The sequence below is a fragment of the Rhipicephalus microplus genome, chromosome 10 (genome assembly GCF_043290135.1).
Source record: "Rhipicephalus microplus isolate Deutch F79 chromosome 10, USDA_Rmic, whole genome shotgun sequence".
Lineage (NCBI taxonomy): Eukaryota > Metazoa > Arthropoda > Arachnida > Ixodida > Ixodidae > Rhipicephalus > Rhipicephalus microplus.
The window spans coordinates 65,439,213-65,504,434 of record NC_134709.1 but is presented as its reverse complement, the minus strand read 5'-3'; the positions used below and the strand labels follow the sequence as shown (position 1 = coordinate 65,504,434).

Below are 65,222 nucleotides of genomic sequence, written 5' to 3'. Positions count from 1 at the left end.
GGCTGGAAAGATTGTGAGACTACGATGGCTAGACTACGATCCCCTTACGTCCTCCAGGCAGAGTCTTCCCGTGTGTATACTCGCAGGTCATTCGATGGAATCTCTCGAAGATGACGTCCATGATAAGTGGCAATCAATTAAACATCATTTCACGCTGAGCGTACGGCACTGAAGTAAAGCTTTCCTTAGTACACTTGCTATCCTGGCAAGGCCAGCATTCGTCATAGATATTGCAAATACGTAGAAAGTGCACAATGCTCCCTTCTTGAAACACAATTCAGCGCATAGTAACGTACATACATCTGTTTCTGCTGTCTAGTTCGTATCATGTCAGCTTAATTTTAACTGGCGCACTTCTATTAGTACCAGAATTACCTTTAGCGGCCAGACTCGTGCTGACATTCCGCGGCTATTTCCAGAAGTGGCGCATGCCAGTCGTTCTTGTAAAACTTCTTATGTCGCGTTCCAATTTCTGGGCACTTTGCATGCATAGGCATGTACCATCATATTCCGGTAATTTCTCCCATAACCATAACAGAATTGACAGTGAAAGTTGAATTAAGTAAATGAACACATAATGAGATTTGTTAGTCAAATGATGCGTATATGGTTGCTCTCGCATTAACACTGACAATCACTACGATAGAAATGGCGTAACTTTTCCTAATTGCTTTTCCCGGCGAGTATTAGGATTGCTTCATAAGCATCCATTATTCTTACTGCTTGATGTCACGTTGCAAAGCACGGCAGTGTGGTGGGATACATAATTTTATTGAAAATTATTTCCTCTGCGATTTCTTGACATCCGTAAGTACGAAAATGAGCTACGACAAACTAATTCAACAAATATTGTACATTCTCACGCAGAGTGACTAAGCTAAACTGGCCCTGAGTTCTCCGGCAAGTTGCCCATGGTACATACAAGAATGAAAGTAAATGCCCAGTTCATTTTCACAAACTAACTTTCTTATATTCTGTCCGAGCATTGATTAAGCCAAAAGCCAACTCCTTAACTAATTCCTAAATACTTCTTGTATGACCCATTTCTCTCAGCTGCAGCCAGCGGAGGCCCTGTCACAACAAAGCTGTTGCCCAGTTAAATCGTTAAACAAGGCTTGTACGCTTGAAGCGATGTTTCGACTAGCGAACTTGTCTTCTTCAAGGCTAGAACATAACTTCTGTTCCAAGCTTCAGGAAGGCAAGTCCGCTTGTAAAAAGGCCGACTCGAGCACATATTCCCTGTTTACGGATTTTACAGCGAAAGCTGGTATGAGATCACAACGACAGTGGCAGTGCGTTAGTGGTCCGCCTCTGGCATCCGTAACCGAATCACCTGAAATTCGAAAAAAAATTACCTTTAGGAAAACAATTTTACGAGCGTCAGTCACTTTTACTGATTATTGTCATCAATCAAGCATGAATATTTGTAAAAGCTGTGATTCCACAAAAGCTACATAGTTCTTCAATATCAATGAACGGCATCAACCTGATTAAAAGATATAACTGATGGGGGCTGTTATTATTTTCTGCTATCCACCGTATATCGACCTAGCCATTGGTAAGGAGCGCCTCCCGGCTGATGGCTATGACTCTTCCGATAGTGATAATACCATGGGCCCTCTAGATATTCCAGTGAAAGCTGTATTGAGATCACCACAGGGGCTCATTTAGAAGTCGCTATACGCCGCCGTCATTTCTAAAGTCTTTGCATCCACTGCACTATTGCGAGAAATATAAATGTGTAATAATAAGACTGTAGGAATGAATTGAATTCCAACCCGGCACCTCTGCGAGGCCGGTGAATATTCAAGTCACGCTGGTTCTTGAAACTACTTCATGAGAACGCCAGGTGTCATGTCGGGCAAGGAGCCTTGTTAACGTATATTGACTTCATATAGCATCGTATAAGAGTAAAATTCAACCTGGTGTCACACAACGCGATATGCGCGACGAGTGAATCATTCAATCTACCCATTGTAAAAGACTCAGCCATAATTATTCACCGTCATCAGCCAGAGCACGGGCACAGTGAGCATAATGCCTTACATTAGCGGGTGTCTCTCGTATTCGCAGAATAACGAACAATGGCTTATTAGGTGCTTGCATACTTCTTGAATGTTACGGCGGTTCATGTCGCAGTGGGTACCTTACATGTATATTTTTATTAGTTCACCCAAAATAGTCTACAACGAGGCCTAGAAAAGACGTTTTTCCAGCTTTTGCTGTGATTGTACTGCGTGTTCTGCGCAGGCCTGGCATTTATTTTTCATTGGAAGCTTCTACCATCTTCGTCCTGCCATTTGTTGCGTTTTTAGTAGTTCGCCAGCCGTGTCTCCATCACCATTAAGCTTTCCACCTGTTGCTTCCTGCAGACGATGCACCAGAACGCTCAGCCAAAGGTAAGGAAGCTATTTTCATCTCACTTCTGAATTCAACTGCGACAAAAAAAACTAACATCGATGCACAGTTTAAATTCATTGATAAGGAAGTATTCAGATTCGGACAGACCTCGGGACCTTCAAATATCTAACCTCAGCATTACATTATGTTTCCGTGTTGCGTAGCCCACCTGACAATCTACTGCTGTGTCACGTAGTCCTCAAGGTGCAGATGCAGTTGTGCCACTCGAATGCTTATATGAACGTTGAAACCAGCATGTGTGGCAACTTGATCACAGCTACGACGATCAATAAGTGGTGCAAAACGTTGCCTTCGCTTCTTATTTGCAATAAAAACCAGCAGAATCCTATTTACACTTTGCTCGAGCTTCTGCACTAGCCGGTCGAGCGTATACTGATACATCCGGTGTCCTCTTCGCTTAAGCTCCTCCACTACCAAAATGTCAATTGAAGAAGTCAGCATTGCAGCTACTGAATGAACGATGCTTCTATTGGGCAGGATTGAGATCTCCAGCGCTCTATTTGATGCTGTAGAGGGTCTCAAATATCAGCCCCACCATCAAAGCTGCATGGCGACATTGTGAACCTAAAACAAATACGATAAATTGGAGAGCCCGTTTTATCTAGCTCTTCTCTCTTGAATGAAAAAAGTGTTGGTGTCACGAGACGCTGCTTTCAATTGAAAAACATTTTGTACTTTCTAGTGTCAACAACCTAGGAACGGTCCCTGGAGTTCAGAGTGCATCTCGGTGGCTATTCCACAGGAGAAATGAAAAATTGTGCCTTCTGGCTCCTAAGACACCTCCCCCAATTTTTGTGCACGAGCGAATTAGCTAATGCATCAGAGCTTTGACACAGGTGTAAGCTCGCCCGTTGTACGCGTAATATATGGCAGTGTATGCGAGTAAAACTTGGCAGCTCAGTAAGTTATCCTAACGTTAATGCACGTGGCCTCATTCATGCCAACAGTCTTCGTGCTCACCCGCCCACGTGGTTCGGTTTCTGGTCCCGTGATGAGCTGCTACTACGATCCGGCGTGGTCGAACGGGACCAAACGTGGCAGCGGGGCCTAGGACCTGCTGCAACACTTTCACACCAACACGTGCACGCACGCGGTCTTTGTGGGCGTGGAGTATGACTACCACGGCATCGTAATTCCTGGATACGTCGCAGGTAGACAAGCGAACGCTTGTAAGTTTTCCAAATCTTTGCTTGATGAATCAATGCCGGTTTGTTAAGACTTGCTCAGTAAGAAACCCTCGTGGCGAAAACATGGGTTGTGTAGAAGCAAAGGAGAACATCAAGAAAGCTGTTATCGCACGAGCTTTGATATAGAATTTGATGGTAAAATATATAAAAGGAGATGCTACTGACAACACTTGTCTCACGCACATTTTTTTTTTACACCACACAAATGGTCGCGAGAAATTTTCAGTATTTCACAATTGAACAAGAATACGCAGATAATGCTTGGCAATAAGCCATAGAATTCATAAGGCCGACCATAACACGCGCAATGCACGGGTACTGCACTGTAAAGTCCCACAAACATACAGCGACCAAAATACTCGATAAACGCTTGCTTGGGCTTCCCCTTCAAGAGAAGAACGTGATAGCGCAAACAAGTCCGGTGAACAATTATGATCAAATATGATCATTAGTACACATATAAACATGCTAAGTTCAATGGATGCACCGATAATACAAGTGGCACTCGGGTGAATGCGGCTTCACGTTTAGGCACATCATACGTGTGCCATGGTTCTCTTGATTACACGCAGTCTCTCTCGCGAATTTTCTGACCCTGAGGCGGCCTGATCTATTTTTGCTAGTATCCGTGATAGTCCGAGACGTCACAGGGGTGGCCTCAAACACGATACTATTCCCCAGTAGTGTGGTCAAGTTGGCAATAAAAAACAGCTTTGATGGTGTAGAAGTCGACATACCCGAAGACACAGCTGCTCTTGGCTTTGACGCTCTGGTCAAGGTAAGTTAAGTGCGCGAAACTTTACATCGCAATTGATTTTGAGGCAGCGTAACCTTTTTTTAGCAAAGCGAGACATTCAGTAAAGATGGGTTGTGTTTGGTCAACCTTCTAATGAAGCGTTGTTTCAATCCAGCATAGGTAACTTTTTCATGAAGTTCCCGTCACTCATGCGTGGTGTCGTACATCATGTTCAAATTCACTGAAGAGCACAGAACGCCACATTTACTTGCCGAAGTGTTGCTATGCAGGAGTGCTGCCATAATTATTATAACAAAATAGCATTCTCCACTTGATTCTGAAGTGTACAAATTTTCCCCAATTAGTTTCAAGTTGCTTAAAAATGTTAGAGGCGTATAAACTCATACGTATAATGTTTATATGAAAAGCTAATGTTACGTTAGAAAAAAATAGTCACACAACTTGAAAATTTTGTTTGAAAGCCGTTGCTGAATTTCTTCAAAAAATATGCTTTCATCAAATGTAATAAGGCGAGGACAGCGTACATAGTTCGTAAATATTGAATGCACCGATGCATTTTTGCGGTTGTGAACATTGTAACAAGCATTACTGCGTTGTAGAATGTGGATTTTGATAAGTTGATTTATAAAGAGCAGTGATGGGCATAAATCCTTGTATTTGACACATAGACGTTGAAAGCTATCAGCTTAAAATAGAAAAATTGTTAGGTGTAGACGAAAGCGCACTTGAAAAGTAAATGTTCAAAGTTAGAGAACCACGTTATGAATTATTATGCTTGGTAAGAACATTGTGAGAACTTTGTGTAAACAGTATACCACACCTCAGGACATAATCCCGAAAGTTTGATTGATTGATTTTTGGGGTTCAACGTCCCAAAACCACCATATGACCATGAGAGACGCCACAGTGGAGGGCTCCGGAAATTTCGACCACCTGGAGCTCTTTAACGTGCACTTAAATCTGAGCACACGGGCCTACAACATTTCCGCCTCCATCGGAAATGCAGCCGCCGCAGCCGGGATTCCATCTCGCGACCTGCGGGTAAGCAGCCGAGTACCTTAGCCACTAGACTACTACGGCGGTACATAATGCCGAAAGTCACTGCTGTGGTTACTGCTTTAGTGTGGTGTTATAAGCCTGTTGGTATTTCCTTGATCTCTACGTTAAGAATCGATTGAGCTCAATGCTTATATTCATAGGAGCTGCCTAATTACAATAAAATAAGTGTTTCACGTAAACATATACACACTTCTGTAACGACACAGGTTGTATTAAAATTGCTATACGTGCCATCTGGTGATCTCAGAAATGTATATGGCATTTCAAGGGTATGATGAAATACTACGTCGCGAAAGAAATTTTCTTCGTTTCACTCTGCCATTGTTCTTGTTGGATTTTTGTAAGGCATAACTTAAAGTAGAACTAATGATTTAAATATCAGTGGTTTTCCATTATGCGTCAGAAAAACGTTACTGCAACAATCTCAAATAAGTTTCGCGACCTCTATCACTTAGCATCTTGAGTTCCATAGCCAACTCAATGGTTATATGCTAAGATATATACAAGTATATATCTCCGCATATAAAGTGCAAGAAAGAAATTTCCGTTGTATTGCAGGCTGTGTCTATGGAGATGGCGTTAGCAACGCAACTGTGGATATTGAGTGCGAATGCTTACATGACGCCCAGTTTTGTGAATCAGATGGACTTGAGGCAGCTACACAGGTGAGTGAAAAACGATAACAAATGAAATTGACAATAATTACGAATACATGCTGAAAAATCTTTATACTTGGTACTCATGTATACAGTCTTTGCTTTATACACGGGAAATAGTAGAATTCTTGCCTATGCAATGAAGCGTATAATGACAACCGTCTCAATGGAGCATTCCCTTGCTAATTAGCTATTACATGTATCACAGAAATACGAACAGTTCTGGCACAGCACTGACATTATTTAAAACAACAAAAAAACGTGTTAGAGACTTTGATAAGAAGCTTCTTATATAGACAAAAATGTCTTCATCAATTGGGATTTATATTCTTTCCAGTCTTAATTGATTACATAAAATAAAACTTCTTGCGAATGCCAGCACCGCTTATCGTTAATATAAAAGGCTGCATTATCGGCGACGAAAAGCGCAGCAAAAATATGAATTTCAGGAAAGTTATTCTGACATACCTCTCCTGCTACATTGCATATAAAAATGGTCCACATTGTCCCACATATAAATAGAGAGCTTCAAGGTGGAACAGAAGTAACAAAAGTGTCTTCATGATGGCTACTGCTCCCACAGAAAATTTTGCATTTTCATTTGCTACGAAAACAAGGTGGGAACAATTTCATTACAAATTCCACAAAATACACGCGACATGCGAGGGTCCTAAACTGAGAAACTAGCAAACAAAGGAAAACCGACGACTGTAATCAGGTAGAAAAATATGCATGCTAGTAATCGCAGCAGCTAAAGTACAAAAAACAACGCATCAAGGGATTCCAGCGATTTTCGATGTCCAGAAGAGAACCACGCAAGCCATAACATGCAACTTCAATCGAACGAAGCAGCCTTGTTCGAATATGAAATCTGACAAAGACCTTAAGCCTTCAACGCATTTCAAGTTGCCGTCATATCACATCTGTATTTTGCAGTGCTCAAAGATGAAATCCAAACCTAAAATGTGTGAACAATATTCTGACCTCATGTAAGAAACAGCACATGTAGTTGTTCACTTTCTATTATTGTAGAATCTTGTCAAGCAACTGCTATCATCTGCACTTGCACTTTATCAATTTTTATAAGCACGTATTTTCCAAATGAAATGGATGTTCATTAGTGCAAACCTTTGGGCTAGTGGGTTGTATAAACGTCGTTTAATGTTTAAAAAGGTGCCATGAGATTTCCTCAGCGTAGAAAAACCTTGCCTTTCCCGAAATTACACTCGATATACTTTTTTGCCCCGCCGCCGTGGTCTAGTGGCTAAGGTACTCGGCTGCGGACCCGCAGGTCGCGGGTTCGATTCCCGGCTGCGGCGGCTGCATTTCCGATGGAGGCGGAAATGTTGTAGGCCCGTGTACTCAGATTTGTGTGCATGTTAAAGAACCCCAGGTGGTCAAACTTTCCGAAGCTCTCCACTACGGCGTCTCTCATAATCAAATGGTGGTTTTGGGACGTTAAACCCCACAAATCAATCAACTCGATATACTTAGCTACTTTCGCCATCTGTTGACCATCGACGTGAACAATAGGCAGATGCGTACGGTGTCAGAGATGGTGAACGCAGGCTTGGAACAAGAAATTCGGAGGCCTTGTAAAAGCGCCCAGAACAAAGAATAAAACTCTCGTATTCTGTTAATATGCGTCGCATTCATTCTCTCTCAGTTATGTTTTCGGTCATTAGGAAACACGGATGAGACTGCCATTATAACAGCTCACAAGCAATGAGCTCCCGAAGAGTCTGAGATGATGAATACAATGGGTGTTCGCTTTGTGGATTCCGCGGTAGAGGGCACAGGCCTCTTAGTTTGCATAGAATGCCGTTCGTTTCCTCCTCCTACCAGTGATGCAGTGCGTTTTTCAATGTTGCATTGTCTTCAGAAAGCGATGAAGTATCACATTGAAGAGCGCCCATCTTTTCACGCCATCATTACACCGCGGTAAGTTGGCAGTAAGTTGCTTTTGCAAGACGATAGAGGGCAAGAAACATAGGGTTAATTCACAAACGTTCTTGTGCAGCCGTGTTTTTTGCCATTGACCGGCTGCCTTCAACAATGTCGTGTTCAGCACTGTAGTGTTGAGCGTGGAATACCTAATTTTTTGAATAAATGTAGCATGAGGAATTTTTCACTGCGAAGAATTAGAAAGTTGATTACCGATATGGGAGAAATTACCAGTAGGATCAAAACAAATGGTCCGCGTGTAAAAATGCCTTCGGGTCGCCTTAGCGGTTCCCCATGGCTACCAACTTAAATTCTGTCCAGAACTTTGACATTATACTCTCCATGTTCTGGGCACTTTCTCCTAGTCTGTATTGAGTTTCGAAAATATTCGACGGTCTTGAAGTTTAGTTACCGTGCCTACTATGTTATATACACCACCGACATCTCCCATGGTCCATGTAATTGAGAAAGGGGAAGGAAGCTATACTTGGCATCCATATTAATTTGCGCACTGACTGAATAACAATTTTAATAGAAAACAAATGATTTACTACATCCTGTATACAAAAATACAAGAATACATGCTGGAAAATGATACATTTTATGCGAGCGCGATTGCCTACAAAGTTTATGTTATAGCCGAGTACACATTCTATGTTCCAATGTAGGCTCTGTCTAATGCGCATATCTTTGCCTCACCAGTGCAGAAACTTGCTCAGGTAATTAAATTCATATGTGTCTAGAAAATGGAAGCGAAATAAAAGTACTTTGAGTCACCTGCATTGCCTAGGCAGAACTTGTCGCGTTACCCTAAAGAAAGCCGTGGGTACATCTGCGACCGCTAGATTTTGAGCTAGATTTTCAGCTAGGCATTGCTGTACGTTTCTACGTTCCTGTAACGCTAAAATAAATAATCTCTCCAGAAAGGGAATGGACATAGCATTCGCTAACAGGAGTATTTTGTTAACCAAAATAATTTAATATATTTGGTTTCGTTCTTTGCGGAAACACTACTTGTTCTGCATAGACTGACAGACGTTTGGAGATGCGCGCAGCTGCGAAAGCATTTAGAGCCCTTTTATTTCATGCAGGGCCGTCGACGTTTTGGTGCTGAACACACAAGATCTTGTTCGAAAGGACCAGGTTACCTCGGCCGACTCTCCACTTTACGGAAACGCTTCCTGGGTCAAATATTTTTGCACTGGCACTGCTCACAATCATATGCGTTCTACGCAGCTGCTCGTTGTCACAACTTGTGGTAATTAGGTAGAACCTGCACTACCAACAGAACAAATGTAGGTTGAGCCGTCCATGATTTAAGGAAGCAGGCTCAGTCCACTTGAATAAACGTCGTATGATTCGCTGCGTACTATTACATAAGTGTGAGAGCGCCAAGGAACGGCTACTGCTAAAAAGCGGGGAAACAGATATATATTGCCACGAGCATATTACCTTGTATTCCGCGCTATCGTTGCTGACAGGCTTGTATATGCCACTGTTGGAAAGATGGTGAAAATAGGCTCCCGAAAAGAAAAATGAGTTTGTTTTGCCAGTAATCGGACTAGCCTGACGTTCTTCTGTCCTCTAGATACAGGTTTATGTTACATTATAACGTCGAAATGTTAAACTTAACACAATGAGTCAATGAAGAATTTACCGACATACTGATGTATTCTTTATGCAAGGGTACATATTTCTGTTTATATATACATCTTGTCCACATCATTACCGTTGTAAATTCATGCTTCCTGCTCAAAACAAACATTGGCGTCATCAGTGGGACAAGGGGTTAGACACCCTCCTGCCCTTAACGCTCACCCTCTAAGTGTTTCAATTATTTATAGTGTAATGACACAGGCACATTCAAATACACGGATAAACACAACGTATGGTTCAACGCTCCACCTCTCACCCACTTATGCCGAAAACATTTTTGCTACGTCACTACTCATAGGTTATCAATATGGGAGATCAGAAAACACTTTCTCTATTTCTCCGTGCTGTCAGCGTACGATTGCACTTAAATGATGAAGCGTTACAAAAAATTACCATGATTAATGAGGTGTTTGTTTTACGATTCGAATTTTTTAAGCTGGATGTTGATATGTAGTATTGCTTTCTTGCTGCACTTTCTCGCCGTTTACGATTTTTGTTTTACGGCCAGTTTTTGTAGTTGTCTCATTGCTTTGACTGCTGAACGCCCCTCAACTATTATATAGCCTCGAAGGAAGTATTGATGTTAGGCAATATATATGACACTGCTTGAATGAAGATGCAGGGATGCATTCCTGACGTCGCATTCGGGGAGTGTAACTATATTTACCAACAAAGCTTGACGTCATGAGATTATTCTACTGAGCGATCCTTACAGAACAGCATTCTTGGAATGATGTGCGCCAGCACGGACACATTGTCTCGGCTGGCGCCCGTGGGGCCATTCATGTCGCGAGAGTTCGAGCTTCAAGAGGCTCTGCCCAGCGTTGCCAGCGCCTCCGAAGGAATCAGATGCCGGGGGCTGGCCCCGAAGAGACAGTACCACTCTTCGCCGCGTGTCAGGATCTTCTTTGAGGTACTCGCATTTTCTTCAACACATACTTCAAATGTTTATTTCTGCAGCTCTAGCTGGGCGCTGCGTTTGCTGTGCAGTGTAAAGTGCACGTAATTGGGACGCAAGTTCGCCGGAATGACGTTCACCTACATGCTACCTACGTTGATACATGAGTGCGATGGCAGCCTTCCATGCCAAAACACTGTGCCATTGTGAGCTGTATAGGTATGACATTTAGTTAAATGTGGTGGTTCTTATAGCACTCCTATAGCCAGTGCTTTCTCCGGAAATATCTGTCCCAATCGGCGTTCGCAAGCGGCCGTACGGCTCTGCCGCTCGTATCAGGCTCCTGGCTGGGTGCTTATATTTCGATTTGGCTAGAAGCAAGAACTTGGATTTAATTGCGCACACTGAAAGACCAGGTGGTCAAAATTGTTACAAACTGTGTACATTATATATGGCATGCAGGATAACCATAGCACAAATTTTATAATATCCCCTTGTTCTAATCTCTTGTAACTGAACGCATAATTTTGAACTGTTCTGAGTGCTTTATAATAAATACCTCCTCGTAAACCACAAGCAATGAGTCATACTTTAAAAATTGAAGCATCACTGGAGCTTTCGGGTCATCTTGAAATTAGCCCGCCTATTACAGGTGTGCCAAACATTAAACGACACGTCGTGGATGAAAGCCTGGCAGGAAGACGATTACAGCTTCATGAATTCCAAAGAACGAAGATTAATCGTGCTGGAAACCAAAGAAAGCATCCGTTGTAAGGTAAGTGGTCATCACACCCTTCACAAATCTATATAACTGTCTTCAAACCCGGACACATAAAAGGACGATGGATATGCCTAAATGGCTCGAAGTATGCGTCATATTCAATACGTTGCACTTTCGAAACAGCCACGATTTAGGAGAGCGGGCTTTAGGCTAACTGTACAGATTCTGACTTGGTGTTTTCTTGAACGTCTGCATCAAGTGCTCTGTGCTCTAAGACGTCCCTACTTTTTACAGCACACAGTCTCAATGTTGTGGGCAAGTTTGCATGGCTATCACATCAACTGTGAAAGCCAATGTGCTGCCATGACTCTAACAGAGGTGATGGGGTGGAGCGTGGTGGGACTTGTGCATATATCTATTCCTTGTTTTTGTGCAACAAAATGTCTCTGTATGTTTCTTGAATCTATTCACTTATCCACGTGCATGTCACACGTGCACACGTGGCGCCAACAGCCAAGAAGACTGACCGCGTCAATAATTCGAACGCACCTTCACTGTCTGTTGAACTAGAAGACTTTAGTTTGACCAAAAAGTTTCTTAGCAATAAATATTTTCTGATATATATGTGGGGTTTAACGTCCCAAAACCAACATATGATTATGAGAGACGCCTTAGTGGAGGGTTCAGGAAATTTCGACCGCCTGGTGTTCTTTAACGTGCACCCAGATCTAAGCACATGGACATACAACATTTCCGCCTCCATCGGAAATGCAGCCGCCGCAGCCGGGATTCAATCCCGCGACCTGCAGGTCAGCAGCCTAATACCTTAGCCACTCGACCACCGCGGCGGTGCAATTAGTATTTGCAACGTCACCGGTGAATCAGTGCGTTAAACGCACCAACTTGACCATTCACAAGCTTGAAAGGTCATATTGTACTGGGAGCGTGCTCTGTCAACAAAAATTAGCCGGCCAGATTAATAACTGTTATTGAGGAAATAAAGTGTGTCGTATCGCACTCCTTGTGTTTGCAGTTATTGAAAGCTTGATAGTTTGGAATGCGCACATTTTTTTAATGTTAGCACTATAAAGGACAGCGTTGATCGTACATTAAAACAGGTCTAGAAGGCAGTGCAATTACAGAAAGGCTCTCAATGTGTAGCTGCCATCATCTACTAACCCAGTATTACGTTGAAGCCACTGGACGTGCTAAATATACTCTAGTTACAAAAAAGAGACTTTTGATCTGCGTAAATTCCATACAAACAAGTCCGCATGGCCCACATTTAACGCCTTGCTTATATGTTGTGTATCTCGCTGTGGTGTCGCTATGCTTGGTACGCTTATTTCATTGAATATTCTTGGTGATTGCTATTATAAATAATTGAGATACTGAAATACGAACCAGTTAAATCTATATACGAAATTCTGCCACTTTCTGAATTTATGCTAAGGGTGAAATGATATGCTGCAAGATCACCTATGAAAAAAAAACAGAAGTTAAATATTCCTGAAAGCTGTAGTGAGTTTAAAGGGACACCAAAGAGGAACAATGGCTTGAATTAAATTAGAAAAATGCACTCTCAGAACTCTAATGACATATGTTTCTATATAATAAGTTTGGTATTAGCGAAGAAAATGAATGTCGAGGTTTAATTTTTTGGGGGGCGCAGGAATTTCGTGCGTTCTGTATGAAATTTCAAAATGCATTTTTGGCATTTTCGTTGCATTGGCTCGTTGGAATTTGCTGAAGCTTTGTATGCTATGTACATTTCACCCACAGATTAAAATACACTTCATTTTATTGATTGCAAGCTGCGTATTACCCTGTAAACACTTTTTCGAAAATTCTTACGTCATGAGGTGTGCAGCGGGAATCTCAAGGTAGCGTCGCCGCCAGCATTTTCCTTTGGCTCGTTTTATTGTTTGCTAAGCGTCATGTCATTTTAACAGTGGTGTCGTGTCGTGGTAGTGGTTTTATTAAAAATGCAGGAAACCAAAGCTTGCTCTTTACTTGCAAGTAAAACTGAATATATTGTTAAGTCCTAAAGTTTTACCATCTCTCACATTTTTGCAGGTATGAAACAGTTGCTCAATGAAAATACACAATTCTCAATATCTCTTTCAAGAAACTAGAGGCACCGTTCGAACACGCTTTCACAACACTTAACACAGTAACACATGTATGTGTAGATGTTTTCCTCTCTAGCTTACGATTTCTCGCGGAAAGAATGCTCCAGTTCCAAGGCACAATGTTGGAAGGAATAGGCAGCAAATCCTAGCTGGTTCCACATTAGTTTTACACCGAGCACTCTGAGGCGTACGACGGGCATTCGTTAGTGTGCCTCTACGATTCAATGTTGATTTCTGCTCAAACTCGTCTCCGAAGCCTTTCCTGGCTATGCTGTAGCCGGAAGTCCACATCAAATATAACCCAATATCGGAAGCGCGTATCTGGAGCTTAGTTGTGTTAGAAAAGATGAGAAGCAGGAGGCACGTCAACTGCAGCTTTTCCGAGCGAAACAAAGTAAACAAACAGCGAAACCTTAATGGCTTTTGTCGTCATGGTCAGAAAAAAGTGATTAGGATAACAAACAAAAGCTTCCGACTCTTCAAAGGTATCTGCGATTAGAATATGACACAATCAAAATGCATACAACGTCTGTGTACATCAGCTGTGGCAAATCATAGCTCTGGGTAATGTTCATCATCATCATCATCGTCAGCCTGACTACGTCCAGTGCTGGAAGGCCTCTCCCATGTTCCACCAGTTAACCCAGTCCTGTGCTTGCTGCTGCCAATTCATGTTACTCTCATGGGTCATGTTCCTGGGACGCAAAATATTATTCTTTATTGCCTTCTTGTCCACTTTCGAATTGCTTCTCTTTCTTGTGTAATTCGCCATTCATATTAAGCACACTGCCCGAAAACGACTCTTTGACAATATTCACCGCTGCTTTTTATTCCACAGATGATGTTCATCGCGGCTAGCGGGCTGCCAGGCGTCACGCTGAAGCAACTCGGTTCGGATGCTTTTCGAGAGTCGCAAGAGTGTGGCGCTCGCGACACGCTGTTCGACGCCGTGGCCACCGAGTTCCGCCAACTTCGGCGCAGCGCAGGCGGCAAGCTGCCGTGAAAATCCCGCCACGTGCGGCTCACTGTGGTGCACGAAAGTGGACGCACGAGCTGTCTCGGCATCGTCTAGGACCCATTCTTTCCGATGGTTGCTGAACTGGGGACTCTGTTGGGCTTATACTGCTGAATTTATATGCGTAGTTTTTACAATGTACTCAAGTGATCTATTATTAAATTTTCTGTAAGTAATCCTTGCCTGCGATTCGATTTTGCGAAGTTATATTGCTTTAGCGAATATGAGCTCGCGATGAATTTTGACAATGCCTCAATCTGCCGTCCGCTGCATTCTTGTTACTAATATTAGATGGTTGATGTCCAAGCTTAAATTAATCTCAATAAATATAACTTGGTACCTGAAGTTTATATCTTCACACTCACCAATTATTTTAATCACAAGAGAAAATGAACAGCACAAACCGATCTCTTTGCCTTACAACAAAGTACCTTGTTTGATTCTTTTGTTGGCTCATGTAATTATTTGATGACATTAGGTTATGACAGATATCATTTTATTGAAAAAATATGTTTCAGTGAAGTGCTTCTGCAAAGTCTGCTTCAAAATACGTTGCTTCCAGCATTTCCTTTTTTTTCATTCTACTCGGCACTGCGGTATATAAGGCTTGGTTTAGATCAATGATAACTAATCTTTCACTTCAATTTCGCATGTTTATATGGCGTAAAGAATTCTTAAGATATCTGCAGACATTTCGCTTAACGCTGGCTTTTACTTTTTCCTATTTCTTTTCTCTCCCACTTTTCTTATTGTCGTGCTCAAGGAGGCGCCGCCTTACGCATTTGTCAATTCAAGCCCCACACTTTTGATTGGTCGATGTGCTGTGTATTTCATTACCCACCTAGCTGCCGGAAGTAAAGAGAACGTGGTGGTGTTTTATTGCTCGTTGATTATTAAAGTTACCTGAAAGATAGTGTCTGACCACAAACGATAAGAATAGAATAATAATTTATAATACTCTACTAATAATAAAATGATAATAATAATAATAATAATATTAATTTATTATACTAAAATAATATAAATATTATTATATCAGAGATGTCACAACTTTGCCGCAAGGGCGAAGCAATGAACACGATAGCAACAAATTTGAAGGTCACGCGCAGAATGGCAAGCAGATCGAAACGTGCCCCACGTTTCTCACGCACAAATGACGCACAAAACGTACTCAAAGGTACAGATGAATAAGCGTCTCAGTTGTTACTTCGCTGTATTCGAAAAGCATGCCCTTTTCGCAAACGGAAACTGTGCAGCGATTTCAGGGACCTTTGTGCGCCCGGTAACTACAACAGAATTGCTCCGACGAAACCCAAAGGCTAGCCAGGACGTACGATTCCCCCCCCCCCCGCAAGATGAGTGCGGGCTATCAAACGTACACCCCCTTATTCTCTACGCGGCCACAGTGTGCGTGAGAAATGACAGCCGTCGCGCGCTCACTGCGCCATCCTGCTGATAATGCTGAAAACACGATAGTTTCCCCCCGAGATGCCTGCCAACAGCGGTAAGTGGTAGATATGAATAGCTTGCCGTTTGAAGATTGATGGAGGTACCTTTTGCTGGCTCAGTGGATTCAAGACGCTTAGGTCTCACGTGCGAGTCCGCACGCTGGAGTCTTTTTTTTCTGGGATTTTTATTTCGATTACAATTATATGGACACACGCGGCTGGATTTTGCGGCCGGCGTGGGCGTCAGCGTCCGCGCCGATGTCATGCGCCATACATGTACACGCATATATATATATGAAAACGAAAGAAAGAAAAAAAATCCAGAAAAAAAGCAGTCCGAGGCGTGGAACCGAACGTAGGACTTCTGCTTCGTGAAAGTGAGGCGCTAACCACTGAGCCACCACGGAGAACGTTCTTCACCGCTCAAACGGCAAGCTATATATATCTATCACTTATGTGTTTGTGGTTATGTGTTTACAGCATTACCAGAAAGATGGTGCAATGAGCGCACGTCACTACATCACGCAGTGGCGCTCAATCTAATCTCCTACGCGTACTTTGCCCGGCTTAGAGAAGGGGAGCGACGCTCCGTGACGCGCCCTCATCTCGCGGTGGCGAGGAGGGCACGATCGTATGCCTTGGCTGCTGTAGGCTTTACTTGGAACGGTTCTGTTGTAGTTACCGGGTAACGGTTCTGCTGTAGTTACCAGGTGCAAAATGATCACTGCAATAATTGCAATCTGCGTTCGCGAAAAGTGCGCGCTTTTAAGACTCGATGAAGTAACAAATGAGACGCCTATTCCTGTGCACCCCTAGCTGTGAGTACGTTTCGTGCGTAATTTTTGCATGAGAAACGCGGGGCAAGTTTCAATCTGCTTTTCATTCTGTGCGTTACCTTTCAAATTGTTGTTATCGCGTTCATTGCTTCGCCTTTGTGGCAAAGTGGAGACCTTATTCTTTGTTGCATTTTCATATAGACCTTTTCAAAAACGCCTCACTGGGTGCCGCCATAGTCCTCTTTGGGCTGCGCGAATGAACGTGACCCCTCAAAAATGCCCTGACAAGGCTGCGTCCTTAGCCTTCGTACTCCCACGCGCAGCCCATCATGGGGGTGTTTTTTCCCCTACTGTGAAAAGGTGGATATGTATATAAGTATACATATAAGGTGCATGACATCGACGCTGGTGGCGAAATCCAGCCAGGAGAGTCCATATAATTGCTATCGCAATAAAATAATATACGTAATATTCATTGAAGTCTGTGCAATTATGACGTGCATGCATTTTTATCTTCTATATATCTGTTTCATGCTCGAGTAAGAACTATTTCACTCGGTTTAATTATGTTATGCAGTAACTCTGAGTTTTGGTTTTTTAGATTATAATATATTGTAAAGCATATTATATTGATTATCCGGCTTTGTGATTTATTACATGGCAATGCACTCTATGTTTTTTTTCTAGTAGTAGCAGCCAGTCAGCCTTTTAGTGGGAGAGTTGTGCTATTACTCCCTTACCAAACATTAAAAAATGGTTCTAATTTCATATAAATAATAAATTACAGTCAAGAACGAAAATGTGAGTAGCATCATGGAGTGTAAACGGTTGTTTGTTCATTTCATTTATTGATAAAGAGTCAAGAACTCAACAGCTTCAACCTATGAACTCTTGGCTGAATATTGACCGTTTAGGAAAACGAAGAGAGGTGAAAGGAGAACACGCGTCTAGTAGAATTTTCATCTTTTTTCAGACCGGCGCTGTGTGTCAATGACCCCTAGCAGTGAGCCGGAAATAAGCCACAGATCTTGTTCACCCGAGACGATTCGACCCATCTATATCAGGCAGGCGCCTGGAGATGAAATGTCTCTCAGTGTTCACGCTACATTGCACGCAAGGAGCCAGAGGTAGACGACGACGTCTGTGATTGCCGTGGGTGTTCTGCGTCGGGCTTGTCCCTCTCATATCGACTGCCAGTCGGTTAGAATTTCACACGCACATGTCTGTAACATGACAGGAGTGAATTGTGTTTAGCCCAACCGGAGGGAGTAGGGTTCCACCCTTGGAGGTGCGATGCTCTACAATGAAGTCAATCTATACAGCTGGGGCGATCTTGATGTCGCAAAAAAAAGAGAGGGGGGGGGCAGTGTATGGGGTCATACACCTTCTGTGTTGTACCAAACCTGGCACGACCGTTATCCCACGACGTCACTGGGGAACACTGTATTCCAAATCAACGATGTAGCTAAAAAATGTACGGAGCATTCGTTTGTACACATCCTCGAACACTAAAGCGTACAAGCGTGCGTGTGGAAGGTACCCACATATCCTACCTCACACAAGGAAGTTCTAGAAGCTCAGGTGAACCGATTTTGCTAAACATTCGTGTTTTACCATGGCCCCCCTCCCCATACCTTTCACAGCGGAGCTCTTTAGGGTTTTTGTTGAGCGGGGTAGTGCTAACAGGAATGATCAACATTATGAACCGGAACGTGCTCGCTTCGTCCTCTTCGAATTCTGCTCAGCTCCCACAACACGTGCGCCGATTTTCCCAGCGCGTATTACAAAAGCAACGATGGCTGACTCTGTTACACGGACAAATAGACCTAACATCGCGAAACAACTTTGCGTGACCAAAAATAACGGAATGTTACGTCAGTAGCCGCGTGACTAGAATCTCGTACAGTTGCGTAACTACTCGCCAGGCTGAAAACCACGTAACATCGCAGAGCGTCTCGCCATCTGTCTAAATCATGTAACATTTATTCACGAGACTAAATCAAACAATATCGCTTCATAGGTAGTCATGTCACATGTTCCCGTCATACGCCACGTAGCAGATAGTCATGTGACAGGTTTCCGCCATATACCCTAGACCAGCTAGTCTCACGATAAAATGACACAAGCATGTAACACATCATAACATGACAGATATAGCGAAGTCTAGTAATACCAAGTACTTCTAGCAAAAGCTTGGTATCACTAGCAAAACTAAGCCAGGTCGAACACTAGCTCTGCTGACGGTTCCAGCTTTTTGCCGCTAATTCAAACTGTGCAGATTTAGTTTTGAGGACAATGACCTCCCAAGTTTCTTCTATATTCAGTATACAACGATGTCTAATTTCTGACAAGCGATATCGGCTGCGCTGGAAAGAAGCACCGCCTAAAGTAGTTTCACAATTATTCGCGTAGGTTCAACTGCGTACTCACTCGCATACTACAAGCGAATGAACTGGTATTGGCTAGACTTGACTGAACTATGAACATTCGACCAACAGCTGTTATAAAACTGACATCATTCTCATTAAATGTCAACCGAACATTCGGCTGCATTTGATCTGCCACACTTCTGAAAATCGCGACGCATCCAAGTGGCTCACATAAAACACGCTCTTTTCCGCCTGTTTACGTTTACTTTTGGTAATAGCATGGGTGTGATGTAACATTGGTCCCGTTAGGCTTTTATTTTCTGCAGCCTAACTATTGCATTTTAGTACACGTGTGTTGTATGTGTAATATTAGTTTATGTAAGCATGTTTCTTTTATGGTTTTTTTAAAGTCATTTATAAAATCGCTTTGAGCCGGTGAGCTTGCCGTTGTTCGCACCCGAGCTCTACGTCAAGACAGACATACCTTCCACACATTAAGCTTTACTGAAACGGCTAGCCAACAAAATGTGGTAAAACACTTTGTAATTATTAACTTGACGGCAGTTATTTTTATGGGATATTTGGGGTATGTGGTGATATCTGTCATACCCATTTTTTGTAAAAACTTTGAAAAACACGTATTTGACATGTTAATTATCGAAATGGAGCTCTTATCAAGACTCGTCGCAGTATAGTGTAGTCAGAAATTACAGCTAATCTGCTAATTTATTTATTTCTTGTAATCTAAGTAAGCGTAGAGAAATGCCTCTAAAAAGAAGCGTTGCAGGGGCGGCACCCTATAGTTTTCCGCTGCCCAGTGAAAGAAAAGGTGGCACTTAGTTTTGTTTGGTACATCGCGAAAATACCTTTTAGGGAACGAAGCATGACACACGAAAAATGAGTGGATCACTTCTGTGTTATAGACAACTAGCGTTTTTTTTTCGAACGAATTCCGCTGCAATACAACTGTCTTAAACTTCTCACGTGAAATTGTGATGTGACGTAAAACATCGAGGGCGTTAATATGTACATTTAGGTCGCACCTACAAGAAAAAGACGCGATAGCAATCGGCTCTTACACGGCACACATACATACACGCAAGCACCCACTATCGCCATCCCAATTGCGAGCCTTCGCTTCTCGATGAAGTCCTAAGTTCTTCCGATAGGAAAGCCAAACTCGAGACGCCCTCCGGCTCACATCTTTACTTGTATCACCTAAAATTTTCCTTCACGACAAAAGTTGCCATTTCGCTCTAACCAAGGACGCCGACAGCAAAATGTATGCAAATCAAGCTCTTCAACACTATAGTGGTGAAAAATGTTGAAGCTTAATTTTCAAAATTATTGTCTAAAACGTACCCTACATGTAGCTAAATAAAAACAAGCCAAATCATTCTTGCCTGCATTTATGGTGACAAGCAATCTTCACGATTAATTTTGTAGAGCGAATCAGTAACAATTTCGATATTCTTGTGCGCAATATAAGATCACATGCACCTTTGAAGCTGTTGGCTGACAAGAGACTGATGCTCGGAGGCGTACATTCAGCTATACGCCACAGAAGATGCGCCGGAAGGTCTTTAAAGTGGGAGCTTCTGGCAGGGCGCGTTGTCAGCGGTGTGTGGGCTGGCAAATCCACTTCATTATTTCTTAACCAATGCACCATTTCATCAAAGATCATAAATGTACTTGCGGAAGCTACCAGCTCTGGCAGAAATCATTTGCTTTTGCTTGCTATAGGTATTGCAAGTCTACAAGTGCGCAAGTTGCATCTGCACTTCTTCGTCACAAGTGGCGGTGTGAACGTTGGGTCCTCGTGTCATGTACGAATGACTGAATCGGAAAGCATCCAGAATCGCCATGCGTTTCAATACTTTATCGTCGTGCGTTACAATACTTTATCGACGACGGGCCAGTAGTATCGCGCCACGTCACTCGAGAGACAAATGCCAGAGCGGCCGGAAAATCATGTCAGCGCACGTCAAAAACGTCTGCATTTTTCTCTGCCTTTGGAGCATGCCACCACTTCACCACTTTCAGAATTAATTTCGTTTTGCCCGTTATTTGATAATTAAATTCGGTACCGAATATGAGTCATGCACGCAAACAACTGAAAAGAAACAACATTTACCTTTCCAAACGTTGATTCAGGAGATGCACCAGTAGAGCGGCAACGAAGGCAGCAGAGTCAGCTCGCTGTGCAAAAGCGACAGACGTTGGGGCATGCAGACTGGCTGCTGCTGCTGCTGCAGCACCTTCCTCTGCTTCTAGGCTTCTCAGCAATCCAAATCCAAGTGCATCGTTGCAAAAGCCACGAGTTTTGTCGTGATGAAAACGTGGTTTGTGATCGAGCCGATAGGAATCACCACCGACTACATGGCCACCATCTCGCAATACCGGCCGATTGTTTTTGTCACGTAATTTGTAATCTAGTGCAGCTGAATCACATCTTCTCGAGAAGCAGAAAGGCACTCCGGCTTCGCTCGATGGAAAAAACAGTATCAGACTGATTATTGCCGCTTCGGGCTCGCGGCGTGGTTTGCCGGCCGTTAAACGGCAAGGCAAGTGGGTCTCCTATATGAGTAGTGCCACCAGCAAGATGCGAACTTCGATTCGATTCTTGTTCTATGGTGGCGGCCTTCTCCACGCCTACTTTTAGAGGGTATATGTGTGCGTTTAAATGTGACAGCGTCAGTCAGTGCGACCCGTTGACATTATGGCGAGTGTGTAACACTATCTTTGCCTGTTTGGCGTCACGTATTTCGTGATAATATTACATGACACCGGACATGCAATGCCTCACATGCTACCTGAAGGCATGAAGCCTGCAGAACAAAACCCTCGCTATGAATGAAGCAAAGCGTTAATTTTAAGGGCTTTTTCTTCTGGTAGGCGCAGTAATAATGAGAACTAACCGTCAGTAATGCCAACGAAAGTCAGAGCCTGCTGCTGCAAGTTTTATTCACGTCTAAATTTTTTTCTTCACATTTACATTACAACTACTTTTAATAACATCCCATACACTTTCCTTGGCCCATTATTGGTTAGTTCTCATTATTATTGCGTCTCAATGTTTAATGTTCCCTCTGGCTTATTTATTTGCTTTTATTGTCCCAAAACCACTCGGTCTCTGGCAAAAACTCTGTTCTGCAGCTGCATAAGCTATCTACAGGCACAATAAATTTATATTAAGCAATCCGATATAGTTGCTGCACTACCGGGTAGAAAAAAACGTGCTCGATTGAACGAATCGTGAGAAAATGTAAGGCGATTGGTGCTAGCCGAAAAAGAAACAGCCTCGTTATCTTGTATAGAATTTCATTAAAGCCTCGTCACTTATTTCGACTATTCATACGGTCAAGTATCAAGTAATATCACCGGGAAGAATGTTACATTCTTTATAACCACAATCACCCTTATTGTTACAACCACAAAATCCAGCCTTTCGCCTGTATCTTTCACTACATATCTAAATTTAGTCACTTGAAGTTGCTGAGATTTCTTTACGGCACATTCATTTTATCACCGCACTATTTATCTCAATGCTTTGTTTATCGCTAGTACATAGGTATAACACTTTGGGAAATCCGTAGTTTATTTTCTACTGCGCACCCCAAGCGATTGGAATCATGCACTTCTTTAACGAAAAAGTGGTAATCTTTATGATTTTTGTGAGGAAGTTCCTACGTTCTTTATTTTAATTACTCTATTTTGGTTGCATTTTTATGTTTTATTTAGAATGAATGAATGGACAGAATAATAAATAAAGAAATAAATATTTTTTGCGACTAACACGTGACTTGAAGATTAAGAAAGGCCGTAAAACTGTTCACCATATTCTATGTTTTTGCATATTCGAAATCATAAATATTGTGTAATAATAAAATTAATTTCAGTCGCAATAGCACTTTTTTTTTAATTTGGCTAAGTGCTATATTGCAATACCCTGTTTTCTTTGTATGCAGATTTCTTGTGCTTTATTATTTTTTGTTTTTCATGTTCTGTGTGATGATTTGTAGTGTGAGCATAACGCAACCCTTATGTAATGCCCACATGGGCTCTTAGCGTATATGAATGAAAATGTGACGATCAACCTACATGACACGGCTACCTCGGCTACTTTTAGCTTGTAATTTAGCTTGAAATATACCCAGCGGCCGCCCTGTTATTATTTGAAAACAGCAATTATTCGCATAACTTTTCTTTTGGTATACTGCTAATTCTTCAGTACTCTTGGAGGCTTCCTACCAGTGTTGACTCAGACGCACCTGTCAATCAACATGTTCTGAACCTTAAATTTTATTGAAATCATTCTTGAATAAAAGTAGACAACTGGCAATAGGAATTTGCCGTGTTACGAAGTGAAATGTTTAATGTCAAAAGGCAATACTTTAATTGGCGGTTGAAAGTGGGGAAACATAAGGGCACTAGATTTCGCGCTGGACTCCCTAAGCTCATTCTCAGAGAAGCAGAGAATATATGTTCTATAACAGCGATGGCAAAACAGAAAAGAAAGATGCTATCAGAACATATTAACTTTGAAGATAGAAGCAATTAGGTATATATCAACATGAAGAGCATCACCGTTTAAAGAAATGCTGGGTTTCATTTAAACATGCAGTTTGTAGAGCGAGGTTCGTTAATCGAATAACTACGTACACTTCCCACGGAAAAGCTAAAGAAATGACGGATGTTGTTTCAACTAAACGGGAAGATCTTCTTCCCCAGTGTTTTTAAATGCGAAGCATATTTTAGCGAACTTCGTCAACGTTGAGTGTATCTATCTATCTATCTATCTATCTATCTATCTATCTATCTATCTATCTATCTATATACTTACGTTTGCGTGCTCTCGTGGTCACTTGGCAATTTGGCGTGAACCGAAGTTAGCATGGGAGGGTAAGATGTTTTGACGAATGTGACGTGCTGGTCAAGACATGAATAATGTCACAATTACATCGCGTACGTCGTCAAACACTCCCCGCCAGACAGTGACACATACCCACGGGCGGGTATGTGCCACTGGTATCCGGGTATGTGCCACAGGTGATTGACACTCGGTATCTACCCCGGAACGACGAGAACACTCATGGGCAATTTCAATGTGCAAGCGTTAAGAAATAACAGATTTCGGCAGCGTCGTCCCGATGAATGCAAATAATAAATGTAAGGATCCCAGTTGGAATCAAACCCAAGCATTCTGCGTGGCAATGAAGCAATTTATCACAGAAATACGCCAGGTCTCAGAACTGCTTTTCAATTAGACATGCATGATACATACAAACTATTCATTGCAATGCTGCCTACCAAATTTTATAAACATTACATATGTACTCCTTTGATACTGCCGTCACGATGATTTAACGTCAATTGTGGTTGCCATGCGCTGAAGTTTATTTATGTAGCAGTGGTTAGGGCAAGCATCCTTGCGAGCATCAGCGCTTCATATCGGCTTCTGGTGTTGTAATACGCATGTTCCAGTTGGCATCATCACGCAAGTGCAGACAGTTAATTATATAAACATCTGCAATTCTTCAACATATGTCTGTGCGCGCAAGATTTGTACATATATTTAGCGCCATTTCACAACGTGTTGTGTTTTTTGTGCCCACCTCTGATGTAATGTCCCTCGGGACCCTTGAGGTACTAATAAACAAAAAAAAACAAATGTCACTCAATAAACAATTGCAACATGGTAACCTTCTCTTTGTATGCTTCGCATAACGTCGACTCCCAGGTACGTGGGATCTGCCGAATTTTTATAGTGAGGGATATGGAGACTCGAAGTCTTTGCTTGTACGGACAATGCCAGAATAGTGAATCGGTATGAGAAAAACATAAGTAAAAAACACGGTTGGAGCTTTGGTGCTGGAATGGGTGGAAGTTCAAAACACAAAATAGTTTAAAAATCTTTTTAACCAAAATAAAAAAATAAACTGAAATGATGGCAGCTTTGCACTGTGGTGCGAAGCCTCAAGAAAGAACAGAGCTTGGTGACCTTCAGTATGTCTATTTTTTGCGTCTTTTTTCATATTTTTATTCCTAGCTGTTGTTCGGTTTCTTGTACGTCGTTTTTGAATTCGTTCTTTTCTATTTCTTTCTATATATTTTATAGGTTTCTATTATTTCTACCTTTGTTTCTCTTTCTGTTTCGCTCAGAGTTCTTTCTCTATTTCTTTTTATCTATAATTACTTCCATCCTTTTATTTTTCCTCTAATATCTTTTTCTGTCTCTTCGTCGCCTTCTTTCTCCCTCTTTCTTTCTTTATCTCTGCCCATCTGTCTTGCTCTCCATGTTGTGATGTTTTTTGTATTTATTACTTTTTATATCATTTTCTGTCTTGTACGCCTTTCCTCCTCTTTCAAAATGTTTGTGACTTATTCACGTTTTTCTTTCTATTTTTCTTTTTTTCCTCCACATCCCTTTTTCTCTTTCACGTGTTTTACGTCATCCGTTTCGCCATGCAACACTTTTCTTTAACGCTCGGCGCTGCTGTACTAGCTTCATATAGGGCTACCCCAAATCCTGTGGCGTATCCACATCTGTAGAATTTCGCACGGTGGAGCACAAGTCAACAATAGCTCAAACACCCTCACCTGCTAAAAAGCGAAATCAATGAATGAACAGCTCTTTTTTCTATTTTCTCTTATTCATCTTTTGTTCAGGTGGACTAGACATAATAGGCAGACTAACAAACAGAGCATGTTTGCTTGCATGCCAGTGAGCCGTTGTGCGGAAAACATTCACATATATTGCCCGTTCATGCAGATTATTAAGAAGCAATGAATAAAAAAAAGCCAGTCGTTTGTTGATAATAACTTATCTACAAGATTTATGATCCATATGGATCTAAATGACACCAAAAACTCTGGAATGCTTTGAAATTCTTCGCTGTTACGACGGAAACATGCATAGCAAGGTCAGAAGTTGGAAAGAATCTACCATGGCAGCTCAGTTGGTAGAGCATCAGACGCGTTATTCTAAGTTCGTGGGTTCGGTCACTGACCATGGCAAGTGATCTTTGCATGCACATTTCTCCTTCTAGAAATCAATAAAATTCACTACTAATAGCATCCCTATACTTTCCTTGGCAGTGTAATCGGTTAGTTCTCATTATTATTGCATCTAGCAAAGAAAAGCAAGGCCGTAAAATTTTCTTTCTCCTCTTCTATAGACGAGAGCACGCCTATGTCGCACCCAGGTGCCTTCGGTGGTATACCCTTGCTCCCAGAGACGCCATAACTTGTTTGAACTGCCAAGGCGCGCCTCGCTAGCATAGATTGCAGTGGCTCTGGGAGTTTTAAAATGCGAAAAAGCGCCTGCTCACGTTGCGCCCGCTTATAAAATGCTATGTGGATACTACTGCGCTGTCATCTGATTCGGCAACAACCTGCACAAGAGGAAGAAATTGCTGAGCACCGCCTGTGAAGTTCACAGTGCATCGCGGGAATCGTGCCGGTGCGGTGTTTTGCGATTGTACAGATTTCCGTCCACAACAAAAAACGCCGAGCTCCACCACCTTGGGATATAATAGCACTCAGCAGGAAAAGCTACGAGCCCTGTGAAGTGTACAAGTAAGTATACTTATGGCCCTTATTCATGCGTGACTCCGGCTGTTTCACTTTACAGCAGCGATTTGCGTGCAGTATGCCTGTAGTATGAGGCACAATACTATTGCCGTACTCTTTTGCAGGCCGCATGTCAATGATAGGGTATACGTATTACCACTCACGCGTGGATGGTGGCACCGCGCGTGCTTAGTACAACTGCAACGGCCTACTATCGCGATGCGTGAACGGCGCGGAAAGCATGTCTTTGGACTCGGTCGAACTGCGAAATTCCTTGACTTTCACTAGGCGAATCTACACGTGCACTCGGCTGGCGTCAACTTGGCGTTTTAAAATCTTGTTCTGGCTGGCACTTTTGCAGCGCGTGTCTGTTCTGAGTGCCCGGCAGGACTGGCAATTGACACACATGCGGTGCATGAGCGTAAGTTGGAACCAGATTCTAGCGCTACGTTGAAGCCGGCTTACAGCACAAATTCTGCCTTGTCATAGCCATGGCACGCCACAGTTCGACTGAGTCAAAAGCAATGCTTTCCGCTGTTCGCGTTTCTTTAAATCGCAATAATACGTACCTGATGAAGCTGCTTCCGTAGTATGCAATGCACGTGCTTCGGGCATTCCGAACTGTCGAGGAAGGTCTCCTCTACGTTTCACATGAAATCAGCATAAAATTCCTGCCCAAGAACAGCGCGAAACATGCTTACAGCCGCACTCGAGTTGTGAAGTTTCGCGTTTGATTTGCAGAGTGTCTGCTTGCCTGGCAGTTGAGAGCGTTGCTTCGCTGCGTTTGCAACAGACGGCGCCACGCGCTTTTCAATATGGCAGCAAGCAGTAAGCTCGCTGTGTTCTGGTGTATAGGGGTGCCACTTCTGCCAACGTTTGGAGGAGATTGCTGATCTCCAACGACACCTACCGTACAAGGATTATTCATGTTTTCAAGCTTCCATGTTGAGTTGAAGCAAAATTTCTTTGCAGACTAGTTTGTTTAAGCTGAAATTAAGATTCACTGTGCAAGCAGATATAGAGAAGAGGGGAGAAGGAATTAAAGTACAGTACCCTGTCTCCATTCTTCTTTCTTTCTGTATGCACAGTAATTCTAGATTACATCTTTCCTAATCATGTGATTTTAGGTGAGAAAAATATATTCTGTCCTCTGAATATATTCGGGCATTTTAGTAGGTTACCTATAACAAAATATACACGTTACTAAAATATTTTTTCTTGTGGCAGCCTGCCTCGTTACGTGATACTCATAGTTGTTTCTTGAGCAGTCATGAAGAGCGCTTGCTATGAAACTAATTTTCTTGTGAAAGATTAATGCACTCAGTTGACGTCACTACAAGCAAGACTTAATTTCTTTTTATTATAGATCCACGTGGCACTGCGCTGCCGGTCCAGTAAGCCGACGCGTGGGCACGTAAATAAGTAGGCTATAGTCGTGGAGCTCGCGTTTTTCTCAATCTGCTTGCTATTGCAGGCCGCCAAATAACGTGCCCAGAGTCGACCTCTAATATTATCACAACTGACCCACTGGCGCTTCCATATCTACAGGGCACTTCTTTCGCAGCGAATACGAGCCTGTGCCGTACAACTATCGTGCCTGATGACCCCGTCAGTGCAGTGCCGCTTGCCTGGAACCACGTACTTTCATACGGGTTATCCATTATCGACATCTGTAAAGACCAGAAGATGTCTGCAAGCATCAGCATAAATGGTAGATACGACAAAAGCCCAGTTAATCTCCACTAACCAAGAAGAATAATCACAGACACGCGTTTGTTTGATTTTCCGTGCTGAAAGCCACCTTCAAAGTTTCAGGATTGGAGCAGCAACGAAATCAAAGTGCCTTCTGCCGATTTTGTGTATTCAGACCACAGAATGGCTTGACGGGCCGATTGCGTTGGTTTTGTGTTAACACAGGGTGCCTCTCTAAGGCTCTCCTTAAGAGAGCATGGCTGGACATTCACGGAGCCATTGAAATCTTCGTATTTTCGGCGAAGCAAGCTAGGATTGCCTAAGAATAATACTTATGTTCCGAGCACCTAGAAATACTACCTTCCGCTTATGACAAATCAATTGCCGCCATAGTTGAAGCAGCAAATGCCATAGCAACTAATGATTTCATGTATTGCGAAAGTTTCACCTGATTATATGCATGCTCATTAGGGCGCATATACCGCATTGTCGACAAAGTTCATAGTGATTCTATTATTAGAAACAAGGGCTGCGAGATAATCTTGCTTTCTGTCAGGGACAGAAAACAATGCTCACCATGTCAACGTCTAGCGAAGCTGCGTCTGATAATGGAAGTAGGTTGGTACGCTTTGTTATTACTTTAGAGTAATGGTAGATATTGATACGGTACGAGCCGGGCCATGTTTTGGGGACAAAGGTAGAGGAAAAGGAAGTTACTTGGTTCGGCCTATGTTCGCCATCATCGCCGATCGTCGCCTGATCGCTCCTGTAACTAAACATAGTTACATTCAATGTAACCGTAACAGTTTTATGGTGGAAGTGCTGGGTACCTAAACAAAGAACATGGTTCTGCAACAACCTGAGCAACGCCGAAGCCACCGCATTGCTGGGCTACCCCCGTTCCCGCTGGTGGTCGAGGTGTTTCACGGTGAAGACGGAACCCTGAACCCTGCAGCTGACAGCACAGCTCGACCAGTTCCAGCGACACCTTTACTACCGACCTCAGCCACGGCTGGTCTTTGGCAGCGTCAGCATCTGATAGAGCCCCGTCCTTTCAGGGGCAAATCTAGCGAGGATGTGGACGAGTGGCTCAAACATTATAAGCGGGTGAGCAACTACTACTTTTGGGACGCGGCAACTCAGTTGACTAACGTGGTGTTCTTCTTGAGGGACGCGGCGCTCACATGATATGAGAACCATGAGGACGCGCTCACAACGTGAGAACGCTTCGTGTTCGAAATCAAGGATTGTTTCGGGGACACCTTGGCAAAGAGGAAGCAAGCTGAACAAACGCTACTGCAAAGAGTTCAGGTCAAAGGCAAAACGTGCACGACGACGACGAAGTGATTCTCTCACAGAACGCTTGTGCCCGTGTCTCCGTATTTTCAATTTGTTTTCCTGGAAATCCTGGGAGCTGCCACTCCCTCCTTTGCGGTGCTGCTTCAGGACACACCTGAGAATGTTCCAGGCGTGCAACCGTCGCGCCGGGCTTCGTCGTCCAGGAAGCGTAGCAACGTGTCGAGCGACACGGACAGTGAGGCAACCGATTTGTACTCGGACGACTTTGAGTCATCGGATGATTACTTCACGGTGTTCATGAATCGATCTACAAAACGAAGACTGCTGCGGACGGCATCGTCGGCAAGTGTTTCCACCGTTAAGACTGCACCACAGCGGTGACCGCACACAATGCTGTTTACGCCCGAAGACCCTGCATCTAACTTGCGACTCCTCAACAGGCAAGTTCTCTCTGTGCTTCTCGAGGAAACCAGGCCGAAGGAGATCAAAGACCTGAGGATCAATGCACAGAAGAATGTCCTTGCTGTAGACGTTATGCACCATAGCGCACTGCAAAGCCTTCGGCACATAACAGAAATTGACAACGTGAAAGTTCGGCCAATGGTCGCTACAGGTTGTAATGGCACTGTAGGCGTCATTTATGATGTGAATCTTTCCATCTCAGCTAATGATCTGCTAATACTAATAAAGCCAGCGACAGAAGGCACCCGCATCACGCACATTATTAGACTCGGCAACTCACGCTGCTTGAGGCTTGTGTTCGAGGGAGACAGCCTTCCCTCGTATGTCAAAGTTGGCCATGTTCGCCACTCAGTGCGTCCATACATACCGAAGCCACTGCAATGATACAAGTGCTTCAAGATGGGACACGTAAAAGGTGTCTGTGAGAACAAAGTTGTGTGTGCGCGGTACGCTGAGTCTCACTCAAAAGACGCCTGCGGTGCCACTGAGTTACAATGTCCAAACTGCCACGGCGCTCATGAGGCCTCATCCAAAGATTGCCCGCGGGTGCGAACAGAACAGAAGAAAGGGACAGCAGTCGCCAAACAGAAGAAAGGGACAGCAGTCGCACCTTCCGAACAGTGGCCCTCACTTCCACGAAGTCAATCTACTTCGGAGCTTCATCAAATCTCGCCGCCCTCGACGACCCCTCAAACCAGTGATGCGATGAATGAAGATCAAGTGATAAGCTTGCTGCAATCGCTGATGAGTACCATGCGTGTGCTACTGAGTAATATGAAGACTTCGGCTGCGCAGACCGCACTGCATGTGCTGGACACCCTGAGTCCGGTGCTTGCAGCTCTAAGGTAAAACCATGGTCAGCAAGGCACCGTCGTTTCGAGCGGAAGTCAAGAATGCATCTGTCTTTCAGTGGAACGCCAGAGGACTGAAGTCGCGCATGTCTGACTTTAGACAGCTTGTATTTGTGAACCACTTCCCCATTATCGTGATTTGTGAACCCAACCTGTGTGCTTCAATCAAGCTGTCAGGATATGAGTGCTTTATGTTCTCCACTCACAGAGACTGCAGCAAAGTTATTGTATTCATGCGCCATGTCCTCACTTACGTTCACCACAGAGTCTCGCCTGATGAAGGGAATCAGTATGTGTGCCTTACTGTGAAGAAGGATAAGGTTGCTTTTACGATAATCGAAGCTTACTTATCTCCATCAAGCCGCCTTGACTGCGAGCGCTTACGTGGTATTCTGACATCGACTCTAAGGCCATGGGTGATCACTGGCGACTTCGATGCCCACCAATTCCTATGGGGAAGCTCTAGGAACAACTCTAGAGGAAAAAAATTGGTGTCCTTAGCCTCGGAGTACGAACTCTGCGTTTGTAATGATGGAAGCCCTACATATTTACACGGATCAGCCTATAGCAGCTGCTTGGACCTTACATTGGTTTCTCGCTCACTTACCAGGAAAGTGCACTGGTTTTCGGATCTGGAAACGCGGGGCAGCGACCATATACAACTTTCCTGTGTATAGAAGGTTTCACCAGCTCCAATTCCTCAAGAGGCCTCAAATACACCGATTGGCTGAAACTCAAAATGTTAATGGAAGACTGCTGTACTGACGGCTCATCATATAACCTAGAGGACTCGATAAAGGATGTCCTTCAGAATACCACGCATACACATTTGACTAGTCACAAGTGCACCGATTTCAACATCGAGCTTGAGAAACTTCGCGCAATACGCCATCGTGCAGAACGAAGGTACCGATGGACAAAGTGCATGGATGATTTGAGGCTGGCTAGACGCATTCAAAAGAAAATGCAGCGGCACATAGGTAAACTGGCTAGGCGACGTTGGACATCTTTTTGCGAGACGTTGGATCCACGAAAGCCCCTATCACTTATATGGCGAACTGTCCGGGGTCTTAGCACAACCTTGTTAGAATTTGCAATGCTCTCTGCAAACATAAACCTTAAAGTTATCAATTGGGTAAAGAACTATCTAAACGATCGACAGCAGAACGTAGTGCTTAACAGATCAAAATCATCTGCGGTAACCATTACGTCCGGTGTACCACAGCGAAGCGTATTAGGACCTTTGCTTTTCCTGATTTATAGTAATAGCATAGTCGATGGTATCACCTCTCACATTAAGTGTTTCGCAAATGATTGTGTAGTGTTTAGAGTGATGAAATCGCACAAGGATGCTGAAATTCTGCTGCATGATCTGTACCGAATATCAACGTGGTGCCAAAAATGGAAAATGAGTCTAAACGTCCGTAAAGGTTGCTGTGTATCATTCACCAACCGGATTAGTAAACTAGACACGACATACGAAACAAATATTTCAATAATTAGCAATGAATCCTATTATAAGTACCTGGGCGTCTATTTTTCCGACAATTTCAAGTGGAATAAACACATTGACATAACTGTGACCAAGGCAGGCCGGATGCTATACTTCATACGCAGAAATTTTAGGCAAGCTTCACAGACCGTGAAACAAGCCCTTTATCTCATGTATGTAAGACCTATTTTAGAGTATGCTTGCATAATCTGGGATCCCCATCAGCAATACTTTATTGACGCATTGGAAAAAGTTCAAAACCAAGCAGCTGGATTTGCTAGCAACAACTATAGTTCCTTTGCAAGCATCAAAGAAATAAAACGAGCATTCAAATGGGAGACACTGGTGGTAAAGAGGCAGAAACTCAGGCCTAAATTTCTTCATTGTATATATTACTATGGAAATGCTATTAACCCTCTTGATTATCTGTTCACACCAACGTACGTCTCTAATCGTCAGGACCTTTCACGAAAAATATTAGAATACCGTTACAAAACCCACTCTTTCGGTAGTTATTTTTTCGTAAAAACAATACAGGAATGGAACCGTCTACCGGATGATCTCGTCAATGAAACTGATAACGAATCCTTTTTTTCTTCATTGTAACAACTCCTACAACATCACTGCCACTAAGAATGATTTGCTGTCTCGAAGCGTGAGCGTGTTTTCAAATGCATGACTGTGACGTTGTTTTCACTCACCAATATTCGAGTGTTTTTTTTCTCTTAAAATATTTTGAGTGCTGTTTTATTTGTTGAATCTATTGTTTTGATTGAAAACTATGTAGTCTAATTATTATGTGTACCTCCCCTACGTAATGCCTCACGGCGATGTAGGTGAAATGTAAATAAATAAATAAATAAAAAACCTTGGGTCAGCGACAACCGTTTACATCTCTGGCACTTCACCTTCGATGCAGAGAGATTGACGTCGCAGAATCTTTCTGCAGAAGAATTGCCGGTGATTCCAATTTCACAGTATCAAGAACGGCAACATTTGACAACCCACCACCCTCACTTTATCCCCGTATGGAATGCCAGTTTTCTATGGATGAGCTAGAGGCGGCACTGGCACTGCGCAGACGTTCTTCAGCACCCGGACCTGACGGCATTACCTATCGTGCCCTTTGTAATCTTGGAGACAAAGCTCGGAAGGCACTCTTACGCCTATACAACGACTCCTGGCAGACTGGTACGGTTCCCCAGGAATGGAAGTCAAGTCGCCTCATTCCACTTCTAAAGGCTGGTAAATCTCCTTTAAATATTGTCTCATACCGTCCTATCGCACTTGCCAGTTGTGTGGGAAAAACGATGGAACGAATGATTCTAACACAAATGGAGTGGTATTTAGAGCACTACGAAATCTATCCAGTATCCATGACCAGATTCAGGCGAGGCCTTTCGTCAATCGACAACGTTGTTGATCTGGTGACATATGTACAACACCAGAAAGCCTGCAAGAGACGGTGCGCCGCCCTGTTTCTAGACGTTAATGGGGCTTACGACAATGTCACCCATGAAGCCATCCTTAGTGCTTTGGAAACAGTAGGTCTTGGTGACAAGATATATATGTGGGTGTACAGCTACTTACAGCTGAGATCATTTTACGTGATGACAGCGAATGGCCCAACACCTGATTATTACAGCAGCCGAGGAGTTCCTCGGGGAGGAGTGCTAAGCCCTACACTTTTCAACCTAACTCTCATTGGTCTAGTCGAGCAGCTACCTAGCACTGTAGAACTTTCTGTCTATGCTGATGACATCTCCATTTCGACATCAGTTGTGACAAGGCTTCAGCTTCGCGCCCGCCTTCAGAAGGCTGCTACAATGACGTCATGCTACCTTCGTAAACAAGGCCTCGAGGTGTCCTGCGGAAAATGTGCAGCGGTAGCGTTCACGCGTAAACCAATGTATGCTTACAACATATCGATTAATGAAGAATACATATCGTTCAGGAGAAGCCACAGGTTCTTGGGAGTCATAATAGATAGAAACCTGTCGTGGACTCCACACGTGAACTATGTGAAGAAGCGGCTGATCGCAACATGCCACATGTTCAAATTCCTGGCAGGAATTGATTGGGGAGTGCCCATACCATCCATGCTACAACTGTACAGAGTGCTGTTTATCGGATTCTTACGGTACAGCTTACCTGCAATATCTACACCGGCAAGACCAACCTGCGCGCAATTCAGAGCATTCAAGCCCAAGCACTTAAGATATGCCTTGGATTACCCCGCAGTGCTTCAACGGCTGAAACCATTGCCATCGCTCAAGATCACTCGATAAAGGCGCATATTATTACCGAGACAATGCGCATGCACCTGAGGCATTGTGCCAGGACCCCTTCTCACCACCTGGCGAGCCTAGCTGCTGAAAGGCCCCACACGACATACGGCACTATTGTCTACAAGCATCGTTCATCGTTTACTGAGACATACGCACCTGCATCAAAGCCACTGCTTCCTCCTTGGAGCTTGAGCCGGCCGCCAGTTCACTTAATGATTCCAGGAATGAGGAGAAAATCGGACTTACCGACACATGCCCTGAAACAACTGAGTCTATTCCTACTAGAACAAAACTACAGTAACCACGTGTAAGTTTACATGGATGGCTCTACTACGCCGTTTAGTACAGGTGGAGCGGTGGTTATACCTTCACAAGGGGTAACTCGGTGTTTTAAGACTTCACATGTGACAACGTCAACGACGGCAGAACTCGAGGCTCTGCGCAATGCACTGGACCTCATCAATTCAGAAGAAAGACCAGGCAAATGGGCTGTGTTTTCTGACTCAAAACCAGCGTTACACTGCCTGATATCAGTTCTCCGACGTAGATGCCACAACCAGTTGACCTACCAAAGCGTGAAACTTCACCACCTTTTAATACAAAAAGGCCATGACATCGTCTTTCAGTGGTTACCTGGGCATTGTGGTATAGGCGGCAATGATTCTGCAGATCATGCTGCTCGCACGTCACATAAAGAAGCGAACAGCGTTCCGATTCCGCTTTCAAGAGCGGATGCGGCGAGGCAGATTCGTCAACTGGCCTACAGTCTCACACTAACTGAGTGGAACACACCAAGCGTACGACGTACAAGACTGCACGAGCTCGACCCTTCACTACAAATCCGGCCTCCACCCAGCCTACATCGACCTGCAGCTTCGCTTCTCTATCGCCTTTGGCTGGGAGTTGCGCTTTCAGGAAAGCTTATACCACGTTAATCGGAATTACTGACAGTGCGGCGTGCGATGTTTGCGGCACCGATGAAAATATCAAACACCTGCTGCGCCATTTTCCTCGATTTGCCTCAGATAGACAAGTACTTGCCAACGCGATGCGGCGACTGGATGATCAGCCTCTTTCTGTGCAGGTGCTATTACAGCAACGTCCACATGTCTCGCCAGCCCACAAGGCAGTGAAAGCCCTGCAGAGTTTCCTGAGAGAGACAGGCTTGTGTGAACGCCTCTGACATGTGGTAGAGTTCTACACGCTGCAGTGAAATTACTGTCAGCCTCTCCCTCACCCTTTTTTTCTTTTCCCTCTCTTCCTTCTTTCTCGTCTTTCATGTCCCCTTCCCTAATCCCCCAGTGTAGTGTAGCCAACCGGATGTCTTTCTGGTTAACCTCCCTGCCTTCTCCCCTTTTGTTGCTTCCTCCTGCTCTTTCAAGGCTTTGTTTTAAGGCTTTGTTTCGTCGGCATCTTCACGCTCACCATCAATATTTTCTCTCCGCTCTTTTCCGACCCTTTCCTGTTCGCAACGCTGAGTAGCCGGTCTGAAAAATAATATGGGTGGACCTCTCAGTTTCTTTGACAATGAACGTCTCTGTTTTTCTTTCCCATAAAATGACCCCTCCCCCACTCCAGGGACCCGAGGCGTGAGGAAAGACGACATCACCATCCCTTCAGCCGATGAATTGCCAGAGCACGAGGGGAGTCCGCTGTGGCGTGATCTGGTGGCCAGGTGCCAGAGGGTGGCTGTGTGGGTCGTGTCACTAGGAGCAGTGCCTGGACACGTGTGCCTGGTGCCCGATGGCCACAGGCGCTTTTCCAGGGACACCAGCACCGACCTGCGCAGGGTTTATGCTGTTGGGGCGCACAAGTACGCAAAGGTAGGTGGGCGTCAAAGGCGAGCTCGACTCTTCCCCACACATAAAAAAGCAATCGAACGATCAATAATCCTGCTAGGTACTAATACTTGTAAAGCAACGACCACGTGCACAGCACTGGGGTTCTTATTAGTGTCAGTGCAGAGGACCTATCTTTGTTAGTAAATCCAGTGTGTTTCTCTTTTCCAGGTGCGCGAGTGGTGGTTCCGTGCCGGGGTGGAGGTGCTGAGCGTCTTCATGTTCAGCGTGCGCAACCTCAGCCGCAACTCGTTCGACATGACCTCCGCGCTGAATCAGGCTAATCAGATACACGTCAACATCGTGGACAATGTGTGAGTGGGGACTCCATGAAAATGTCGATCCACTGGCGCTTGATATCGAGCGCTGTACATACATTGTACGCGACATTGAGCTTCAGTATGATTTGTTAGTAAAGCGCTTGTCTATAGAACAGTCGACAGCGTAGAAAGGTAGAAGGAAACGGGACGTCCCACCCATGTTGGGTGGGACATTACCGAGTTCATAACTTTTTGCTTGTTCTGTTTCGAAAACAGAGTACTGAGAAATTTTAGGGAAAACCTGCCGAGATGATGCAGTAATAAGACTTTTGTGATGGAAAGGAGCTTGTTTGAATACCTGTGGCAGGGCCGGTCATGTATGGAACGGGAATGTAAGAGCTCTTAGATCTGAAAGATACGATTAAATAGTACGAAGAGACCCCGAGAAAACTAAGATGATTGCAGATCCACTTCCGCCCTTTCTATCTGTAAATAGCTTAATTAAACACTTCCTTTTCTTTTAGCACATATATAAATTGCCGTCTTCGTATGAATTTGTTGGTTATTTAAAAGCAATCCCTAACTAACAATGAAAACGATACTGCAATAACGCTCCAGCATTGTCGAAACTAGTGCGGCCGATGTAACGTACTTCGCAAATATCTCTGCATATCTTCAGTGAAACTGCCGTAGCGCGAACATCAGCGACCACAGAAAAACGGTTGTGACACACAAAACTTGTGTGTGTCGTATTTTTTTGCCCACCGTTCCTAAAGTTGGCGCTATAACAGTTTGAAGGGCGTGCCAACAGGCCCACACATGCACTGTACTTCCCGTTTTTTTTTTTCGCGCGCCTTCCGAGCCACATTTGAGCCGCATATGAGGGCACTGTGTGCGCAGCCGACGTTCTTTTCTAATCACGCAAAGTGTAATTATTCTGCTCTGTTGCGTGCAACACCACACACGAGTATGAAGAAACAAGCTGTTGGAGACACCGGGTGATAGTGTTGACCACCAGGGATTCCCTTCACTCGCACCTAATTGATTTATATGTGAGGTTTAACGTCCCAAAATCACCATATGATTATGAGAGACGCCATAGTGGGGGGCTTTGGAAATTTCGTCCACCTGGGGTTCTTTAGCGTGCACCCAAGTCTGAGCACACAGGCGCACAGCATTTCCGCCTCCATAAAGAATGCAGCCGCCGCAGCGGGGATTTGATCCCGTGACCTGCGGGCCAGCAGCCGCCACTAGGCCACCGCGCAAGGCACTCGCACCTAAATGTCCTCGTATTTCACCTGCAACGATGTGCGGAAGCTTAGATCGAGAATAGAACCGACGCCCTAAATCATAGCAGCTCATAAACCCTTATTTGTTAGCTATAAAACTATGGGTTTAGTCCTAATGTGTTCCATATGTGTTCACCAAGCGTGGTGGTCTAGTGGTGACAGTGTTCAATATCCGGCCAGAAAACTGTGGAATCGAATGGTAAGCCACGGCGGCCGCATCTCAATGGAGGTGAAATGCTATAGTTATTTTACTTTCGTGGCGAAAGAACTTGAAGAATGAGGACGGGGTGGAGCACATTCGGCAAGCATTCTCGCACCACAAATGGTATACCACTAACCCTCAAGAGGAACATATATAACAGCTGCATCTTACCAGTACTTACCTAGGTAGCAGAGACCTATACGCTTAGAAACAGGGTTTAACTTAAATCGAAGACGACGCAGCGAGTGATGAATTGTAAAATTTTAGGTGTAACCTTAAGAGGCAGGAAGAGAGCAGAATAGGTCACGGAACCAACGGGTGTTAAGGACATCATAGTTGAAATCAAGAAGTAATAACATGGGCCGAGCAGGCAGCGCGTAGGTAGGATAACCGATGATCATTAAGGGTAACTTACTGAATTTTTAAAGAAGACAAGTGCGTGAGGGGGACAAAGAAAACTAGGTAGGCAGATAATAATAATAAGTTTTCAGGTATAACGTGGAATTCCGAAAAGTTAATTCGAGCGCGAAAACTTGACACGATCGCTCACACACGCACACACCCATGCATCAAACACGACGCACGATTTTCCGAGACGAAGATTCTGGGCATAAGCGCAAGTAAAACTGCACGTGAAGTGTTAGAGGCCTTTTTCACTGAAAAAAAATAAAGATCACTGTGTAAGCGCCCCTTCAATTTCGTTATTACCAAGCGAACTTCAGTTTATCGCTCTAAGGCTATGATATTGATTAGCTGTACGTATTTGATAATGTATGCTGTTGGCCTTCTTGGGTGTGTGTGCGCACAATGTGTCCTGTATATATTGAAGCCTTCGAGCTATGAATAATTCAGTTGGAAGTGTCAAGTTTTCGCACTCGTATTAACTTTTCGGAATGCTCTACCAACTAGCCCAACAACAAGTTCTCTTAGAATAACGTGGAAGCATGCAGAAAGCACGGGACTGGGTTGACTGGCAGAACATGGGCGAGGCATTTGCCTTGTGTGGGAGTAGTCAGGCAGTGAATGATGATAATAATGAAGATGATGATAAAGATGATGAAATGCTAGAGGATCATGCATTTAGATATAGGCATAGGCGTTGCAGGGTTCCCCTTGATGAATGTGGGGCGAAAGTTCGTCACAGCGCGCATCTCTCTATTAGCTCTATTCAAAGTGCAGACTACGCTCCCTCTCCCTATTAATCCGATGTATGGAGGCAGGCCTTGCACCAACCCCCCTCTTAGAGCACTGGCAAAGGTGCTCCACCCCCTTCCGCCTTGCCCGTACACACACCTATGGATATAGGTGCACGCTGAAAGAACCCAAATGGTAAAAACATTCGGAGGCTTAAATAACAGTGCTCCTCATCATCAGATCATCACGCTGAGACGTAAAATATAATTATTACCTTTTTAAGCATTATTCTTACTTACATGATCTGAACGCTATCTGACAGCAATATTCTGGTGTGGTTAAGCGCTCTTGTCTGTGCCCGGTAATCGCGCTATCTCCTTTCTCAATCAGAGACGCGTTCCGCGCCATGGGAATGCAGTCCTGCGCTTCCGGCGACCTCGAGCGGCTACCCGAGGAACTGCGCGCTAGTCTGGCTCGCTCTGAGATCGCCACGTCGAGCATACGTGAGAAGAGGTAAGTTTGACGTCATCGCACATGCCCGTACGTTCAACAGCGCTCCAGAGGTTTCTACATGCTCTGGCTAACATTTATAGCGGAGTTGTATAGGTCCCTCGTATCACTTGCTCGCATCTGTTCGCTTTCATAGTTTCACGGATTCCGCGTAACATTGCCACAGAAAACCAGCGAAGTATTTGTCTCACAGTAACACTTTCGGTCATAACTATTTTAACAAATTGGAATCACGTGAAAGCAGCCAGCCGATGTCTTCGATTGTGCGACAGCTTCTTCCTTATTCTAGGCATGAAATCGACGTCACCAAACTGACCACTTTACTCCATCGCGTACTTAGGGAACTCATTACTAATTAACGGCCGTATTTTAAATTTCTAGAGCCTCCCTCCCCCCCCCCCCCCCCCACCGTTCCTATCTAGCCAGAAGACTTTTGCGCCTTGCAGACGACATTCAATTTGTTTCCCTTTCAGAAACTGCTCATCTGCAACTTTTGTTAGTAAACCCAGGTGTTTTGAGGCCTCCTCAGCGGCAAAACATTCATTATCGGCGACGTTGACGCAATTGATGCGAAGTATGACAGTGTGAAAAAAAATGCGTCACAATATGTTAATAAGACGCCACATGTCGCAAAACTTTGTGACGTTACGTAATGACGCCATCACAACACATCGCCTCTTGGTCAAAGCTGGGACGATTCCGGAGGCACCGTAAAACAACTTGAGGTGTAAAAAGCAATCGGGAGAAGTAATTAATGCATTCGGTGTGGAAGAATATTAAAACGACTTTCGCTTTCACTCAAGACAAGTTAATATGGGTCATAAAACTTTCAATAGCGAAGTTGTTTAAGCTAGATGCAATTTTGGTGGGCTGTCGGCTATGCGCCGTGAGCCCTATGAAACTATGATCAAACTGCTATGTTTTACGGAGGTTGCGTCACTCCCACTCCTCACCACTGGCGCACTAAAAACTTTAAAACTTCCTCATTACAAAAGGAACATTTAGCCCAACAAATGACCGCGAAGCGATGTCACTGATCCGCAGACCCCAGTACTCACAATGGGAGATTGCTAGGGAACGGGGAAATAAATGGCGGCTGGCAGAAGAAGATTCCGAAACAATAGAAGCCCTTCGCCAAACGCGAATTTGTGTTCCTGGAGTTTGGACATCCGAGTTGCGTGTGTGAGTGCCCGTGGTTTAACTCAAACCCCTCCGCGCCGAGAATCAATGTAGAAGCAATCTAGTGTCACCTGGTTAAGGGCTAGCAACAAGTTGTTATAGAATCAACCAGATTGGTATTCAGAGTAGTAAAGTTCTGCTGTTTCAAACTTTGCGCGGCTTAGTGCAAACTTTGTTAGTTTTATTTGAGCGTGCGTGTGTGTGCGTGTGAGCGTGCATGCTTTCACTGTTGGCTACTGTCACCGCACTCCTGCCTAAAACCTAACACTCGGATCAGCATTCTTCACATCAGCGAGCGAACAGGTTAATAATACCATGAGTAGATCAATATAATTTGCTTTTTTTCGTTTCTCTGTTTCACTCAGCCTCAAAACACAAATTTCGTGCGCCGCCTACAATACCACGTACCAGATGTCCCGGATGGCTCAGCACTTAGCCACGGCCGTTAAAAAGGGACTCATGTACACCGAGTAAGTAATCGCAAATTCGTTCAAAGCTACAGTCGTACACACATTAAGAAATCCGGACAAGCCTCGCCCAGACGACCGATGAACGACATCCATTCGACTATGCGAATAAAAAAATACTCGTGCTTGCTCTCTCGGTATTGTTCTTTGAAGAAGGGATCAGTGAACGTAGTGCTCATGACGTCAGCCTGGAGTTTGCACGCATTGGCGCAGCAGGCGTTTTAGCGTTCAACCTCGAGGAAAAAATACCCCATACTTTGACAGTACAACTCTATTAAAATTAAGAAACTTGAAGTGCAACCGATTAACCGCACTAGGGTTCAAAGGGTCGTTAATGAAACCCACGTTAACGTAAGTGTCGTACCCTATTGTAGAATACGAACCTTAACGCAAATTTTCGTTGTACAAGGGCAAGCCTTGCGCCTTACGTTTATCTTTTGTACATAACGCGAACTAAGCGGATTAGCAAAGCGTATACAATTTGCTAATTCGCTTAGTACGCGTTTCATAATCATTTCATCGCCATTGGACGTAAAGCCCAAAAAATTACTATTACTTTTCTCATAAAAAATAAAAATTAACAGATTGACGATCGTATTTTGTAAGTAGCTGCCTCGCAAGCATTTTTTTTGCTAGTATTGAAGTATCGTTTCATGGCCCCGTGAAATCAGAGGAACGGGAATTTAGAGGTTTATGGTAATCACCCTGCATAAAACCACTCGCCCCCACTGAACACGACACGGGGCATTATGCAACGTTAGGGCGCACTTTCCAGTTGTCAGTAACAACCTATAAGAACGTATCATAGGCTGCCATGAAAAAGTGGCCGACAGACTTCCGCGGATAGTGTTCGTGCACGAGGTGTGCTCCCCGCCATGGCCAAGCTTAGAGGCTTGAAGTGTTGCTCTTATTTTACCTAACCGTACGATAAATGTTATTTCAGTACTCCAGTATAGTCTCCGACGGCGTTTCTTGGGGTGGATGGTCAGAACCCTAGAAGCATAAAAAGAAACGTGATATTCGGCGAGATGGCACGTGGCTATTGGCAACATTCAAGCGCGAAACCGCACCTTCACCGAAACATTTCGCGTACCTCGTCCTTGTGAACGTCTGGTTTGGCACTCTGATGTTCCCCACAGGCCATAGGGGTGGTTTAGCGGCGTTCACCGCCCTTTCTGAAATCCAGATGTTTTGTATGTACATGCAAGGCCTCACGAATATATGGACAAGAAACACGCATAGACATGCAAAATGCCACTCTCCCCCTCTCCCTTCCCACCACCAAAAATGTTTCTGGTTACAGCCTGGCTAACCCCGTAAACAGTTAAGGTTTTAATTATTGTGTTACGCTGGAGCACTTTCCCGTTAATTTTACGTTGCAACACATGTACTTGCAATAGTAATAGTAATAATAATAATAATAATAATAATAACTGTTGGAGTTTCACTTCCCGAAGCCACAACATGATTACTCTCTAACGTTCACCTAAATCTAAGCACACAGACCTCCAGCCTTCTCACTTCCGTCGAAAATCCCACGATCTTCTTGTCTGCAGTCGAGCATCATGACCACTAGACAACCACGTTAAGAGCCCGCGATGGTCTATAGTGAAGTGTCGGGCGGGAGTGTCGTGGACAGTGTTGGGCGGCAACATGCAGTTGCGCTCTGTGCCAAACAACTTGCATGTTCTCAGGGACATTACCGCCGAGTTCCTGGACGAGTACGTTTCTCTGACCGAGTGTCCGCCGGCCGAGCTGCTTCTGCGCTCGGCGGGAGACCAGCGCTTCAGCGACTTCGAGGTACTGCAGTGCAACTACGCCCACTTCCACCTGGGTTCCAAGAAGTGGCCCGCCGTGGGCTTCGGCGACTGGTTGCGAGCCATGATCGAGTTCCAGCTGAACTGGCCCGCCATAGAGGTATGCTCTTTGTTGTGTTCGAAAGCTGCCGCGCATTTTCATATATGGGTTTCCGTGCAAAAGGGAATGTATTCTGAAAATGTAAGCCGCCAGGTATGTATGTATACGGTGGGCTTCGATGCATGATCCATGTCATCCTGATTCGTATTTCATTAGGTTTACTTCACTAAAGATTGACGGTCATCCCAAAAAGTGAATGTCCAGCGAAGCTGTTTCACGACCATCTTCACAAAGACGAAGTTGTTCCTTTCGCTGCACGTTGTTTTCTTGCTGTGCTCTTGGTGTCATTGATTTCCGTGCTGATTGAACTGAATCAGTTACCCAACGGGTCTCCCTTTCATATACGACAGCGGGAAACGCAAGCGCGGAGATTCAAAGCCGGCGTGTGTAGTGCGAAGCAACTTCAACCTAATCTTCGCCGGGAACGCTTGATTGGATGCTGCCTTTCTTTGCAGGAGCCTTATCAGCCATTGTGCAGTTTAAATGCTTCTTTTGTGGTTTTCTTCTTCGAAACGAATACTTAGGTATATGCTGTATGCATGATCGCAAAGAAACATGTGTCGTTTGTCTTGAATCACCTCGTAAGGCATCATGTGATCGTTACGTAACATGAAGTCACACCATAATTTCTGATGCCATGATGACGAAACGAACTTTTGCGATATCCGATGCCATGACGAAGTTGAATGGTGACGCCATATGTAATGATGATGATTAATTGAATCACTCGTACCCGGCGTTGTAAATCAGTCGCAGCCAGTGGTCAAATTTCAAGTTTAGTGAGGGATCTAAGCATGTAATGGAATGGAATGAAAAAACTTTATTTCAGTCCTGCAGGACGCGCTTAGCGCGTAGCGGGCGTCTCCCACGTATACAGGGACCGACAGGGAGTACCTGGCGGCCGCTTCGTGGGCCTGCTGGACGGCCCATTGCTGGTCGGCGAGAAGTGAACTCCTGAGGGACCTCTCCCACTTGCTTGAAGTAGAGTCGGGAGGAGTTGTTCTACGCTCCCAGAGCATGTGTGCGAGTGTCGCTGTGTGTCCACATGATGGGCATGTGTCGCTGGGTATGCATCGGGATAATAAACGTGAAGCGTGGCAAGGTTTGGGTACGTGTGTGTCTGTAATAGGCGTAGGGTTAATGCCTGCGGTCAGTTAAGTTTCGGATGTGGGGGTGGAAAAATGCGGCGTTCCAGGTAAAAGTGCTTTGTAATTTCATTGTACGTAATTGGTGCATCCCGATTGGTATCTAACCTAGCAAGATGAGGTTGCCCTGTGGCAGTGCGGTCGATAAGTGTGCGCGCTGCATCATGGGCGATCTCGTTGAGGTTGGATAGGGCACCCGGCACCTGGCCGAGATGGGCGGGGAACCAGATGACAGTGTGGTGCTTCAGGGCACTCGGGTCCGCTTTGCGCAAGATACGTAATGCCTGGTCGGAGATGACTCCGTTTTCGAAGGCTTTGATGGCCGGCCTGGAGTCGCTGTAGATGAATTCCCGTTTGCTGTCGAGCATAGCTATAGCTATAGCTACTTGCTCCGCTACTTCGGGTTTTCGGGTGAGGATTGTGGCTGAGTTAAGAGTCTGCTGCGCGGATGATACCGCGACCGCGGCGAAGGCTTGTTTGTTGCGATAGGCAGCGGCGTCCACGAACGAGACGTTGTCCGCTTCCATGTCTATGCGCTTGAGAATGGCGGTCGCCCGCGCAAGGCGCCTGCCTCTGTTGTATTCGGGGTGTACATTTCGTGGTATGGGAGCGATCGTGATAAGGTCGCGGATTTCACGGGGAATTAGAGTCAAATCTGGGGGGTCCCTGGCCCTCGAGGAGAAGAAGCCGAGCTCGCGCAGAATATGGCGGCCCGCCTTGGTGGTAGTGAGTCGGGTCAATTGCACATGCTCCTGAGCTTCGGCGATCTCTTCTAGCGTGTTATGTACGCCAAGCTCGAGGAGTTTGTACGTTGGAGTGGTGATAGGGAGGCCAAGGGCTCGTTTGACCACCTTGTGAATAAGCGAGTTGAGTTGATCGCGCTCAGCACGCAGCCACTTGTGTATAGCGGCAACGTAGGTAAAATGGCACAAAACAAACGCGTGTACGAGACGCAGCAGGTTGTCTTCTTTGAGGCCATGGTGCCTGTTGGCTACTCTACGTACGAGTCGTATGTCATTCTCAGTCTTAGTCCTGAGGTTGTGTACTGTTTGGTTGTTGGTTCCGCGGGACTCGATGATCATGCCGAGGACCTTGATGGTGTCTACCCTGGGTATAGTACGACCATCTCTGGTGTGGAGAGTGATATTGCGTTCCGCCGGAGGTTTCCACCCTTTGGGCTTGGCACCCCGGCGTTTGGGCAAATATATCAACAGCTCCGACTTCGCAGGTGAGCACCTGAGACCGGTGTGGTCGAGGTAAGACTCGGTGGTGTCGATAGCCTCTTGCAGGGCGGACTCAATGAAGCCATCCGACCCTGTGGAGCACCATATGGTTACATCATCCGCATATATAGTGTGATTTAGCCCGTCTATTTTTGAAAGTCGTTCGGAAAGCCCAATCATCACGAGGTTGAAGAGCGTGGGTGAGAGGACGGATCCCTGAGGAGTGCCCCGCTGTCCGAGCTCCACTTCTTCCGACACTAGGTCTCCTACGCGGAGGACGGCTCTGCGTCGAGTGAGAAAAGAGCGGATAAAGTAGTAAAATCTATGACCTAGGCCGAGGGCTGCGATCGCTTTCAAGATTGACGAGTGCGTTATTGTATCGAAGGCCTTTTCTAAATCGAGACCGAGTATTGCACGAGTGTCCCGAGTGTTCCCGCCATCTAGAATTTGATGCTTTACGAGTAACATGGCGTCTTGAGTGGATAACCCTGGTCGGAAGCCAATCATGTGGTGCGGGATGCAGTCGTTATCTTCGAGGTATCGACCAACCCTGTTGAGGACGACGTGCTCAGCCACTATGCCCACGCACAACGTGAGAGATATGGGGCGTAGGTTATCTAGGTTCGGCGCCTTTCCCGGCTTGGGTATGAGAACCGCGTGAGCTAGTTTCCAAGCATCGGGTATCTCACCCTTTTTCCATAACTCGTTGATAGTGTCAGTGAGGTAAGTGACGGAGGAATCATCCAGGTTGCGTAGGAGCTTGTTGGTGATGCCATCGGGGCCAGGGGCTGAGCGGCCATTGAGCTCATGGAGAGCTCGGCGCACATCTTCAATAGAGAAGTCGGCGTCTAAGTTAGTGTTGTCGCTGCCAGAGTAATCAGGGTGAGGAGTCGCAGGGCCCGTGGGAAGCGGGAGATAATTTTCCACGAAATTCTTGACAACATCTTCCGGTGACACTGTCCGTTTAGCCTGATGAAGTATCTTCACGATCGAATGACGCTGATTTGTGCGGGTGTTGGTTTCATTAAGGAGGTGTTTGAGTAAGTTCCACGTTTTGCCATTTCGAACCTGACCATCAATCGAATTACAAATTTCGTCCCACTGTTGTTTTGAAAGGATGCGGCAGTGATCCATCACGGTCTTGTTCAGCTGAGATATGCGTTTGCGTAACCTCCGATTAAGGCGCTGGCCCTTCCACCGGGCCAATAGAGACTGTTTGGCCTCTAGTAGGTGGGCGAGACGACTGTCCATCGTTTCGGTTGGATGGTCTGTTCTGATAGTTTTCGTTGCCTTGTTTACATCAGCTTTGAGCTGGGCCGTCCACGTCTCGAGGCTCGGTGGGGTATCAGGAGGAGGTCGTTCTGCGCGGGTCTTACGAAGGAGGTCCCAGTCAACCCACGTGTACGACTTGGTCTTCCTGCTTACTGTTGAGAGGTGTACAGCCAATATGAAGTGGTCGCTACCGAGATCTACCGCGAGGTTGGACCAGCGGGCGTCGGAGATATTCTTGACGAAGCATAGATCCGGCGTAGTATCTCTTTGCGTGGACGTACCAGTGCGAGTGGGGAAGGCCTTGTCCGTAATGAGAATAAGGCCCATGTCATTCGCATTTTTCCAAAGCTCGCTACCTTTGGGTGTGTCGTACGTGTAGCCCCAGGCGCTATGCGCAGCGTTAAAATCGCCTGCAATCACTAGCGGGTTAGGCCCCGCGAGACGGACAGCTTTCTGGAACAAGCGTGTGAATCTTTGTCTATGGTGGCTGGGACTACTGTATACATTGAGAATGTATATGCTTTGTTGTGATATGTTGCCAGGGAGAATTTCGACCATAACATGCTCAATTTCGGGCACATTGAGACTGTGGGCTGTGCAGGTAATCTTGTTAGCGACCAGGGTGGTGATACCGCGTCTTCCCGAGGGGCCGGGCAACCACTGGTATCCGGAAAACGTGGCGGTTGGTACTACAGTCTCTTGTAATACCATGATGTGAGGTTTGGCTTCGTGGCTACGGAGGTATTGCTGCAGGAAAGCTTTCTTGTGGGGGAAGCTCCTGCAGTTCTATTGCCAGATTCGCAACTCGTCAATTGGCCTAGCCATCTTGAAGCATTTAGGAGTTGGCCTTAGCACTTGGCGGCTGCATAAGGGCCGCGTGATGAGGTGGACTGGGCACGGCTGTACGTTGCGACAACGGCTTATCCGCGGCAACGGCAGGGGCGACGACGTGATCAAGATATTGCTCCACTTGGCCCAAACCATTACCGTGTACCACGAGAGTAGACTGCACGAGAGCCATGCTTTCGCCAAGAAAGCGAAGGCTTTTTTTAATAGCTGATAGCGTGCTCTTAATGTCGTCTAACTCTGCCTTTAAAGCTGGCTGGTCGTGGGCGACCGCGCGTTTCTTGGGTGCGCTCTCGCCGTCGTCGTTACCGGCGCCTACGGGTTGCGGCTACAACGGAGTGACTGCATTGTCGTCGTTGTCGGTTGTGGGCATAGCAGCGCGTGCGTTTCTGTCAGTTTTTAGTTCGGCAATTGCGACTGTGAGTTTGCGTATTATTTCTTTCATCATCGCATTTTCGTGCTTTAAGATCGCTATCTAAGATGTGTTGTGTGTATCATGTTCTGGGAGTGAACCCGACCCTACCTGTGATGTAGTGCTTCCTTTTCTCCGGACGGCGTCCGCCCAATTGAGAGGTCCCCGCTTATTCTTGTTGGCGTTGCCTGGCGATAGTGGTGCCGATGGGCAAGGCGATCGTTGACGCGAGACCCCGGTGAGACTGGGGTGAGGCCTGGAACCAGCATGAGGCCCGGAACCAGAGTGCGAGCCGGAGCGTGACCCGGGCCGGGAACCTGAACGGGAACCGTGACGTGAACCAGAACGAGACCTGGAGTAGCCTCGCGATATAGATCTGGTTGGGGTCCCACTTCGCGCGCTGCGGGAGTGGGTCCGAGGGTGGCTCCGGGACCTCGATACACGCACGGTGCGGTTCCTGGGGCGACTCTGGGATCGGGACCAGGATCAGCTGCCATCGGATCGACCATCTGTAGAAAGCTTCGAGGCCTGGTCGTCGTCAGCGGTTGCGTAGAACTCGTTCATTGCATCGTAACTGTTGTGTCGCGTCGAGTGTGCTCGCTGCCATCATCGTCGGCGCACCACAAATGGAATGTGGTAGCGTTCTTTACATTCCCTGTCGGCAGTGAGGTGGGCTCCTCCGCAAAGCTTGCATGTTGGTGTGCAGCGGTGTTCTTTTTCAGGGTTCGGCACGCTGCAGCCTCTGCAGATAACGTCTCCAGGGTTCGGGCACACGTCCGCTCGATGGCCGAGCCGACCGCAGGCGTAGCAAATATCTATCTGTCTACGGTATAGTGTACATTGAAGTAGAACCGATCCGTATCGCACAAAATTGGGCACACGATGTCCATCGAAGGCCACGATCACTGCAGTGGTGCTTCCGATGCGCTTGGCAGCCAAAGCTAGTGGATTGCGGTCGTTGACAATCTTCGCATCAATGTCCGCCGAACCGTCTTGCACGGGAATTCCTCGAATGACACCTTTGCATGTGGAATGTGGTGCCGCTTCGTAGGCACTAACTTCATAGGTCTTGTCAGCGATGCGGATTTATTTAACGCGCACGTAGCGATTAGCATTTTCTCTCTTCGGCGTGCTTGCTACTATTATATTCTGTTTAATGTTGGGGCAGAGCGTGTCTGCTTGCTGTTCCGATGGGCTGATACCTGCTGAAGTCGAAATGGCTTCAGCGATTGTCGTTGGGCCAACCCTAGCGATGTTAAGACCCCCTCTGGGCCTAATGATAATGCGGATGTCGTTCTTTGGTAGGTGAGGCATTCGGCTTGCTCTAAGCATGTCACCTTAAATATTTTCAAAATGAGTGAGAAGCTAAGGAAGCCTACCTATACGAAGAATGACACTCCGCTACGAGGATCAAGATTATGTATGCTTCTTGTTGGGCTAGTATCTTGTCAGTCCGAATAGAGAAAGAGGATAGAATAAAAGCGAATAGGTCTGCAGTAGGTGACTGCCGCGCTTAAATGTGCAAAACGAGAATATTTTCAGAAAAAAAATTTCGCTAATGGCAATGATACGAGGCGCAACTGGCAGGTCATTAAGAAATTCTTGAATAATAAATGTCGTGAGCAGGTAACGAAAATTAGAACTAAAACAGAAACATACAGCCATCCAACTGATATCGCCAATGCGTTCAGGGTGTATTTTAGCAGTACCTGTGAATCTCTGAGAAATCCCCCATTACCAACATTACCTCGCCAGTCTCATTCTTTCTTCTTGCGACCTACGAGTGCAGAGGAAGTTCTTCGTGTTATAACTTCGCTCAAGTCCACGGGACCTAGTCTTGACTTTGTTCATCCATCTCACATGAAGTTAGTCTCCAGTGAGCTATCTCCTGTCATTGCAGATATTGTTGACAAGATGTTTAAAGCAGGCATATTTGCCGATTCCCTAAAGGTTGGTAGAATCACACCTGTTCGCAAAAAATTTGATCGCGAACTTCTGAGTAATTATAAGTACATTTGTATTCTTCCATTTTTGAGCAAAATGATCGAGCGTCCTATGCGTACAAGATTAATATCCTACTCGACAAAGTTTAATCTGTTGACATCTAAACAGTACGGCTTTCGGCCTGGCTATTCCACTGAGCTTGTACTTTTAATCCTCACCGATAAAATAAAAGGGGCAATCGACCAAAGCTTCGCAGTTGGTGGCGTATTCATACAGTTAACGAAAGGTTTTGACACAATTAATTACAAAATTCTTATGCATAAACTTGAATCGTATGGCATAACTGGCCCTGCATTTCAATTTATATCTAGATATCTGTACAATCACACTCAAGTTGTTCAGAGTGACGGTAAAGTTTAAGCAGCTAAGAAAGTAAATCAAGGTGTTCCTCGGGGCTCGATTCTTGACCCGCTGCTCTTCTTGCTATATGCAGCAGACACGACCATTTTCACTTATGCTAATAATGTCGATGAGGTAAAACGAAACATTAACGTGGATCTACATAATATAAGTTCGTGATGTCGAATGAATATGTTAAGAATTAATTCATCAAAAACTGTTTTTATAGTTTTTCATTCCTTCCCAACTGTACTTTCAAAATCTATATCTGTGCGTCTGGACGACAATTTAATTCCCATGTCCGACAAGACAACGTTTCTCGGTGTAGTTCTTGGCCGGCATATCAAAATCAATCTTCATGAGCGAACACTCATTCGCAAAATAACCTTTGGAACACGTGCTATAATCAAAACTAGTTCATATTTTCAGCCACACATAATCCACTCCCTTTATCACGTACATATTCACAGCCTTCTTTCTCATTGCATATCAGCCTGGGGTAACACATATTTGACCCACCTCAACCAACTACAACGCCTGCACAATCAAGCACTTCAACTCGTGACTTTCAGTCATTTCTTAACCAATGCAACGCCACTTTATCAGAATTTAAATATACGTCCTCTTTATCACCTCTTTCAGCTGAAGTTATCAGTTGTGATGTATAGGCTTTTTCGCGGTAATGTTCATATGGATGGAATTGTCGTGGAAAGCCTTGTAAGAATAATATTACTAGGTTTTGTGAGCTCGATAACCGCCTTCTGCCTGAAGTTCGCAAAAACTCCGGCAAGTTCGCTACCACAATTACGGAAATCAAGCTGTGGAATTCCCTTCCTCACGTAATAAAATCATCAACCACAGATTATGCATACAAAAGCCAAGTAAAGAAATATTTTTTGCAACAGTTGTCTTCATCTTAGTAACTGCTTCTAATGTAGCGATAACAATTGCTACATCTTATATTATCCTTACGTTTTGTAATATAACTTGCTCTTGTTTGTTCTTCAGAGTTTTATTTTTTGCCTTGCTAAAAACATACACGTATTTTCTACTTTCGTTTTTTCGCACTGTGCTTTTTTTTCTTACTGAAGATACCGTAACGACTGAATGTTGTATATTTTGTTTCTTCTCCCGTTAACAACATGTAAGGGAGCCCCCCTGACAGTTTCTAACTTTGGGGCTCTTTGTGTGTATTACCAATCCTGTACGCACTTTTCCGTAAACGAACATTGTTGTTGAATAAAACTTGAACTTGAACATGACATGAAAACTCACAATAGCTTAGACAAGTTTCTACCAATAACAACTTCTCAGGCACGAATAAAGAAGCACGAAAACCACGTCAAAGACCGCGTATACAGAGCTTCCATTGCCGCCTCTCTCTGAAAGAAACGCCGAGGTAACTTTCTTAGTAAATAAGTATTAGGAAAGTTGCGATTGACCTATTTGTAGGACGAAGCATGTTTTCTGTGGTCTCGCCATTTACCATGAAGCTTCGTGATGACAAGAAGTTTTAGTGCTCAAGCCCCATATACACACAGAGCAGCAGGGCAAAGAAGTATCTTAATGTTTGCTTCTTGGCGTACACTAAAATTCAAGAACAGCCCGCAGCCCTGTTACCAGACGCCTGCGTAGCGTGCCCTGCAATACTTGGTACTTTAATTCAAAAAGTTATTTGCTTTCATGAGGGTGCACATTCCCGTACGCCTAAATAAACTAGTGGTTGTTAGTAAGCGCCCTGTTTCGACGCCGCTATTCTACGTGCCGTCTAAGCGCTGTTCATGAATGTCAACAAAGTCATTGTCTACACAGGACGGAGATCGGCCGAAAAGAAAAGAAAAGAAGGCAAAGAATGCCTCGGTTTAATAAATGTACTCTCACAGCTGCCTTTAACGCTTCACCCTCCTCTACATTTTTCAGGCTGTCAAGGAGAAGCACGCTAAGAGGACATCTTATGGAAGCGGCAGATCGGACCCCGAGCAAGTCATACGTCAGCGCAAGTTCCTGCGGCACGTCTACGCTGCCAACATCCTCAACATGGAACGGCTCGCCGGCCTCCACAACGGTGGGATGTAAGAATAAAGTAATATAGCACATCGAACTGTTGGAATTTACACGCAGCGAAGCGACTCCACATTTTTTTTTTCATATTCGACCCATAAACAAGGACGTCGGCAGAACTCCCTCGAGAAAAGGGGGAAAAAATGGCCTCTTATGTGCGTGCTTCACTGCAAATCTCGTCGAACGACAACATTCTTCTGCCGGCGCTTGTGCAGAACCCTGGGCCACTGCCAGGTGGAAACACCATATCGTCAGCAGAGGACTTCTTTGTGCATTGCGTCACAGTTTCAACGTAGCGTAAATAACACTATTGTCTATATAATTACGTATGTATGTATTTTATATTAAAAGAACACACGACTTAATACTTACGTAGTGGTGTGGGGTAGGGCCTCATATACACGTAATATTTGCTTTTTGATCGACAATGTTCACTAGGCTGTGGTTCTCAGGTTTCGTTGCAGTGTTCATCGGTTGGCGCTGTCGTCGTTTGTGGATTCTAAATAATAACAGAGTTAGAAGGTAGCCCTCATCTAAATGGTTTTTTGTGAAGCTTCAGCAATTGAAGTGGTTGCGCAATTAAAGGCAGGCCAAAGAAAATTATCCCTATCAGTGGACCTATCTGCGAGATTGAGTGCATCTAGAAATTAAAAAAAAGTAGCAGAAACTTTTTACTTCCGTAAAAGGCATCCCGTCACGATATGTTTGCCAATGCAAAGCAGGTGATATTCACGCAACGCATGCTTTGTCCGTTGTCAAGAGTACTGCCATCGTGATTTACGTAACCGACACGTTTTAAACACGGCTAATGGTATACGGTTCGAGAATGTACAATTTTATGCCAGAAAACTCAACCTTTTGTTGACTGCGTTCCACAAGCTCGTTTTCTTTACGGAAGAGACCTTGAATTCTACACAAACCTTTGCGATTGTGTAGGCCTTGAGAAAGGCCTTGAGAAAGTCCAATGATTAGCATCCCAGACATTAGATGCATTTATTATGAATTTTCGAATCAACCAAGAGTATTGTTTTTCTATTGTGTCTGGCAACGAAATTCAAACCTTTAAAAATTACAACAGAAATGAAAATGCATGGAATAATCATTCACATACGGGACTGTCAGTGCTGCAAATATGAACAGAAACAGAAATAGCGCTATAAAAAAACGGGTGAGTTTCAAAAACATCAAGTTTTGCCAGAATGTTGTAAATGAGTTAAGTTGTCCAGAATCAGAGAAGATCAAGTGGGCTATTTCTTCATTACTGCTATGTGAGCTACGCCGCAAAATATTTCTGATACAAAGCTTGCGTCGCTGTTAGCACTATTTCGACTTCACGAAGACACACTCTTCGTAAAACGGTCGTCGTCACCCGGCGATGCTTCTTGATTTTTTCTTTGTTCAATTATTTTCTTATTTCAAAACAATATGCAATTGTGCGCTATCTGGTCATGATTGCATAAGAGACAAAATTACGAGGAAACTCGGAAACACCATTATACTACGTTTTTTTATCTGTTATGGAATCGAGTGACCCCCTAGCATCACCCCGTTAGGATCGCAACAACCGCATCCTAGCCCTTCAAACTGTTTACACCACATTACCACCTTATCTCCTACAAGACAGGCACTAATTCTTAAACCATCACCATTCGTGAAACACACCCACTCCCCATTGCGAATTGTCGAAAGCTCCTGAGAACGACGTACAACTATTCCATGCTGCGACGCAAGCTCTTCCTCCAGCGGAATGAAACAGAAACAGGCTGGAATAGTGGCCTGTTTTCCTGCGCAACTTACTCGTCCAGTTAAGAAACTGCCTGGTAGGATAGAGCAAAATAGCGAGCAAAAACTCACTGCTCCCTTTTTTTTTTCTGAGTACACCGATCTGCGAGGCAACGAATGCCGAATCATTGTATCCCCCGAGTGTCACGAGATGGCGCGGTACGTCCACTTGAAATTCAAGCCCCACTTTGAATATGGTGCCTGACGTGGTTTCTCTTGCTCGCCGCTGCGCGCGAGGGAAACCCAGTAAGGAGGCGCACATGTCGCCGAAATCGCGTTCATTCTTCGATTGCTCAAAAACTGACCAGCCTTTTAAAAAATAACCCGTTATAGTGTTCATACACCCCCACATCCATCAAACCATGCATAGAGGCTACGAATGCTAAAGTGTTGTATGGCCAGTGTGTCACAAGATAGAGCCATGCGTTCCTTTTCAATGGTTCCGGGGCTTACTTTTGGGAACTCAGAGGTGTGCATGAGGTCAGAGGTGCAATAAGAAATGGAGGTGAATCAAAGTAGTGTGAAAGGCCTCGCCAGAGTAGTTAATTTATAAAGTGTGCCGTTTGTTTACAAATTGCAGCTCATGATTTCTGAACTGGATACGGAAAGCTTAAAAGTAGGTCTGAAAAATAATATGCACAAAATAAAGTAATGTACAACGGTCTCGGCAGAAAACAGCACTTTGCGATTGGCGGAGAGACGCTGAAAGTTGTAAAAAATTATGCCTCCTTATGGTAGTAACCGCGCAGCCAATACCATGAGAGTGAAATAACTAGAAGAAAACGATGGGGAGGATCACATTCGGAGAGCATTCTTAAATCACGAATGGTAATCTATCACTAACTGAATGTTTACAACATCTGTATTTTACCAGTACTTACGCACGTAGCAGAAACATGGTGGCTTACAAAGAAGGTTCAGCTTAAACTGAGGACGACGCAGCGAGCGATGGAAATGAAAATGATAGGCGTACCTTAACAGACAAGAAGAGAGCAGAGTGGGGGAGGGAAGAAACCGGGTTTAGGGTATCATAGTTGAAATCAAGAAGAAGAAATGGACATGGGCTGGGCACGTAGCACGTAGGCAGGATAACCGCTGGTCATTTAGGGTAACTAACTTGATTCCCAAGGAAGGCAAACGCACGATGGGGAGACAGAAAGTTAGGGGGGCTAATGAGATTTAAAAGTTAGCAGGTAAATCGTGGCAGCAGAAGGCAACAGACGAATTCGATTGGCGGATCGTGAGAGAGGCTTTTGCCCTGCAGTGAGCAAAGTCAGGCTGTTGAGGATAGTGATGATGAAGATGACCAGTTGCGAAAGTACGTTCTAAAACCCGGACATGCTGTTGGCCCGCTTTTTTGGGAGTTGGCAGAGTGTCACACCATATGGAAGTCACGACACAGAAGACAAACAATTCGTTCAATAGTGGGTATCAACAGGTGGTGCGACAATCTGCTGACTTCCAAGAACTGGACCGATGACGTGTCCGGATTTCGATACATGGACGGTAAGGGGGCTTTCGCAACTCGTACGATTGAATAACTTTGACGCCTAGCTTACGGCGCTCATGGGAAGACAACTAAGGAAGCTGGAAAGTGCGATATGGTATGGAAAAGTTTTGAGAGAGGGGTGCTTAGACCAACACGAGGCTAGAAGAGAGGCTAAAGATTATGAAAGAGAGTGTATGAGCACAGAAAGTTTTCCGTTTTTTCTATTGAAAAAGCGTTTGCATGCAGTTGAGAAAAATAACTAGCTGTCTACCGCTGTCAGCGTAAGCGATATGACAACAAATAGGCCAAAAGTCAGAGAGGCGGAGAGTAAACACTGAAGGGCAGGGATGGAAAAAAAAATGGTCTGAATAACTACCAAAATGGCAAAAATGAAAAAAAATGGGGGGGGGGGGGGGGGTAGGGCACTAGCGTACAATTTTTTTTCGGAGAGGGCTCGAATGTTCAACCGTACTTTACGTATGTTCATGAGCTCATTTGTATGTGTGTGAATACGTATACGCAAGCAATATAGCAAAAATTGGGGAGGGGGAGGGGGGCGTTATATGCCAATTCAATGGGAAGCACGTATATTTCAGTTAGGTCAGGTTGCCTTAGAACGCTTAGTTATACGCTAAGATATAAAGCCAGACTCATTAAAGAACAACAATGAAAATTCTGTGGGGAAGCAAAGAAAACGACGTAAGATGTTCTTGGTGAGTGTGGAGATATCCCGTAGGTGTAAGTTCGGACACGAGCCCTCATGAAGGGTCACGTTTTATGGCAACAATGGAAAGCTGAACAGGCCCGGGATAGAAATAACTAGCACACGGTAACGGTACTGCTGACAGGAAAGTAAAGAGAAAACATAAAAAGATAAACTGTCGGGAAAATAAGGACAGTCTGCCGTAAATGGGGAGAGAACTGGGCTGTGGATTTACGTTATTTTCTACAGTGACATCGATTTAATCTAAGTAGACAATAGATTAGGCCAACGATTAGTTTTTTTCGTCAAGCCTGTAGTGGCCCACATTTCACCACTTCGTTATGAAAGGGACGCTCACAGCATCCATGCACCAATCCATTCAATGGGGAACATGTCCACGTAATAAAGCAGGTTCTCAGAGAAATCTACAAGTCACCGCCCCTTTTTTTAAAGGGTGGCTAAAGTACTCGGCTGCTGACCCGCAGGTCGCGGGTTCAAATTTCAGCCGTGGCGTCTGCATTTCCGATGGAGGCGGAAATGTTGTAGGCCCGTGTGCTCAGATTTGGGTGCACGTTAAAGAACCCCAGGTGGTCGAAATTTCCGGAGCCCTCCACTACGGCGTCTCTCATAATCATATGGTGGTTTTGGGACATTAAACCCTACATATCAATCAATGAATCAAATTTTTTAAAGGGGGAGCTTGCATATACCCACCCATAAACGAAATATGTGTGTCTAGAAGTAATGCACAATACGCAAGGTGTGGTCGTCTACAACTTCTTTCTTAAGGGAAAAAAACATTTCATTTTATTTGCCAGTGCCACAGCAAAAAATATGTGCACTTACAGACATTACCATGACAATCCTAAAAGAGCACTTTTGAATCATAATTGTAGTTAATTTGTAGGTCATATGATTATCCGTAGGACTCGACCACACAAAATGCCAGGAGAGCCTGGGTCGGGGTGGGCAAATTTTCAGGTGCTTTTCAGAGGAAACTTTTTTTCCATCAACCCTTCACGAATCATGCCTCTCATATTTTGCGGACGGCATTTGGTTTCTTTATCCACAACGACCATTTTCGCAGTATACTGTGCAAAAATTCCATATCAAAAATCCCTTTTCACCTGGTTAAACTGGACAGGTGGTGTCATCTAGTGGGGCCCAGTTGAACCAAGCACACCCGCTATCTCGGAGGCAATGACTAAAGATATTCAATGACCATTGTTACTGTTGTGGCTCCCGCTAATTTCGCTCTGCTGCTACTACATGCAAAATATTGAGATAAACGCTTTTTTCTCGTTGTTTCCAAAATGTTTTGAAAAAAATAGAAAAGAAATACTTTTTTTATCCTGTGGTAACATTTTATTGCCAGGTTTGAAAAGCGACAACATACAATATGCATACATAACAGAAATGAAATACTTTCTTTCTTTTCACCGAATATGGCATTTAACAGTTTTAAGGCCAATGCATCACCGCGAAATTATTTAGCTCTTTATGCATGGTTGCGGCTTCCTATAATTGTTACGGCAGGTAAAACAAGGAACCCAAAAATATCTACTTCGTCGTGGCTTCATCTATAAAACATAGATTAAGATGGTAAAAAGATCAAGCTGGAACTCTTATTCAGAGTCAGTATGACTGGCCTCATCTGCAGCTTTCTTCATCATGTCAAGATGTCGCATTGGGAAAAGCGTAGGTGCTGTTTCAAGGCTTACAGACAGTGAGTGCCCGTTTACCACCACCGGTCTCTTCGATACGTCAGAAATGAGCCCAGTCATTGCAGAATATGCATGCACATCGCCTTATAAGCGTACTTCAACCACTGATCGGAAAGGTGCACGAGAAAAAGTAAAAACATGAACAATAACCCTGTACCAGGACATCAGAAACCGCCCCCAAGCTGACCACACCCGAACGACACAGACTCAAAATAAACTGACGCTGGAGCTGACTTTATGTGATGTCCATGGCGACTGGTCAGCCGTAATTTTGTGTTTTGGTATTATAGGCGATGTTTAGGTTTCACGCTGAAAGCTTAGTGTTGCCTTGGCTTTATTTCCGTCGTTTTACCCCACGGAAATTTACGCCCAATTTTCAACCTACGTGAAAAAAAGAAAAAAGAGTGCCAAAATTTTTCTGTTTAAACGCGAATGCATTTCTGAGTCGGCGTATGTCAGGCGTCCGTCGGCGTCCGCGAGCCGGCTGTTATCTTTTCGCTGTCACTCCCTTTCAAAGAGCAAATGTTGCGAGCGCACGAACTTATCCTCGCCACTAGAAACTTATGCAGGTGGTGCGTGTGGAGTAGCAGAGAGTGAGTGGAGAGGAGGAGCGCACTTTGGGATGTGAGGGCACTCGCAACGCGGGAGCTCGGCGGAGCTCTTACCTGTATGAAGGCGGGGTAGGAGAGGGTAGTGAACTGCTTTGCCACTCCTTCTCTCGCCGTTCGTTCTCTCTCCTTCCTGCGCCTTAGTCTCCCGTCAATTCGCTCCTACGTATATATAAATTGCGAAAAGCGCACCTCACTCTTGACCGTTCGCTGGCGGATAAATGTGTAAATAAGTGCTAAGAGTACAATCCTCGTCTCGCCAATAATTTACGCCGTTAAAGTTACTACGTCACGTACTCTCAGCCAAAGAAATGTATTCGCATTTTCTAACGATTCTCTTCGGGGATGTGGGGGCGATTTATTTTCCCACTTCGCACCTCTAGCTGCTACTAGTGTCAGCGGCCACGCAGTAAGGCGGGGTAACACTGTGCATGGTACCAGTGATATGATACCGCGACTTTGGGATGGTGATTCGAAATGCGCTAACAAAATGCAGACCACTAAACGCGATTTTATTTCAATACAGGCACTTACTTCTCACAAAAGTAGCCATACGAGGTTTTCGCACATCTTTTGAAGCAATCAACTTCGACTCAATGGTTGTGTTTAGTGTCCCTTTCAGTTAACACCTGAATGAAGACAGCAGAATAAATCGAAGGTCTGTTCATTCTTTGGTTTGACTCATATATAACAGGACATCAGATAATAAAGGTGAAAAAGCATAGAAGATGTCATTTGTATTTTTTAACTAAAAGAGGCAAGAATGAGATAGTGGTAGGTCACAGTGGAAGAAAAAAATAAAATGCCAGCCAAAGTTGAGGTCACAATTTTTAGTCCAACCCTTTCCTTTTTTTTTTTGCACTAACCTTATTTGTCCTACACTTTACTTTAAAAAAATACAATAGCTTTATATTAGCTTCGTTATCAGCTGACTTCCTCCGGTACCGTGTCAGATATCTCTAACGAACGCCTATGCAATGGTTAAATGTACCGGCCTTCCACACACACTCATACACGCACACATTATTAACATTTAGTTTGTTAGCCGTGTCAGTAATCCGTTTTTTCCCTGCGCGTGTAAATAAACAAACGGTATATATATATATATATTTATATATAAGGAAAATTGAGTTATTTGAAACAGAAAAGCGATATTGTTCATATAATTGTGGGGTTTAAAATTCCAAAACCACATTGTGATTATAAAAGACGCCATGGTGGAGACCTCGGAAAATTTAGACCACCTGGGCTTTCTTAATGTGTTTCTCAGTCTAATTACAAATGCCTTGAGCATTTTCGCCTCTATCGAAAATGCGGCCGCAGCGGTGGGGTGTCGATGCCGTGACCTGCGGGTGAGCAGTGGAGCACCATATAAATTAGACAACCGTAGTGGGGTTAACAGAAAAGCGAGCTGAAAAAGCAAGCACATTTCAATAGACAAAATGTGTTCACCTTTAATGCAGAAGCGCTTAATAAATGCGAAGCATTTCTTAGCGAACTTCGGCGACTTTGGGCATATCTATTCATTTATCTATTTAGCCGCCTATGACTTTTTGCTCTCCTGGCCGTTTCGATAATGATATCGATACCAAACTTGTTATGGCATAACATGACTGTATGAAGGACATATTTGAGTAGTCATGACATGAAAATTATGACATGAATGTCATGACTTACATTTCATGGTCCTGCAGCTCTTGCGGTGATTTCGTTCACATGGCATGTTGCAAAACTGGTATGGTATGACATGATTGCATAACGAACACAAGTGACAGACCCTAACTTGAAAATCATGACATACGTGTCATGTAACAACATGACTACGTGCCAAGCTCATGATGCGCTCGCGGGCGTTTCGCTAGCGTCAAATATGCAAAATTTGGTATTATATATGCGGTACGTAAATGGGTGACGAAGGTATGTGACTGGTGCAAGCATAATAATCATGACATGCGTGTCATGTAACATGACTACATGCCACGCTCATGATGCGCTGGTGGCCGTTTCGCTGGCTTAAGATGTACCAAACTGGGTATTACGCAACGCGAACGAAGACATAGGTAAATGACACATGCAAACATGACCATCACGACATCTGTGTCATGTAACAACATGACTACATGCCACGTTTATGATGCGCTCGTGGCGATTTCGCTAGCTCACCATGTGCCAAATTTGGTATTACGTGACGTCAATGGATGATGAAGGTATGTGATTGGTGCAAACATGATAATCATAGGATGCGCGTCATGTGAGAACATGACTACATGCCACAGTCAAGGCGCCAATACACTTCGACGAGACGCGGTGCACGTGCTCACCGGCGTTCATTTCGTCGGATCATGCCAGCGTTGCCACGCCACGCCCCAGTCCTGCCATATACTCGCCGGCGCGCGCCGCACTGCGTTGCTTTGATGCATGCGAGTTTCAGCGCGTCTGGCGTCCCTCCGTCACGAAACGAGGGATACGCAGTGTTGTCTGGGTAACGCATCGGCGCGAGTTGCAGCATGCCGCATTTCGCGCTGGTTGCCATCAGGTCGCATGGCCGGATGCTGGTCGCGCCTGGCGTCAGAATATATAGAGTGCTTGCGTTTTGCTAGCGTAGCGTCGCTGTGCCCAGCGTTGGCGCGTGTCAACGCTACATTGAAGTATATTGGGTTGTTCGTGATGCGCTCGCGGCTGTTTTGCAAGCTCCGCCTAAAAAATTTTGTGTTCCGTGACGTTAATGGATGACAAAATATATGACTGGTGCAAACATGATGATCTTGACACGCGTGTCATGTGAAAACATGACAACATACCTTGCTCATAGCGTGCTCCATGTCATTTCGCTAGCTTCCCATATACTAAATTTGCTATAACGTAACGTGAATAGATGACGAAGGTAAACGACGCATACAAACATGACAATCATGACACAGAAGCCATGTCGGCACCATTTACTTCCACCTCGTAACATTGGGCTGATTTTAAAGTAACATATCAACATTTCTCATTCGTGTTGCGCATATCATCGATTCGCACTGTACGTGGAATCTGTCAATTTTTTGAAGTCTTAGAGAAACGAAAAACTTTATAGCAACATTTTTTACAATGTTTTGCCTAAAGGTTGCGTGGAGCACTGAAATAAATGTACTTTCTGCATATCATTCTGTCACTTCTTGTAATCTAAGTTCAGGACTAAGTTAGAAATGTACCGTCTGCCTAGAGAAAGTATGGATGCCGCTTCGGAAGATGGCTGAAATGTGGTGTCTGTAAACCTGACCTTCAAAGAATGCCCCTAGCTCACGTGTAGTAACAAAGTCGCATGGCCTTGAAGTGTGCGGCCGAGGGACCGCATTAAGCTCTCCCGTAGTATAATGCCTAGTACTCTTAATCGTTACCTCCTTTACCCTAGAAACGAAAAAGGAGAAATTGTATAGAAAAATAGATGCGAAATTTACTTTCCTGTACTTAGCGTAACCCACTGCATTTTTTTTTCTTTATGTTAAGCATTTCTTTGCGAACTTCAGCTACTTTGAGCGTATCTATCTATCTATCTATGTATCTATCTAGCCACCTACGACTTTTAGCTCTCCTGGCTGTTACGATAATGGTGTCGATATCAAAGTTTGTATGGCATAGCATGACTGCATGAAGAACATATTTGACTAGACATAGCATGAAAATCATCACATGGATGTCATGAATGTCATGATTTACATTACATTGCCCGGCAGGTATTGCGGTGGTTTCGTTCACATGGCATGCCGGAAAACTGGTATGGTGTGACATGATTGCATTACGAACACAAGCGACCGATAGTAACATGAACATCATTACATACGTGTCATGTAACACAACATGACAACATTCCACGCTCATGATACGCTGGCGGCCGTTCTGCTAGCTTCACTTATGCTAAATGTCGTCTTACGGCACGTGGATGGCTGACGAAGGTATGATACTGGTGCAAACATGATAAACATGAGATGCGTGTTATGTAACAACATGACTACATGCTACGCTCATGATGCGCTCACGGCAGTTTTGCTAGCTTCACATGTACTAAACTTGGTATTTCGCGAAGCGAACGGACGACATAGGTAAATGAAACATCCAAACATGATATTCACGACATGCGTGTCTTATAACAACATGACTGCATGTCACACTCATGATGCGCTCGCGGCCGTTTTGCTAGCCTCACACATGCCGAATTCGGTGTTACGTGACGTCAATGGATGACGAAGGTAAGTGACTGGTGCAATATGATAATCATGAGGTGCGTGTCATGTGAGAACATGACAACATGCCAAAGTCAAGGCGCCAATATATTTCGACGTGACGTGGTGCGCGTGCTCGCCGGCGTTCATTTCGACGCTACACTTCGGCGTGGCGACGCTAGGCGCCGGTCATATACTCGCCGGTGCGTGCCACGCTGCGTTGCTTTGACGCATGCGCGTTTCGGCGCGTCCGGCGTCCCTCCGTCACGAAAAGAGGGAGACGCAGTGTTATCTGGGTAAAGGCTGTTTCACAAGCCGCGATTGCAGCGAAAAAAAAAATTGTTCTGTTCGTTCCAATGGCTCTGTTCGCGACCGTCGCTAATGGCGGTTTCGTTTCACGTGGACCGCGAACGGTCCGCGATTTTCGCTCCGCGACTGGAGCGGCGAGTTTTCGCCATCGCTCATTGTGACAGACACGAATGTAAAGTAATAATATCTGCATTATGATATCATGAAGTTACCGTGAACAGTAACGAAAGGCCCGCTTGTTTCGTCATTTAAGAACACTTTCCAGTCTGAATTCATTTTGAAATGCACAGCATCAGCCATTACCAAAACAATCACGTCGACTCTATTTCAACGGCTTGGCCGGACCAGCCCTATTTCGACGGGTCCCGACAAAAAAGTCGCTTCTGCCGCTGCGATCAGAGCGAAAATCTCCAACATGTCGGAAGCTCACCACGGACCGCTGCGGCGGCAGCGAACTGCCCTTTTTTTCGCTGCGAGCGGATTCGCAGCCTGAAAATCGCTGCGTTTTGTATCATGTGAAACGGCCTTAACGCGTGGGTGCGAAATACAGCATGTTGCATTTCGCAGCGGTTGCCGTCGGGCCGCGCTGACGGACGCTGGTCGCGTCGGTCGCGCCTGGCGTCAGACTATAGAGTGCTCGCGTTTTGCTAACGTAGCGTCGCTGTGCCCAGCGTGGGCGCGTGTCAAGGCTATATTGGAGTTTATTGGGTCCTTCATGATGCGCTCGCGGCCGTTTTGCTAGCTCCACATATACCAAATTTGGTGTTAAGTTACGTCAATGAATGACGAAAGTATACGACTGGATCCAACATGATAATTCTGACGCGTGTCATGTAAGAACATGACAACATACCACGCTCATAGCGTGCTCGTGGTCCTTTCGCTAGCTCCTCATATACTAAATTTGGTATCACGTGACGGTTATAGATGGCGAAGGTAAACGACACATCCAAACATGATAATCATGACACGGGAGTCATGTACGGCATAATTTAACTCCACCTTGTAACGTTGTGATAATTTTAAATTGACATATCAACCTTTCTCATTCGTGCTTCGCGTATCACCGATTCCCACTGTACGTGGGACCTGCCTTTTTTTGGCGAAGCACGCAGTAAGCATGGTTGCCCACCGTTCTTCTCAACGAAAGCGCACTCATGTAATGACACGGGAGGCAAAGAAACAAGGAAAAGCGTAAGGGCATGTGCGCGGGGACTTGTCGAGATGCTGTCGTCGTGTATTGATTGACCGACATCTCGCCTTCACTGCAAGCATCAAGCTTCTAGTGAACATTCTTCACATACATACATACATACATACATACATACATACATACATACATACATACATACATACATACATACATACATACATACATACATACATACATACATACATACATACATACATACATACATACATACATACATACATACATACATACATACATACATACATACATACATACATACATACATACATACATACATACATACATACATACATACATACATACATACATACATACATACATACATACATACATACATACATACATACATACATACATACATACATACATACATACATACATACATACATACATACA

At 44.7% G+C, this 65,222-nt stretch overlaps 1 protein-coding gene across 1 annotated transcript; it reads left to right on the top strand.

The window, feature by feature from the left end:
• The first annotated feature begins 29,501 nt into the window (after nucleotides 1-29,501).
• On the top strand, nucleotides 29,502-52,833 carry LOC142774284 (isoprenyl transferase-like). Its single transcript, XM_075874679.1, has 7 exons — nucleotides 29,502-29,520; nucleotides 36,274-36,518; nucleotides 36,705-36,847; nucleotides 39,809-39,931; nucleotides 41,473-41,577; nucleotides 43,269-43,491; nucleotides 52,653-52,833. Exons 1-7 carry the CDS (start codon nucleotides 29,502-29,504, stop codon nucleotides 52,806-52,808), a joined length of 1,014 nt encoding a protein of 337 aa, XP_075730794.1. The 3' UTR covers nucleotides 52,809-52,833.
• Nucleotides 52,834-65,222: the final 12,389 nt, after the last annotated feature.

Bases quoted from the DNA above. Each gene is read 5' to 3' on its own strand.
- LOC142774284 (XM_075874679.1), top strand. The intron at 36,519-36,704 runs GTAGGTGGGCGT...TCTCTTTTCCAG, and splicing joins GGGCGCACAAGTACGCAAAG to GTGCGCGAGTGGTGGTTCCG. The intron at 39,932-41,472 runs GTAAGTTTGACG...TGTTTCACTCAG, and splicing joins TCGAGCATACGTGAGAAGAG to CCTCAAAACACAAATTTCGT.